Raw genomic sequence first — 72,089 nt, forward strand, 5'->3', positions numbered from 1 at the left:
TCACAGGCCGGGAGTTTATGGGCAACTGTTTATAATTGATTTACCTTTATATATCATAAAAACTGTTAGGAACTCAAAAGGTCAGTTATATAAGTGATGGTAGAATTCACCCAATATTAAGCCCAACGGCTTGTGAAATTCACACATGGCATGGGGACCAGAATGTTTCTGTACCACATATGGTATTCTGAATGATACGATTAAGAAAGAAATCTAAAAAAAAATAAACCCTCTTTAATTTAAAAGACACCACAGCACAGAGTAATGTTGGTTTGCCGAAACAAAAAATAACTGTAACAAAATAATACACACAGTTTATAAACAGTTACCCATGTACTCCTGGCCTATTAAGCGCAAGCTGATTTTAGAGGGGATTTTACTAAAAGGGGGGGACCCTATATCTATTTTCTTCTAAAACAAACATATAAGAAGAAATTTAGAGAGACGAGAAGATGCAGATGTACATTGGTGAAGGGAGAGAGGAGCCAAGGGATCATCATAGACATCTGAAGGTTATCTTTATCATTTGGTGGAGGCTATTATCCACCATTGTCAGCTTGGACTTAGGCATTGGAGTGATATGGAGGGGGTAATCTAAGCAAAGGACCAGGAACTAGGGCACTGTATTATCACTCTTAGGGGTATGCTCCTAGCAATGGAACCAATTGATTTGTTTCAAGCACGTACTGAGGACCAGTTCCAAAGATATTTGAAAATGACAATAGAGCTTAGCACTATAACAATACAAGTTTTTCCCTTTTCACGATAAGTTTATTAAGACTGCAGGAAAATGTATACATCACCATATAATAACAATTTACATTATTTTAATGGCAAGAGGTTGGGAATACACCATTGTTGAAATATCCTACATTTAGCAACTTAGCATCCAAACAGTTGCATGAGAAAAGCCTGAGTTTTCCAAGCAACTATGCTCGGGGAGAGGATATTGTTTCATTATCGATAATGAAGGTGAATTATTCCTGCCTTGCTCATGGGTCTCTATTATTGTGTTAAAGGCATAGCGCCCTGGGTCACCAATCAAAACAAGTGCACCCAGTGCTGAACACCTTTTGGCCCAAGTCATTACCCTGCAATTAAAAATAGTCAGTTTGAACTAATAAACAAAATAGGTATGTATTCACATTTTAGGGCAACCTTTACATGAAGATGAGTGGCTAATAAACAAAACAGGTATGTAATAACATTTTAGGGCACCCTTTACATGAAGATGAATGGCTAACAATGTCTACTCAATAAGGCAACAAAAATTTACCTGCCAATTCGCATTTAAATTTCCCAACACTAAGAGCAACATGAGAAAGCTGCTGCTTGTAAGACATTTATACCTATTCTCCTACTTGATATCAAGTCAAATTCCCATCAATCGGAACTATCATATTAATAACTCACCTTTGTGAAATCTCTTCATCATAAAAGAGATCACCAACTATGACCACATCCCAAGGAAAATGACTTTTGAAAAATTCTTCACGTCCTCTGTCTTCAATGTAGTTTTCTGTTGAATTTTTTATAGTTGTGTCATTCAAAGCTGCATTCATTCCAGCAGCTATTCCAGCCACTATTTAAGAAAAACAAGCATGGCATTTATACGAGAATGGAACTAATGCTGAGAGGGTAACTTCGATATTATTCAGTTTAAATTCAAATAAAACCCACCACCATTAAAATTCTATTTGTAATCAAGGAAAATAAATTATTACGAAAGTTATTTGCCTTACAAAGGATAAAAGGGCGAGCGCAGGATGATAAAAAAAGCTCAAGCAGGTGCAGAGGTTATTCATTTCATAAGTATGTAAGGGAGATATTTCCTGATTTCAAAATAACTTGCAATTCTTTTTGTAAGTATTTTTGTGTAATGTAAGGAAAATTTGACAAAAATCATGCTGGAAAAATAAAGCAGATCACCTATCTAGCTTTACACAAGGTAAGTGGTGTCTGTTATTCCTCCTTCCAACATTTTCTTTAGATAGCAGAATGAGAGAGAGGTGATGTTTAATACAGTGTATTGCCCAGTAGTGTAAATCCCTCATTGTAATAGGGCCAAGGAGCTTAGAAGTTTAACCATTCACCAGATATAACTTCAGAAGTAAATTGAATGTTTGTGTAAATAAAATAACAAATTAAGGACATAATTTCATCTCGAGCTCCTAAACCAACAACATGAACTAATGTCAAAATTTCAAAACCAAAACCCATAAATTAAGGTTAAATTTTCCATGATGTACATAATTTCTATTCAGCAGTTTCCGGATATTAGCCAATTCTAAAGAGAATGATCAAAGACATGACTTCCTACTAAAGCCACACAAAAGAAATATATTAAAAGGAAAGTGGCTAAAAATAGGTATCTACTGAGTTTTGGTTGAGTATTGTATTTAAAAATCTTGGGTTTGGAATTCAAGACAAACTGCCATTGTCCTGCAACTTACAAATGCAGCTTTTTTTATTTTTATCTTCCTTTGAATAAATACTACTTACCAGGATCTATGTCATTTGCCAGGGCCGATTTTGCACCACATTTAGACGCCGCTATTGCTGTTGCTGCACAGCCACTCCCAACATCAATAACTGACCGACCCCTCACTAACGTTGGGTTATCTAAAATAAATCTTTTTCATAATATAAATGGACCAATGAAGGCCACAGAACTAAAACCAACCAAAAACAAATAAATTCCGAAGTGCCACAGTAAATGTATGCATCATAACAGTCCACGTAATTTATCAATGCAATTGTAAGTCAGAAGCTTACTCTGGCCTTCTCATTTAATTATAAGCTAATATCACCTGAGTACCTTGTCACTGCCTGGCCACCAGGCCAATAAAATCCCCAGAATGGGTCATTAAAAGGACAGTTATCTATCTGTGACTTCCACAAAGGGCAGGCAGGAGTAATTAAGTGAAGAGCTATTTCTGGAGTCAAATGATTTCTTGTTATTTCAGTGTTCTTTTCAATGAGGGCTTTTACTTCCACAAAATTAGGTGGAGTACTATAGAATTTCAAATGTTGTCTGAAATGAAATAGTCACATTTTAGAACTAGTCAAATGCCACAAAACAAACCTTGCTCATGTTTAGTAAACAGGGAAATCAAATCAAGTAAATTTCTGCAATATAAAAATAGAAATAAAATTACAGCAAAATAAAAGGTAAAGTAGGAAAGACTGCCAGGAAAAATGAGGCACATGCATTAGGAGTGGAAGATCTATTCATGTCGTACAATAAGATAGATGAAGAGAGAGAGAGTGGCCTGAAGTCTTTCTAAAAACATCATAGTGTCAGAACCAAAAAAAAAGATACTAGTCAGTGTAAGGAACATAATATGATTTGCCTCCTCTTAAATGCAGCCGACATTGTGTAAGGAGTGGTTAATATCAGGATGGTATACAAGATGGAAGAGAATGAATGAGAGGAGAAAATGGTTTTAAGAAGGGAAAGGGAGGCAGTAAAAGGTTGGATAATTGAAGAGTGGTATCTAGAAAGAGACATATACCTGTGTTTTTTAGATATTTAAAAGGCTTTTGATAGAGTGGATTGTAAAAAGAAATGAGTGAACTGGAGAGAGAGGCCTGACTGGAAAGCTATATATGGACCTAAGAGTTGGCAAAGGAATGAAATTAAAAAAGGTTTAAGGCAAGGGTACATTGCCAACCCTATTTCTGATGCATCTGGAAGTCACAGTAGAGGAGAATAGGAATGAGGAAGAAAATGCAGGAGTGAACACAAAAACAGCAAGATAAATTAAGTTTTCAGGTGATATAGCAGTGATTATAGAAGATCTTCAAACAAGGAAAAGGGTGATAGAAAAGACTGACAGCAGATACAAGAGATGCAGAATGAGTATGTACAAAAGAAATACCAAAACCGTATGAATCTGAAATGAAGAAAGAATAGAATTTGATATATACTGAGCAGAAACTGAAAACGTAGAGGGTCTTAAATAAGTATGAAGTGTGGTGGCAAGTAGCTGGGGATGCAAGAATGAGATTTTAAGATGAATAGAAATAACAAATATGGCATTCAACTGCCCAAAAAGGTTGCAATTGAGCAAGATGGGCATATACCTATGAAAGAAATTGGTTAAGTCTCATGTTTGGAATATGTTTTCAGATTGAAAAGAAACATTAACACCTTAAACAGTGGAAAATAACTGCAGGATCAAATTCAGCCATGAAAAACAAGATATGGAATAAAATGGAGAGATAAGGAGGAGAAATGATGAGGCTTTAAAGCATTTGGGAAAGGAGAAAAGGCTACTAGAAATAATAAATTAGGAAAAAGAACTGGGTTGGTCAGTACCTATGACATGAAGGTATACTTAGTGCAGCAGTAGAGGAAGTGGTGGAAAGGAGAAGAAAGTTATTGGACTAGTTGTGACAGAGAAGGGTACAGATGTGAGAAAGAGACAGCCTTAGCGAGAAGGTTATGAAGGGCGTCAGGGATCAGCCACAAGGCACAGCACTTCATGATGATGAATACTGGAAGTAGTGAAGGGATTTAGTGATATTCCCAACTAAATAGTTTTTAAATACTCCTCAATTATATTCATATATATGTTTTATGTTCATCATTATATTTATGTAAAAAGTTATTTTGAGCAATGTCTAATGTGGAAACAAACCAATGCCTTAAGAAGAGATGAACCGAGTGGGTGAATCTTCTGGCACTGTCATCCTATAAGTATCAATGGTAGTAATTAGGACAGGCAGTCAAAAGTTGAGATAAAGGAACTGTTTCATAAAATTCTGAATCTGAATGCTTTCAGATATAAAAGAAATGACTCTGTGATGAGCTGAAGATGTAATGGTTTGTAGGGATTGCAAATTCAGCTTTTCGAAATTATATGAAGGTTCTCAGATGGTTTGTCAGAAAACATAAATAAAAAAGAAACAAAGTTCAATGATGTGAAAGACAGATGGAAGCAGTGCCAAACATTTATCTTGAAAGGGAGAGATTAGAGTAAATGAAAGAATAAATGTTAGAATTAGAAAGCTGAATCATGTAAAATGAAGAACAAGATATGTAATGATAAACACCAAAAGAAGCATTTTAGTCAACAAAAAATTTAAAAAGAAGTTAATAAGTTACAATGTTATATTATATTTTAATATGATTATGAGACTGGGATAAAAAGAGTCTGATAACTTCATAATATAATACTACAAAAAAATGCAGAGTTATCTCAAAGATATGATGGAAAGGATGAGGAAGTAAATTCATTTATGAGATAAAATAAAGGACGGATTAATATGATTGTCCAAATACTGAAATATGAATAAATATATGCATAATAAAAGAAAGGTCAGAACTTAAAAAATTAAGAGGTAGCTTCAGAAGAGAATACACCTTACAGACTACTAGTGAGGTAAAACGTGCAACTTTATGTGAATTAAAATGAAAATATCAAGACCAAAAGCAAATACAAATGAGTGCTTCTAACCAATCTGACAATCAAAAACTTCACAAGAAGAATGCATAAAAGAATAATCATGGGTAAGTAGGCATATAAGATACTAATCTTTAACTTAGGGTGAGGAGGGAAAACTGACATCAGTATAGGTTTACTCATTTTGTGCCATGGGGGCGATATATAGGTAGATAGATTTAAGGAGATGATTTATAAGATGAGAAAGGGTAGTAAGAAAACAACCTTTCGAATTACCCTACTCTATAATAATCTTCATAATCAGACTAACAAGCATGGATGTGAAATGAATTCCACATGGCAACTCAAGGAGTTATGTGCATAACATTGAGAAGCTTCCACGACTGAGACTCGAAACCTGTCCCAGGTGTATAAATCAGAATACAAGCCACTGCACAGATCCTATCCCATTCATGGAGTGTGCTTGCACGTTCAGGGTGAAGACGATGTTTAACTATGGCAGTGGAAACAGAGCAGTCAGGATGATGAGATAGGAGAACTAGCATTGCTTCCTTTCACTAATTTGATATTCTATTCTATGGGATGTATTGTTCTTCCTAATTATGTCCTCACATCATGAAATAACCACTACAATTTCATTAAAACAAATTAAATGCCGCATTAGTTTCCCCAAACAAAATTTGGGTGCAATATCCGTCCAAATATTTCTTGATCTCGCTAAATTCTACAGCCCGGTCTTTGCCTTAATAGACGGGAGTTAAAAATTAATCACAAGGTTGCCTCCACCTTTCTTATGGTATTTTTTTGGGGCATCGTAGTAGATTGCTTGGATAAGTATACACTTCTATTTCGATGAAATGTCGCCTATAAATGATCTAATTCTCGAAGGAAGTAAAATCCCCTTCTAAAGCTTACCATCTATTTCCACAGCTCTACGGATTAGAGTACTAAGTGGATGCAAAAACCACATCCCCCAATATTTGTTATTCCTTCTCTTTCAAAAGGCAAGTAAACAGGTAAATCACAAGAACGAAACGAAGTAACTCGGGAAAATGCCTGTATGATATGCATAATCAATTAAAGGAACTAAGCAACGGAGGCCGAATATGTCACCAAAATTAGGCAATATTAAAAGAACCCCTAGGCACGATTGCATGAACGCTGCCATGTAGTACCTGTAGCATGAAAATCTAAATATTGTCCTTCTTAGTACCCCAGGAAAACTGAGTGCCATTTTCATTTCTTATTGATTATTCTTTCTTTATATTATGCGGGAAAATTGTAAACCACAATAAAAACACTAGTTCCATAGTTAACGACTCTGTGATGTTCTTCCTAGGAACCACAACATATTGACACATAGCTTGCATAACTTCACAAAACGAAGGGGCATAGCCGGCAAAACGCAACCAATACGACGAAATTCGATGAAATGTTTATTTCCCTCGTTTGTAAACAGCATAGGTATACAATTCGCAATTTTACAATAGATTACAGAATAAGAAAAACTTATCAGTGATTGATATAATTTTTAACATTCAAATTCAGCAGTTTCAAATTTAACAGTTACATTAAAATCTGTATCCTTATCGGGAACCAGGACTTGCGACCAGGGCCAAAGCAAAGTGACCTGGATACCTCACCACCACCTCTGGAAGATCCTAAGGGAACCTAAGGGGCACAGAGAATACTAAACTGCTGCATAGATAACGTTGCTTCAATGGAACAAAATCATGTACCCCGAATTTAATCAACTACCCAATGAACTCAGTTTAATACGAGTACTATACCTAAAGGAATAGAAAAACCGGTTGCAGCCGCAGTCTCATCATTTAAAATTGTACTTTCCAAATAATAAACACATTGTACTTATTTTAGGTCCCTACTTGTTTGAAGGTATCTACAGTCTTGATAAAACTCTCAAATTGACATGTGTACTTTTTGGGTGAAAGCAAATACAATAGGATCACAATAATAGCACATTTTAATGGGGTGGGTTTTACATAATGAGAAAAAAGTCAACATGGTTTACAATACCAATAGGAATACATCGGCACATCTTCATTTCTTGGTATCATATTTTATTATTGTTTCCAAACATTTATTTTTCGTCTCTGCTCCTTACTTGCTTTACTTTCCTTCGTGTGGCTTTAATTCATTGGATGATGCATGAAGGACAGCACATAAAGGGGTGCTATGTTCCAAGACAGAACTGTTTTCATTTAGGGATCATATGACCATATGCCCCTGAATATTTAATGCCATTGCTGTAAAATTAAGTGATAGTAGGCTTGTTAATACCAGTTACCCTTTTGCGTCCTATTTATTACATAGCTGTGCTGAGAAAATTGTATGTTGCTCTTTCTTATTCACTAGTTTCGAGCACCTGAAACATCAGGAGTTAACTCAGATGTCACATTGTCATAATCTCAAGTGTTACCTCTCTGTGGAATTAATTCATCTTATAACACAAGGAACATGTTTCATAAATTCCCCAGGGTTTTTATTTGATATAATCAGGTTAACTCCAACAACCTTACAATGTACAATACTGCATCTGATGATTTTGTGAGTGAAACTGATTATATCATATAAAAAGATGAGAATTTACAAAGGCTTTTCTGTGTGTTATAAGAGTTCTCTGAAATCTTAATGACAGTCTAATACTAAGTTGGTGGGCACATACTGCTTTAATGAAAAAAAGAAAGGCTCATCTGAAGAAAAACAATAAAATACATAAAGGAAGTGTTCAAGAGTCAGTAGATAGATATATGGGAGGAAGCTGTTAGATGGAGAGTTTCTTGGATATGTACTCACTCATGCTGGTAAAAGAAATCCAAGCTCTGGGTTGTGAAACCCCAGTTTTTTTGGGGTTTCCTGAATTCTTAAAACCTGTGTTTCTTCAAAAGTGCTAGATTAAAGGCATATGTACGTTTTGTTGGCTTCATTCTAGTATAAGATTTTAAAATGTAATCGACGCCCTGCCATGAAGACGACGATAAAAATCATTTCGCAAGTAGTAGTAGTAGTTTTTAGGGGAGGCGACCGACAGCTAAGGTCATTTGCGCCATAGGGGATGGACAGGAAAGGATGAAGGGTGGAGAGAAACCCGGCGTCGGCGTTAGCCTACTCTTTACGAAAGGCGCCAAGGGGTCCGCAGTTTAACGTCCCATCCGACGGACGGCGTACTCACTCAAAGTGCCCTCCACAAAGCACCAGTAGGGATCGAGATACCTCTGAAAAATATTCAACACCGCCGGGATTTGAACCCGCGCCCTCAGGGTATTTCGCAAGTATAAGAAGCACAGTATTCATATTCGTCTCTTCCTATAACAACTAACCTTTCCTTTTCGGCTATTCTCTCTACTCCGTCACTCCTTGTCATTGTTCAAATATATCTTCCTTTACTCTCTGAGGTTACGAGGAGGGAAAAGCAATTAACGCATGAGCTGACTTTTGTGTTTTAAGTACCTCACCTGCCATTCTTACCCTAGGTAATAATATCCTCCGGTTCCGTGTGGAACTGTCTCATCGTCAGCTCTGTGACTCGGTGAGACCAACAAAAAAGCCTAATGACTCTGAGGAGTTTGAAATTGTGAATGTTGATTTCTTTTGGCGAAGTAGGTTTGACGTAAAACTTCTTTAACGAGCTGGTCTGACTATTTTTTTGAGGGATGGTACGATGAAGGTTTGTACGCGGTAAACGATGCAAACTGGCAAAATCCGCGAAAAGATGAGTAAGAACTGGATACTTGGAAGCCTAGTACAGTAAAAACTTAAATGATTTGAAAACTTCCGAGGGAAGCAAACATTTAAGTCAGTGTTGATAAAATTAAATAACCATGAAAAGGAATTCAATGTTCTTTAATTGTTTTTTAATTTAAAAATTACCATAAACACAGTAATCAACCCTAAGGTCGATTTGGTAGGTGATGGTAGAGTAATAAGCTTGACAGCATGTGAAATTCACACATCAGGGTAGGGGGGCCAGTTCATTTCCCTGTGCCGGTTATGGTTCCCCAGGAAGACCTGGTACCCGAAAAATCACTTTAGCTTGGGTGGAGCTGCAGGTGCTTTGCCCGGGAACTGAACCCGGGACCCTCTGGTCAGCAGCCCAGCGCTCTACCCACTGGACTACCGCGGCCCACCCTACACATGTATTTGATAAAAAATATCACTCAAGGAAATTCAAAAATAAAGATTCACTTCTTAAAATTAATAGTAAATATGGCATTATATTGACTTTCATTCCATTGGGAGTAAATTTAAGATTAGCCGGATAGTGACAGCACATATGGAATTCTCAATGGAGGAGCCTTATAAGGCTATCACTTAACCTCAAAGATGTTATGCTGCCATACATAGTACCACAATCACCCTTTTCAACTTACTCGAATTAAGTTGAAATGTGATACAAGATTTTCAATTACAGTGGGAATTAACATAGTGTTTTATCTAGCCATCGAGTAATTCATAATTTAAAAATGAAATAAAAAATCTACTGATTGTATGAAACCCAGCAAGTGCATTATTTGATAAAAGTTGATCATTGGGTGGTAATTACTGACTGCACCTTAATGGAATACAAAATGGTTGGTAGATCATTGAAATATTATGTGTGCAACATTTTTTTATATTCAGCTCTATGCCATTAGGTATGTGATTAAGAACAAAACATGAATAAAATGCACTATGCCTGGATTCTGGTCACGTAACTTTCAGTCATTCATATAGGACCTTTCCTAGGAGGGAGAAACATGAAAACAACAAGAAAAGTGTATGGCCTCACTAATACTAAGCCTGAACAAAAACCTCAAAAATGACAAATTAAATATATTTATAGAGTCACATAAAGAATTGGCAGGTAGGAATTGCAGCTGGTGCATGGGTTGAGTAAGGAAGAAAGAGCTGCAACTGTTAGAGTGGTGACAGGATAGCTATTCATGGCAGATATACTCACCTCCCTGTTTAGGCACCTAAACTGCTCCATAATTTCCTGATTTAGAGGATTGACTTGCGAATTTTGAGAAATAGTTTTTTTTAGGCATGAACTATGCTTGATTCAGTGCAACTAAAATAAATTGAATTCATGCAAAAAATAAGGGGAAAGATCAACCATGACCTGAAGGAAAACACTTTTATATTACCCCGTAGAAAAAGTGAAATTGAAGATAAAAAACAACCCTAGCCATAAATGAAACAGTTTCTGGCGTCACTTGGAGGAAATTCTTCACATTGAAATTAAATTTAAAATACTTCGCCTTTCCACATAAACCACTTTTATTACTACCTAGGTTTCGTTATGGTATAACATCATCAGGTCTGATGTTGTTAGATGTTGTCTGATGATGTTATACCATAACGAAACCTAGGTAGTAATAAAAGTGGTTTATGTGGAAAGGCGAAGTATTTTAAATTTAATTTCAACCCTAGCCATTTAAAAATAATATTTGCTATGCTAACAAAAGAAACTTATCACACAATGCAGCATTAACTTGTGAAACTAAGTTATGGTCCTAATATTCTATGTGCTCAATGGAATAGTAATATACTCATGAAAAATAAATATATATTCATCTTATAATCCTTGGTCTTTTAGCCCCCGCATAAATGAAATACTCTAGGACCCTTCCATATTGCTAGACTCCAGGGCCAACAGACATGCACTTTTACAATACTGCCTGATAAAAGACCACATTATTTCTACTACATGAGTCTGGATAATGGCATCTCCTTTGATTTCCACAAATTAGAGAACATGCATGCAAGAGTTCAATCTCTAAATAAAATATTGTCTCTAACACAGTTTTCCTTTGGTCTAATACTTTGTGTATATAACATTAATATATTTTATAATTGATAGTAATTTAGATATGAAATAATATGCATAATGACCATTGCTTTCAATTCATTCATTATAAATACTGCCCTCAGCAGTGTATTAATTCATTATTACCATTAAATCCTGTGTAGTAGTTAAAAAAAAACAGAAAAACTATTAAGAATCCCAGACAACTCCTTATCTTACAAGTTTTCTCCGTCTGCAATTAACCTGAACAACATACTTTTGATACAAAGCACAAATTAAAGTTTAAGAAAACTGAAATGTACACCCAAAAAGTATAACATGGTCATGACCAAATCAATTTCTTGTAGGCATTTTTAGGCTTGGAGAGAAGACATGGAAAGAGAGAGACAGTGAGTCAATATCCTCAGGTCTTTTAAATCCCACTACTTTTGTGCTGCTACATAACAATGTTTTAAACTATATGGGTTTTCAATCCAATAATGTACACTTATAACATATTACATCAATGGAAGGATTTCACTATCTTCATAATTGAATGATCAATCAATCAATTTATTGCTATCCAAGGATTTGTGGTACAAATATATGACACATCAAAGAAAATATATGGCTGCAAATTGTAGCAGCAGATATTCATCGACAGAGCAGAACATATTTGATACGATGGTCATTCAATAATTCCTTAGAAAATCTAAGAGATGGCACTTATGGTATCAGAAAATGTTTGTTTTAAGTAAACCTCATCTCTTACTAGAATGCAGTTGAAAGCAGCTATATTCATCACATAGTTTAATTTTCATCGGTCAATTGAAGCATCAAACTGTTGTTTACTTAGGGAAATGGAAAAAATGAGTTTCATGTAGAGATTAAATGCTTTTATTAGAAGGCTTAACACTGAGAGAGATCAAAGCTGAGTCGGATGAAGCTCAAAGCCCACCTGCTTCTGTGTTTGCAACTGTTTACGATTGAGTAAATGAGTTTGAACATGGCCGAGTATCCACAAATGATGAACATCATTTGCGACCTAATGCGGAAATGACTTTATCTGAAATTATTTTAAAAATTCAATATTATTTCAAAGTGATTGACAAATCAAAGTTTGCAAAATAATTGAGGCCACATGCATATCACAAGGTACAGTGTTTCCCATTTTGCATGAAAAAAATCTTGGCAAGATGGGTGTCACATTTGCTTTCAGTGGAGAAGAAACACAATTATGTGGTCGATTCGGAGGCTGATTTGGTAATTTTTGGTCAAAATCCTGATAAGTTCCTGCTTTGATACATAATTGGAGATGAAACATGGATAAACTACTACACTCCAGAGACAAAAGAACTGTTGAAACATTGGGTTTTAGAAGGATACAAAGAAGGTGAAAATGGTAAACTTGACCAACAAGGTGATGGCTATGGTTTTCTGAAATGTAATTCAAATCATCTACATTGATTACTGGCAAAAAGGAGAAACGATAAATGGAGAATATTGTTATTGCACCAGTTGAGCAAAGAAATCAAGGTAAATCATTTGGTAAGGAAAAAATTGTCTTCCTTCAAAACAATGCACAGGTGCACACCTGCACTGTTTTGATGATGGAAATAAAGTTTGAATTTTTACAACATCCATCGTAGTCACAATATTTGGCCCCCAGTCTTTTTTTTATTTCCTCACTTGAAAAAATGGCTTGGCAGAAAATGATTCACATCAAACAAGGAGTTCATCACCAACACAGATCCCTTCTTTTTTGATGACCTCCCAAAATCCTACTTTTTGAACAGCTTTGAAAAATAAAGAAAAAACCACCCAAAATAATTTGTTTTTCCATTTTTTCCCAAGGACTTATTGAATGACCCATGTACAATCTCCCAACTACCATTTCCTTGCCAATGTGCTATTGAAAGGCTGTCTCTCATGTTTCAGCGTGGATAAGAGATTTATGGTAACTATGTTCTTGTTACTGTCCATTTCTCAGAGGCACATAAAGTATTTCATGATTCCTATTGCATATCAATCACAAATATTACTTTCAACAATGACAGTATAAATTGTAAAATGTAGTAATAAATTGATAAAATTAAAGAAAAAGATAGCGAGCATTAATGCATGATGTATTCCTGGGTACTGCTCTCCACATAACATACTATATGAAAGTGAAACTTGAGTCATGAAACAATGCAAACTGGCCGTACTTTTAACTGAGAAATGTGAAAAAAGTGTGTTTCATTGGTTTGGTCATTCTGAGGGAACGGATGAGATTTGAATCATTAAACAAACATACAAAGAATAGTTGATGCATAACTTGAGAGGAATGGGATAGACCAATAAAGTTATATTGTAAATGTATCAGACTCTCAAGGAAAAAATGTCCCGCAAACTGAAGAACATATGTGCAAGTGATATGCAAGGACATAGCATTACACAGGAAATTAGCAAAAGGGAGAATACCCCATGAAATAATTCCAAATCAGGTTTTCTGATCAATTTAATACACTATGCATAGTAAACAATGTTATGTAAAGTTATAACCGATCCATAGCTCACATTCGATAAACTTTATAAACCATTCGAACCTAATGCATTTCCACATTCTTGTGTTATCAACATTAAGTTTTGCCTTATATATGCCTTTGCCTTATATAAGAATGATGTACGAAACTCATGCAAAATGTAATGCTAAAGCAAAAAAAAAGCAATGAATCATTCTAATTTTAAAGTCTTGCACACAGTTTTATGTACCTATCATAATAGTTACTAATGTCTATTACAGTGAAATATAAAATATTGGAGAAATTCCTTACTCAGCACCTACAAACATGTTCTTAATGACTGCAAAATGAATCATACTACTTACCCATCCCCATGAAAGAGAGAGAACAAGATACATATCAGGTCAAGGGAAAATTGAACCTCTTGATTATCTCATATATTTGTGCCTATGGAGAAGCACTACTGTTCTATTGAACTTTTTTGTTATTTGGGGGTTAGAAAAAGATATAATTATAAAGAGAATGAGTAAAATATTTTAATTTCTAGATTTTTCAATGTTTACACAAGAATACACGCACAAAAGATTGGTCCAATAATGTACACTTATCACATGTTACGTCTAGTGAAGTCTTAAATAAAAAATGTAAGAACAGACATCTCAGTTTAAAATCTCACCGAATTTGAAGTATTTCACCTCTTCACAACTGAATGATACATGCAGCTAATTCCTCAAAAACATCAAATTCTAGGATCATCACACCTGAAAGCTGGATGGCTGAACTTCATTTAACAAAGATAAATGGAAATTAAAAGGGGAAAATCTATTTTTTAATAAGCATTGGGATTCCAGACCCAACATCTTATATACTTATTAATCCACCATTAATGGATTACTCTACTCACTATACAAACTTAAAAAAATTAAATGTCACAGAAACATCAATCGGGTTTTTGTAGATTAGAAGTTGGACATAATATTAATTCTACAAGTTGCTAGCAAAATCTTACTCCGAACACAAACCATCACATTATTAAGACACAATAGGCATTTTTAGTTCCAATATCAAGGCATTACATCAATTTGAAATCCTTAAACATTCAAAAGTTTTGTTGATGGGCTAAACACATTATCACTTTTACAATGTTAATCAATGTATTACCATGAGGAAAACTGGACAAGCATTACTGGCCACAACCAACTCACATTATGCTTCATGCGGGTGAATGCTGAGGTTTGGGGCATTTGTATTTAGTAAGTAGCTAACAATTGAGGCAGCACATTAAAGCTTGAAGAATTTAAACATCAAAGGAATGTTATAAAAACAAACAACTTAAGTGCTTTGTAAATAAGTAGTTTCAACATAAATATGACTAGAAACACCATATGTTGCAGAATTAAATATTTTGCAGGACTAAAAAATGGACTAGAAATTGAAAATAAAACTAAATACGCATAACTCCTTTATTGGCTAGATTCAATTGTCACGACCTATTTCATACGACAAGGTACTCTTCAAATGTTTTGCTAGCATTTAAAATGCTGGTTCAATTAGAATGTGTTACACAATTAAGGAAAATGTGTACCAAAATTATATAAAAAATTGCAGAATGCCAAACATGAGTGTGCAATTACTCTGGCAACTTCCGGCAAAAGTGTAAAAACCATATAGCATGAGGGATACATAAAAATAGCACTATGCCATATGTGAGCAAAAATGCATCTACAAAGCAGTCTTATTACAACAGCAGAAGTTATTCTATCTTGCAAATTCTGCTACAAGATTCAAGAACATTTTCAATAGAAAAATTGTTCTCACACACAATATGTACTAATTCTATTGGGATTATTAGAATTTTATTTTATATGGATGTGTTTCTAAAAATATAATAGCCAAAAAATATACCCATTAGCTGTTCATGGTGCTTGAATATTGAATATATATCATATTCATTAAAATATTTCCAAAATAAATACAAAATTAAACTGAAACATAAAATACTTCACGCAACTCCTGTAAGTGAACAAACGCACTAATTCCATCGATAAATATGACTCACTCACAATGGGTTTGACAAAGTACCATCACAATGATAAAAACTGGACTGAAAATATTTCACTATACAAATATAATAAAAAAAAACAAATTCTTTATCTATTCATGGTAAGCTACAGGGCTCTTTGAAAAATAACTTGCCATTTTTGGACACACTTACTGCAAGCAAAATTTCCTGGGGAAATTGCAAGCAGAAGGTAATTACAAAGAAGAATCTTTCTTAACTTAAAAACAAGGAATAACACACAAGTTCATGGTCATAACAATTATCCACAGTGAAACTAAAGAATCTTTATCCCGATACTTTAAATATTCAACTGACATATTACATTGACTGCTGACTATGGAATGAGCAGTTACATAATCAATACATTATTTAGTTTTTTATTCTCTTCAGAAGAAAAATAATGGGTTGCTGAAATATGTCGAATCTTTGTGGACTAGATCTGGAATGTGGCCGCGTTTTTACTTTATATACTGCTCTCACCCTTGATTTCAAAACTAAAGTAGTACAATCGTACAAATAAATACTAACATACAAAGAAGTTTCAGGCATATACACCATAAAAATTCTAAGGCAACCTCTTGAAAAGTCTTTATCTTTTTGATGAAATATAAATAAATTTGTCAAAATATACCACATTACTCTGAATATAGTCCCTCCCTGAATATCGCCCCCACCCATTTCTCCAGCCTAATTTTTTTGAACCTGCTAATTTTTCTTAGGTGTGAAAATAGTTCCCTCCCACACTTTTCTACTAAGATTTTCACCAAAGAGGGGAGGATCATATCAGACCAATAGGGTAATACTATGAAAACCTTCAAAGGCTACTATATCTTTGGTTGCATCTGCTACAGATGCATAAAATTGAGCACAGCACATCTCAATAATTACTGGAATAGCCATATCAATGCTGATTATAAAAATGTAGCAAAAATTGATTGATGACTAGTACAATGGCACATGAATCACATTACTTTAATCCATAACCTAATATCAGTGTATATTTACTTATATTTGGTCTATTCACTCATTTTTATTACACCTAGAGTCACAAAACACGGGACATTTTCACAGGCTTTATACAATGATAAAATTGACCAAGCAGGGAAAATATAGTTGTGTAATTTTATGCAATGTGCCAAAATATTCAATCCCTAAAAATATTTAAAAAATATTTATATCAGCTCCATTCTATGCAATGCTTTTTACCGACACTTAAGAATAAAGCAATACTGCCTAAAATAAGCAACACTACAGTACAAGTGACTAGACTAGACTAGGATTATGAAATAATAGATAAATAAATAATATCAAGCAAAGAGTAAAATATACATCAAATACTCTAGATTATAAAACACACATATGTTATAAAATTATAAAAGTTTTTGAAAATACCATTTTTATCAAGTGTATCATAAATAGTTAGCATAGTAGAAAATTTTGTTTTATAAAATGTTCAAGTTATTTTGGCAACACCTAATCCTCTGTTTGGGTAAAAATTATATAAAAATCATAAATATTAGGTACTCCATGTAAAAATTGAGGATTCAGGAAATTTTCTTTTCCATTGGTTTCACTAGACAGACTAGAAATCTCATAAAATGATATAAAATTATAAATATAAGGATTCTTTCCTCCCTTAGCATATGGAACCTCTTAAATATTACTTTTTCTTTTGTAAAAGATGCCCCCAAAGTGTTGGAATGATGTAAACTGGACTTATTCGAAGGCCTAGGCAAATTGAGGCCTAAATGAACCTTCTAGCAATCGTTACACTTGCTGCTCACTGGTGTTGTCCCTCATCCCCTTCTCACATGCGTCAACCTCAGGTGGCGTAACCCTGTCAGACATGAAGAAAAGATGGTGGAAAATATAAGAAAATGTCACAACAATTTTAGGTCACCAAGCCCTAAGTATCCATGCAACCAACAAACAGAAATTTATTTGAGAAGAGCAACTTGGCATAAATACTAATTCCACAATTATGCGTTTAGCATGAACCACATTTCCCTCTTTTGGACCTGATTGACAGTGCTTCTGTGGCTCTTGGGGAATTGGAACAATCCTCAGATAAATAAAAAATTATTCAGATATGGGATACCTTTGCAGCCAACTTGTTGGGAAAGAGACCACATGCGGACTACCTCTTATCTGGCTCCTACACTTTGATCAGCCCAGCATGTTGCCACAAGGTTAATAAGGGCTAAAAACTCTGACCAATATGACTTTGGTGGTCACAGATGCATGCAAGTCCTACTACCATGAAAATATTGTAATCAATGGGAGGAACATTATAAAAAATAAGACCAAGTAACTATAAATGACCTGCAAGGCTGCCATTACAATGAGCAAAGAAGTGCAATTATTTAAGCATTATTGCTGATGAAATTTTAATATTTCAGAAGCATTTCGTTAATATTTGTAATTGATTCAACAGACAACCCCATCAATTTTATCATCAACAGAAAAGTCCAATCTTCAATGCAGCTACAATGAAGGTCCTGACATTCTCTCTTGTTGGGAGTATACTTAGGTAGAGTATGATGATGGTGGGCTTAAGTGGACAACTAATATAAACATTTAAAGAGAAACAAAACATTAACATTTTTTGAAAATGTTAAGAGGGGATATGAACCTTATGATTACACATGAAATAGAGTTATATCTGAAGTTAGGAATACTACCATGGACAAATAATATTCTTACATAAGTAATCTTAACAGTTAATTAAGTGTCATATGTAAAAAGTAACATAAATAGAAAAGTGTTAACAGTAATAGATAACTTAAAATATAAAATAGAATGTATTCACTACCCAAATCAAAAAAGAAAATCAAACATGCCCCTGCCATGCCCCTATTTTTCAATGACCCATTTATTTTAAGAATCTTAATTTCACATGTGAAATATTCTTATGGCTAACATATTAATGCACACATCCTAAATAAGGAGAAGCTGAACGAAAATATCACAATTCGAGGAGTGAAACTAGAGCAAGTGGAATCCTTCATCTACTTGGACAGCAGTATAACTTGGGATGGAAGAAGCTCAACTGACATCAAGCGGAGAATAGCCCAAGCAAAGAAGGCGTTCATTGAGAAGAGGCAAATACCATGTTCGAAGAACGTAAGATTGCAAACAACAAAGCAGTTCGTCAAAATGCTCGTGTGGAGCATGACACTCTACAGATAGGAGACATGGAATGTTGGAAAAGTGGACCAACGAGGAATAGAAGCATTTGAAACATGGTGCTGGAGGAGATTGCTGAAGATTAAATGGACAGACAAAGTGAGGAACGAATAAGTATAGAGAAGAGCAGAAGAGGAAAGGACCACATGGAGAGCTCTACGGCAAAGAAGAACTAAATGAATTGGACATAAATTGAAGCACAATGGATTAGTTAGAAACATAATAAAAGGAAATATTGAAGGGAAGATCCCCTGAGCCAAGAGACAAGTACATTAGGCAAATTAAGAAGGATGCTAAACAGGGAACCTATCAGAGGGTTAGGGAATCAACACTAAATAGGGAAGAATGGAGGGCTGCAGTAAGCCAATCTTAGGATTGAAATACAGAGATTGATGCTAAATAGCATTCCATGGACAGTATGTCTTTGGGTATTTATCAGTTCATATTTATTAAGGTAATTACTTAGCCATCTATATACTTGAACAATAAAATGCATACATCTGCTAAACGGCTAGTACTTCGGCAAACATTCTTTTGACTCCTCCTGAGCTAAGGACTGCTGAAAATGATGGCAGCATCTGGCCACAATTGTGATTTTATTCCAATAATTTTACACGCACATGACAAGGGCTTTAAGCTGGACTTTTGAAAAACATTTGAAATTATACAACAATCTTTTCTCATGAATGTGCTCATTTTAATGTTATGACTGAGTTCAAATACTCATCAAGAGTATCAAATGTGGAATGTCAAGTAATCCCTTTCCATCCCTAAACTTTTCCCATGTCATTATAAGCTCTGCAACCTGATCCTAATTTTCTATGGTACATTCCCTGAGACAGCCACTGGCTATCACTCTTAATCCTACTCTTCCTTGCCAAACCATCACCCACCCCTTTCCTTCCAAAACAATACAAAAAGGACTGTTATCAGGCAACAAAAGTAATTGTACCATGACATTGATACTGTTAAATTGAAATTAATAAAAAAATAAAAATGGTGGGAAAAATTAGTGCCTAATTACCTACAATGGCTATTATGATATTCCACAAAGTTGAGCCTGCAGGTAGGGAAAGGACAAATGAAATGGGTGAGTGTTAGGATGAGATCGCCAGATATGAGGCTTACCAATATAAAGCACCTAACCGTGAAAACAATGCTTTCCAATACCAAGGCTGATGACTTACTACAAAAGATGAATATAAATTGTAAGTCACACTGTAATTTGAGAAAAGGCTTTGCCAACCAAATATTACAGTTCAAACAAATATTTTAGACCTATTTTCAAGAATGTATGTATAAACCTTTAGAAAAACAATCATCTATTTCATTTCATAGTGACAAATTGGCATATGATTATTATCAAGTTTCCTTACCTACCAAGTGCTATATTCACTTTCAGTATACATTTTGATACTTCTTCCAATGCCAATTTTCCTAAAGAAAACATAGCAAAAAGTAGCTGGGTATTCATGGCACTTTGAATTTCACAAACCTTATTAATTGAACACCAGTCATGCAAATCACTGCACTTTGCTAAAGAATAATGTTTTCACAGTGTCATGGCAAGGCAATATAAATGATAAGTGATTTTTGGCTAATAACTTCATGAAAATTTGCTGTCATTTAACCTTACACTCAACTTTAACATTCAGAATTGATTTTTTTTAGATTACCAAATGAAAATTTAAATTCTTATGCAGAAAATTTGCCATTCTTTGCAGCATACTTTTATCATCCTTCTTAAGCATACATTTCTTAATAACAGAAGACTATTGTCTATTGATTTTTTTAACTAAATGACAATTGGCTCAGATATGTGTTGATGATTACCATCATTTGAAAGGGTTTATACTATGAATACCTTAGAAAATGAAAAGACTACACATTTTACAAATAATATCAACAACTTCACAAAATAAGTCTTCAGAGAGGCTAAGCCATATGTGCACGCACAATATATTTTACAAATTAGGTTTTTTATTACCCTCTTTTATCACAATACTTACTGCACAGCTGTGGAAGATGTGGATGCCCACGAAATCCTACGCAATGAAAGGCGAGCTACCAAAAGACGGTGCTGATGACGCAAGTTGCGCAGGTGCAGGCGATACATCTCCTCGGCACGAACACGCTCTCCAGCTGCCAGCTCCCTCTGAGCCTAATCATAGAAAAGTGGTGTTGTAAATGCGTATTATGAATTTACTGAGGCATTTAGTTGCTATTGCATTTCCTAATAAAGGAGAATAGCAGTTCTTATAACAATACTGAATATCCAAATGTTTAACGTCATGAAGACCAGGAAGACAAAGGGGAGAAGGCTGGAATGGTTATAATAATGGCCCTTAATTGCACATAGTACAAGAAGAACGTAAATAACTCAATAAAATTTCAAGACAACAGTAAAAAATTATAATTTGAGAACGATAACTCCCTCCCCCAAGCATAGCAATAATTTCATCATAACTGTATATTAATGCATACCAATAAAGCTTTTCAATCAAATTCTCATAAAGGGGAAACTAAAAGTAACTCAACTATTTTTAGATTCCCAATGGTCAATTTATCCATTCTAAAAGTAGAAATAATACCAGGGTTACAATAAAGAATCTAAAAATCTCCAATATGGCATTATTTCAGTTTGCCCTATAAATAATTGCCAAAAGCAAACTTTTAATGCAATAAAAAATAAGGCTTTGGACTGAAGAGAAGGTTCTTTACCATACGACAGAGTTCATAAAAATCAAAGGGCTCATTTTAAAAAGTTATGACATAAGCATATAATTGCACTGACAATGATTATGAAAAATATGTAATGAAATCTACATCATATAAACATGTATTTTGTTTAAAAAATTAACAGAGATAGGCAGGCTACATTTAAAAAATGTGCAACTTAAAGAAATCAATTTTCGGTTGAATGCATTTACCAATTGAAGTCACAATGAATTGCCAAGTTGCAAGCCACTTATTGTAGTTATGTTAGTAAAACATTGAAGACATGAATTATAAGAAAACAATAAACAACCTAATGAACATACCTGTGCCCGCAACAGATCAGCATCAGCTGCTGCCACACGGGATTCAAGTTCACGGACCCGAAGCCTGTGTTCAACTCGTCTTTGCTCTCGCTCCTCTTCCAGCATAACCAAGCGAGTTTCCAATTCCCTTGGGTCTCCCTCTCCTTCTGTGTGAGATAGCCTACCCTCCCACCTTACGCTTTCCCCGCTACCCATTTCACCAGTTGAGTAAGGGGACAATGGTTCAGGAGACATATGTGACACTAATAAAAAAGAAATTCATTGCATAATTATAAAAAAATTCCACAAATCATGATAAAGAAGGATAGCAATCGATATTTGCCGTAGTTTACCTAAAATTTTCTTTTACAGATTTTTATGCCCTTCGTTCTTCAATATTTACATCGGGTGCCGTCAGTTTTATGCTGCATTTATTAGTCTTTAAATTAGAACTAATAAATGGATAACTTTATGTTTGACTCAACTAAATCATTCGCCGTATTGCAATTAGCTATTGTCAGTCATCTTTAAATATAATTACACAGACAACATTAGCAATTTCACTTTAAATTAATTAGTTGGTATCTACCTGTGGTCTGGCAATACTGCTCGGGCATACCGCGGGAATCCATATCATCATCTCCTTGATCTTGGTCTTGACAATTATTAGCTTCTTCTTTTGGTGCTGACTCTGCATCTAAATTCAAACAACAAATACAATAGCAATCATTCAACACAAAATCGATGGTGTACATCAATCAGTCAATTACAAATCGATCCCTATTCAGAATGATGGTTTTTTAGCATAAACTCAGGAGTAAAGCCCACGCATTGATTCTCACCCATTGCAGAATTTGTAGCCATTGAGGACAATATATGAGCAAGCGGTGATGGTGTTGAAGCTGAAGACGATGGAGTAGCTGGCTGAGATCCAGAGGGATTGGCTGGCCATGTTTCCAAATGCCGAGCTGGTAGCATCTGTTTATTTTCCGAGTCGTTATCCCATAGTGTTGGCACTCTAATGGTTGGCATCATATCATCCAAATGTTGCGACAGCGTATGGGAAAGTGCTGTGTGCTGCACGCCTATAGCACCCAATTTTCTTCGCAGAGCTCCTGTTTTATCCTGTTTAGCCCGGGTTTTAATATTATCCCAACACTTTTTAAGTTGTGCAACTGTTCTGTTTGTGACACATTTGTACATATTGAAATCGTGGCAAATTCTATCCCAAATCTTCCTTTTTCCATCTTGAGATACTGCGTCAGTCTTCTTACTTTCTAATATGTGCCTATATTTATCAATGAGAGCCAAGAGAACCTTTTTTTCGTCGAGAGTAAACAGAATCCTTTGCACCTTTTTGGACATTTTGTTGTTTACTCCTTAAAACATTTGATACTCAAAAAGCTACGAGCTTTACCAGCGCTATCTCGTGTGTATTATAGGAAATACTCCTTAAGCAACACAACAAGTTTTCAATGTAGCATCACCTGGACAATTACTGATTTCGAAACTTGTATGTGTATCTTTGTGTTGTATATACGAATATTTTTAAAATATTTATAAAATTTGAAATTCTAATGATACGTCTCAGGATAAAATGTTCACATAATTTTAATGATTGATAAAAGATGTTATATTTTCAGTTGGTTTCACTGTGGTAAAAATTGTGATATTTTAAATGTGAAGAATGGTTAGAATTTTCAAAATCATGGTGGTAAATTAATTTTAAATCTTTTAATGTGCAAATGGGACGAGGTAGACCTGTAGGTAGAGCATTGGGTTACTAACCAGAGGCTCCGGGTTCGATTCTCAGGGATGCCTTGGGCACCCTCGGCATCTCCCTAAGTCGTGATTTTTCGGGTATCAGATCTTCCTGGGAAACCACAGATGGATCTGGGAAAGAAATTGGCCGAATACATAGCTGTGTGAATTTCACACGCCGTTGGACTTGGTATTCGTTGAAATCCACCTTCACCCCTCTACCCAAAGTTTGGGTTGATAATCGGAATTTCTTTGAACCCACTGTGTGTTTTCTATCCGTGTTTCAAGAGAAGGCCAAATAATGGGAAGTAAATTAATGCCCCCAAGGACACACCGCACCTGTTTTTCTTCATTGATTGTAAGCTCAATTTTTAAAATGACATCGGCTGGTATTATTTCGACTTCATATTTTGAATAAAATGTAATTGCTGTTTCTTTCCTTTTAATCCTTAGCATTATATATGTATTCGTTTGTCTGCTTGAATAATTCATTTTATCAGTGGTGAAACAACTTAAGAGTTTAGATCGAAATGTTTAACCAAACATCGACCCTGTGGACCGTTTTGCCCCATTTTAGCATGCGGAGTAAATAACTGTACACCGAATCTCCTTTCCATCTCTCATTGTCGTATGTTTCTGCTTTTATGATAAATTTGACCCCGACGTCAAATTTAATCATAAAAGTATTATAATCATAGGTATTCTTTTCTTAAACAAGCCAACGAAGACATGATTGCTCAAAATTAAATCCCTTGATCAGGCTAAGAATGTGCCAATATCCATCCAGACTTCTACTCATGATGATTACTTCCTGCAGCAGTGGTGGGAATTTTAGTTTTCTTCTGTGGAATGGTGAATATGGGCTGGAATTGGCCCGCTCAAGAAATTTGTTCTGTTAACTTCCGAATTTGCCCTCTTTGGGGTGAAGAGATTGATTGGCTGCCACACTTGGGACCTTGTTTTAATTCGGATGTCAACGGCTATGCTCTTATTGCATAAGTTACATATACCCATCCTGGCATTATTTTCTATGCTGTGTATGTCTCATTTTTGGGTGTTTCTTTGTAGTCATATGAGACTATCTGCCTCTACGTTAGAGCCTATAAATTAATACTGATCTCTACATTATGTGTGCATGATGGTTCTGCAGGGTGACTTCTACTAAATATGCACAACAGTTACCAATATTATTTAATGGAATGAATGACTTATCACAAATGAACTCCAAACAAATTGACTAATAGAAGAGTACTAGGGCAAGATAAGTATATTAAAAAATGATGGCTATCGAAGAATTCAAAAATACAGAACATTTATTACATATAACATGTATAAATACCTTGAATAGCAAATACATAAATATGCATATGAACAATAAATAAGACATTGATTGAAAAAACATAAAAATAACTTATGTTCACAAACCAGCAAAATATACAGAAAATTATGCGTGGTAACATTCAAAGAATGAGTAATACAACAAATTACCCCATTAGCAATAAGTACATAATATCAAATACACTTAAATTATTAGCTATTTCATAAGGTCTTTCAATATCTCAAATCTCAGTGACAAGACTAATTGCAAAGTTTAATCTTATGCACTAATGTACCTCAAAATCAATGAACCAATACCTTTGTTTCTTAAGCATTAACTAATTGGGGCTTAGGTAGCTAATGTAGTTGAATTCCGAAATGAACTATCAAATAATAGCAATGGATAAGAACCCCACTCCTGTATTTAGTACCAATCACATTCAACAATTTATATCAGATGAACTGATGTTAAATTAATTGAATTACATATTTAAGTTTAAATGCTATTAATTTTATAATTATGTAACCTTGAACAATGCCCTGGTTGAAGTCAGTCTGAAAGGTGACCGGGGTGAAAATTAAATAATAATGAAATTGGTTATGTGAGGTAGGGGGAAGGAAAAGGATGGTCATATTGGATAGAATGAACGGAGAATCTTGTTGGGCATGAGTGAAAACTGTTTGTTAATCACAGAGAATAGTTTCTAAGAGATACTAAATAGTATATCTTAAACTGGTTAGTCTAAATAAGGTAAGAGGGGAAAGTGAAGAAAACCAACAAATATCATTCCTTAAACTTTAATATTTTAGCATAGTGTTTTTTTTCCAATTTTTATCATAGAGTAATAAGAATGAATTAGGTTAATTATCATAATTTACGAAATTTGCATGAATATCTTATATGCATTTCAAAAAAATATTGCTCATTTATGTACTCTCAATCAATTATATAGTCTTAATGACATTCAGCACTTCCAAAAATTATGTGCTTACTGATTTGAAGCATTGCTCATTTATTTTCCGTTTTTCAATACATTTGAAAAAGGTTTACTTGCCCATACAAAAACATGTAACGATAAATTATAAAATAAATGTCTAAAAATATGAAACAAAGTTAGTTTACACAGGTGATTGGTATAAGAGTGTGGATGGTGTTGGCTGGGTGTGATTTGTGCAATAATTCATCTTAATAATTAATGAAAATATTCTGGCATTCTTTAATAATGAAATTGAACTAATGTAGACATGCACACCATATTCCTGGTTTCTTATGGGATGATTTGAAAGCCAATGTTCTGTTCTGAAATTTTGGGCTGCAGAAGGCAAGGGTGATAAAGAAGAGAACTTGCTGATATACAACAATGTGACTGGGGTTGGCACAGGTGACGACGCCAGTGGACTGGGAGGAATTGCCCTTAAATACTTATTAGTCGAGTCCTGCCATAACATCAGATTAGTCAATTAAAAATACAAGCAATATTTATTTCAGGAGAATGGTGATAAATGGAATTGCAGGTATTGAGTGTGGTAGACAAGAGTGAAGATTGAGGGGGCAAAGTTGTCAAGAATCATGGTGTCAGCATAGACCTATCCCAAATAAAAGAAATACCTGGTTGGGGATGATAATGTATTTGAAAAGAGGGGAGAGGTAGGATAGTCATGACTATGAAATTGAGAAAGACCTACCCAATGAATTTGAACAAAGTGGATGTTATGAACGAGACAGTATTCTACTTCTTGAAAATTCAGAAGAGCCGCATACCTGCCCTGCGACTGAAGAGTAGTAGTGTCAACGCCCCATAACAAATTTGTGAATTTTAGTTGGGGCTACTTATTGAACGTACCTGATAAACTATCACATTCAAAAATGCTACCCTTGTAAGACCATGACATTTCTACATTTTGAATCACTCGTCAGCAATTAGTCATAAGCTCAGGATCCCTATTGGGCCACCCCTGTTTGGCTTGAAGCCTCGGGTCAGTTGTGAGAGTATTCTGCACCTAGTTGCTTTTATCTCCTGATGAAGGAACTTTGAGTGGCTGATATTGGTCATGGATGAAAGAATTCTCACAATTTGAAAGGTTTACAAAATTGTTGCTAGCTTCTCAAATGTTCATGACATTTGTCATACAGATTAACCTCATCTTTAAAATGACTTTGTGGGGTCTACATATGGTAGCTAAGTTAGCTTTTAATAGTTTGAATACTGTTAAATGTAGCAAAAACCTATGATTGAATAATCTGGAGTTATGGCAGGATTTGACTGATAAGTTTGATATTTGTTAATGGTTACAAAAACAATACTTCCTTTATATTTTATATTTATCACCATTCTCTCCTATTCTGAAAATTGAAACCCTGATAGAGAAAACTTTTCAAGATTTCACTACTTATACAGGCACTGTCATAAACCTACAAAATGTTCTTACAGGGTTTCTATTTATTTTTTGACCCTTGACAACATTAAGTGCTGTAAGCTTGAAATGTGAAAGCTTGACCCTTTTAACACTATTTAGAACATTTTGTAGTTTGATCATAATTTGTGTTGTTTACAGTGACTCAAGTGTTTTAGATAAAGTGGATGAAGAATTACAATCTTCACTCCACCAAAAACTGAAGTTTGTTGAAATGATCACAATTCACCGATTATCATACCTCACAAGAAAATTTTTCATCATTGGAGCTAAGAGTAGCTGCAGAGGTAGTTCAAGGCACTTTCCAAGTGATGAATAAGCATTCAATGAGGAAATTATGTACTACATTTCTACGGAATAAAAATTCAGATTGTCTTTAGATTTTATTTATTTAACAAGAGCAACCTGTTCTACCAAGTTAAGTAACGTTTCATTAAACTTTTTTATAAAATTGAATGGCAAATATAAAACAATATATAAGAATAACTAGTCTGCCTTCATTTTCTGATTAGCACAGTTTTGAGCGAGTCTGAAGGCTGCACCTCCTCTTCAGATTCATCCTCATAGCTTTCATAGGTAGAAGTGTTTGAAGTTGGAGCATTGATTGTTGCTTTCTTTCTGACGAGAGGAGGTCTTCTGAATATCTTGCTAGGTTCCGACTCTGAAGCTGCAGCTACATTACAGTCTGGGGTCTAAAAGAGAAGATTGGAAATATTGCATTTTAGGAAAATTAAACCATCTTTAATCTTGGAAAGCCATTATTTTACACATGTTCCCAGGGCATTCGTTATCAGCTTGATTTGGCAATTATCTAGGAGCTTTTTTTATGCTAGGAAAGTTTTGCTAAGTTTTATGACTAGGAAAATTCTGTTGCGTTAACCATCCCCAGAAAGTAAAAAACTTACTTCTTCACCATCTGTCTTGAAAGTAGGATTATCATACTGGTGTTTACCAGGAACCAGTGACTCAGCTTTTGTAAACGTGCCATCAGTGGGCGGAAGACCAAATGCATTGTTCTGGAAGTGCAGTCTGAAAGAGAGTGATTTGGCATTATGGATCTTTTAGGCAGTTGCGATGATAGTACTGCAAAAGTTTACTAACCTAACATCAAATGTTCCAAGGCCAGTTCTCTTCTTGTAATGGTAATAAACTCCACCCAGAGCAATGGCTATGATGATTATTGCAATTACCACCCCTGCCACAGGTGTACCCTCATTATCAGAGTGGCTTTGTTTACTGCCTTTAGAACCAGCCAGACCAGGATATCCCTGAAATACCATTGGTTAGGTATCGTTGGTCAAATTACATGCTTCCAGTTATCAAATCTGGCAAGAGTACTGCATACCTGAGCTATTCCTCCACTGCAAAGTCTCCCAATAGCTGTTGTGTTGCCCCCCTCACAAATGCATCTTGGTCCTCTGGGACCAACTGTGCAGATTCCGTCACATAGGTGGTTTAGGCATAAGTTCTTAGCTGAAACCAAAGTTATTGATTATGTGAGATAATTTTGAAAGAAAATGTCAAATAATTCACGTTTGTTCTGCAGTACTTTTTGTTTGCCTTGACTGCTGCATTAGGGTGAAATGTTGAATGTCGTCGGCTCTCATGTCAATGGTATCGCAGAGGTCTGGTGGGAAGCGTCTACACCTGGTGATTCTGCCGGATCCAGCTGTTGTCCAATAAGCATAGTCCTCAAAAATTGACAAACCAATTGGGTGATGGACCTTGAAGGAATAGTACATTGCCTTTTTGATATGGTTGAAATATCATAAGGTTTGAAATGGGCCTCGAGTGCAGGGTCCCGTGCTGTGTGGAAGGGTTGCTGTTATTCAACGAGAGTACCTTTTTTTGAAGTAGGAGCTTCCTGTTTGCACCATCTAAGTCTATGCATGACAGTGACTGCAGTTTCTGGTCAACCCAATACAGGCGTTGCAGGACATGGTCAACAGCTAGTCCACTGACTAGGTTCATGTTTCCAGATGCCAGGACTTCATTCTTGCCAACCCTACTTCCATCCAGGCCAATTCTCCAGATTTCGCTTACTGGAGAACCCAAAATCCAGTTTGATGATTGGCTCCAGATGAGCCACCTGAATTTTTTTAAACAGAGTTTGAATATATTTTTTTTTGGCAGCAGCAGCTGTTTTATTTAAGCTATTGATTATATTAAGCTACAAGCTATATTATATTAAGTTATTGGTGATTGGCCAAGAATTTTAACCGGCACACAACTAATTTTCCTCAAGCTTTCCAAAATCTTGAACTAGTTCAATGTCAAGTAGCTAAAAAAAATGATTGTACTATCATTAAGTCTGCTAAAACAACCAATGCCAATATAAACCAATAGTTCCAATATGATTCAAATACACAAGATTGCTACTTTGAAGAGGAGTAAGTTTGGTTATGATCCACAATATTTTTATCATAGCTATATAATGTTGGCGAAAGCCCTCTAGGATGACTGAACTGGCCTGATTGTAGGAAATCTACATGTGGCATGATGACAGGGGAAGTTTAGAATTATTGGTTAGTTTTTTACTTGCGTTTGCAATTACCTGCGTTTTGGTTCAATGACCATACCGGTTATTGTGTAAGGAGCTGTCAATTCCCTCATTGTGACACATTTATGTTCATCTATATTGCACACCTGGGGATATAAGTAAATTTTAATAGAATTACTTTTTGGAAATTTGAAGAATGTACATCATAGGAGTTTTGAATGCAAAAATTTGGACAACTGATGACAACCTCACCTTAATAGTGGGATACCTATTTTTCTCCACCAAGTAGGCATTCCCGGTCGTCCAGTCGACAGCTAACTTGGTAGGGTGATTGAGGCCTTTAATGTCATCTCTTGCATCATCAGTCACTGTAAGTCTGCCGACTGAGTCACCTGTTCATAAAGATGCATTTGTGAAGTTCTAGCTACTTGGCTTTCAGTTGGATGTGTATTCCTTGCTCAAACAGTCTTTAGTTCCAAATGTTTTTCCAAACTCCTGTTGATAGTTATGATAGTACTAGTTGTGAATAAAGGTCATGAGTTTACAATTGTGATACGAGTAGCTATTCAAGGCAAGCGAGGGTTGCAGAGCACCGGAACAAGTAGGTATCATCAGGTGTTAGCATCTGGGTAAATCTTATTGGCATGAGGTCCAGTGGACGAGGGATTCAGAGGGCTCAGGGGAAGTCCCAAGTGTGCCATTATGTACCAGATTGAGGAAAGGTAATATGATTCATCGTAAGAAAATTCTTTGGTCTGAATAATCAGCAGTCCATGTGTAGTGCTAGACAGTGTCCAATATCACTGTCAGCAGCTTCAATAGAGTATTGAATTCCAGTGTGTCTGCAATGGTAAAATAATGCTACTAGCAAGGTAAGAATTTGCAGTAGTTCACAAATCCTTTGTTTATTTTGTTTCTAATGACCCTTTCTTGAATTTTTCAAAGGCATTTCAGCAGAGTGATATCTACCTGAGATCCAGTAAACGTGGTTTCTCTCTACATTTACATCCAACCCAAGAATTGGCATTCCATGCTGCGACACCAGAATGTCCATGTAGGATATATCATGGGATGCCCTCCTTATCTCTCCACCAGTTACAAAAATGTAATTAAGGAGTGATCCTAAGGAAAATTGGGTTGTGTGTCCACCACAATAAGACAGGGGTAAGTAGACATTTAAAAAAGAGAAATGCAGACTGATGGTATTTCAAATTTCACTTTTATCAGTAATGCAATAATTGACATTTAAACAAGGAAACTTACCTTCTGCCTTGCAGGATACCCTGTCAGCCCTGAGTTGATAGCCTTCAATGCAACTGCACCTGAAACTTCCCTCCGTGTTAGAGCAAAACTGAGAACATGGGCCTTGGCCATTTTCTAGGTTGCATTCATTTATATCTTCGCATGTTTTTCCATCCCCAGTGAGCCTAAACCCATCTTGACATGAACAAGCCGGACCAGAAGGGGTCTTCTGGCATACGTCAGAGCATGGGTTCTTGTCTTGGCAGGAAGTTTCTGGAAAGAATTATTTAAAATCTTATATCCAAGACACCGGCAGTAGAATATTACTTTCCACAACACAAGTGTTTGAAAATGCAGTCAGACAAAGTAAATTGTTCGGTGACCGATTCCAGGGTTCTTGGTGGATAACATATAGTTTGGGTAAAAGTTTCAGGCAAATAGTACGTACCACATCGTCCTCCTTCATCAGAACCATCTGCACAATTTGAAACAGAGTTACAAACCAAAATATATGGTATGCATTCACCAGATGTGCACAGGAACTCTGTACATGGCTCCACTGAAATAAGATTGCCATATATTAATTACAGCATTTGTAGGTGACATGTCTGGCCTCAGCAAGTTTCAAATTTGCTCCAAGTAATGCTATGCTTTAACGCATTTGAATTGTAGAGTTGGATCTCCCATCTATGAATGTCCAACAGAATTTTAAGGAAAGTAATACAATTTCAGGTGTCATGTGATATCCTATCAAGAATTTCTTTTAGTTTTAGTGAAGACTTTAGTAGATTGCATTATTACTGCTTAAGTTTAGCAACAATTTGAAGTAATGTTAAAATGAACTGTCTCTTGGTTTGAATGTTACACGCTGATATGAATATAGCACATTTATAATGTGCATAATATTACATTCATAACACTACCTGTGAATCATAAGCATATGTATAATGTAGCATACAAGTTATTAATGTAGAAAACACTAATTGCAACAACAGATTAATACCAAAATTTATAATTTCTAACTACTGCAGTTTCATCTTTATGTAGTGGTGCCCAAGGTGCAGAACAGTGGAACCTGTTCAATTCAGAGATGCTGTTACACCTAATGATTTTCTCACTCCCAGAACTTCTGACTAAAGAATATCAAAGTATGACAGGACAGTCCCAAGCACTAATTACTTATTTTTTTCAGTTCCTGCTTTACCTTCAGCTGTTTCATGTCTGTGCCCTACTTGGTGATGAAGCAAACTTTATGTCAACTGTCTTCCTCTCTCCAAAGTGGACTATTAAAAATGCTTCATTGCTATTTACCCATCTTCAGCGATGGTTTTGTGGTCTTTTTAGACAGTGAGAAATTCAGCTTTTTCTAAAAAAAGTATGCTTAATGTTTGGCTAATTTTTTGCAACTGTTCAGGGCAGTTCACATCTATGTACCTCATTTTCAACTATCAGTCTTCCTGCTCTTGCTCTATTCACCTATCAATATTTTTGCATAGTGCATTTACCGTATGGTGCCTATACAGGTATATTGCAAGTCTCGTTACATTCATTTTTCACAGACAGGTCATCAGTTTGAATTTTTTTCTTATTTGAGGGAGAGATTTCATTAAAGCAAGAAAAGATAGTCGAGAGGGGAGAGAATTTTGTTAAAAACTGCCTCCAAAATGAGTGGATGGCATGAAGCTCCACCACTGTGCCATAATTCAAACTTACGAAGCATTAAGACCAAAATTTCATGCTCTACGATCTAAGACTTAATGGATTCTGTGTTCTTGTCCTTAAAGGTTTAGCTATCAAGCTTTATTAATGGCATGTGGTTTATGTTGCTTTGCATTGGGAGCAGTTTGGATCTTTTGTCGGTACCACATATTTGGCACAATGAAAATAAGGTTTGGGGGGTTATTTTGGGCTCTGCATGGCAAAGATGTGCTCTCATTTTCATTCAAACAGCAGCTCATTCATCGCTGTTGATTTGGCAGCATGTTTAAGTTTTACAACTTTTGGGTACACAGCAATGGAATAGGACCTATGTCCCATTTTGTTGGTTTTCAGAACTAGAGGTAGTGATTAACAAGGATAGATGGGGGCATTCATGATGTGACATTAGAAGCAAGATTCTTGGATCATCGTAAGGCTAACTAGTGTGGGAGCATTTGCTTGGAACGTTTTCATTGATCTAAGGCAGAGGTATGAGGTTTGAAGTCTATCAGATACCACCCTAGTTCTAACCATAAACTATGCCAGCTTGCCATCTGCTTAGGTTCATTCTACGACTTCTTTTCATGGCAGTTATTAGTTGGTTGAGCAATTTGTCTGCTTAATTTGGATAACTAACAAGGCTGGCCTGCTAGCTAGGTCATCTGAATTTATTATGCTTCTGTGGTAGCTATCTTTGAGGGGCAGGCGGCTCCTGGCCACACGAGATTGAGCAATGACAAGTCTTATGCCCTTAGATGTTCTGGGCTATAAGTGCACTACACCGAGGGAATCAACTTGTCCTTCCTGGCCAAGAGTCATAAGCTCACATTGATTACACCCCTACCCTTCATACACACCATGTCGTGTCTACCAATTGAATTAATTGGGGAGAAAGTGTGAATTTTATTATCCCAGTAATATTCTTAATTACTGTTTCAGGAGAAACAAGTATAAGCCGTGAATTGCCTCGAAATAATGGTTGTATGGTGATAAGGAATAGTACTCATGTGAAGATTCTAGGGTCATTTTTCCACCCCTGGCCATAAAAATAATTAGTTCTTTTCCCATGAAAGCATGGGGGACCAAAGGGAAATGTGCTTTCAATGTAGTTCAAGGATCTCTTAATATTGCATGAGGCATACCCATTGCTTTTAGAGTTGGTAGGGAGAATGGTGATACCTGTGGAAGTTCCTGCGGCCCCGGTGACATTGGTCGAACCTTTGCTTCTGGGACCAGTTGCAGGGCGACTGGTGCATTGCTCTTCATCAGATCCATCATCGCAGTCATCTACCCTATCACACACCCATTTCTTTAGGATGCAGCGGCCATTTTTACATTCAAATTCTTCACTTCTACAGCCACAGTCTTCCTCATCTTCATAATCAGGACATTCTGCAGTTCCATTACACCTTTAAATGAGATTTAGAGCTAGTACTATTCCTTATTTTAATCAACAGCATTGAAAAGACAATATTTGCTAGCTAATGTATTAAATAGAATAAAAGTAGTTTAACAAGAAGACTTAATACTAGTTAACTTACTCAGTTTTTGTACAAGTAGGGTAGTGTAGGGAAGTATGTATCTCATTTGATGGATAGATAGAACTTCATGACAAAGCCTAAATCGGCGAGTTTTAATGGTGAGGTATCCATGGACCATAGTAATTTATTGCTCAAGATTTCTTGGGTGATTTTATCTATTTAATTGATATAATTTGTCAAAAGTCATATTATAGTATTTTATTTTATAGTGGTTTTGTCATACGATAACAATCGTCAGTTTAAATGTTAAATGAGTTCCAAAGGCAGAAATATAATACCTGCAATGGTAGCACAGAATGGTGTGATGAACTGAACCTATGAGCTAACTATGACATATGAACCTCAGAGGCTCGGACCTGAAAGTTTATGGAGTTCCAGTAAATATATTAGCAAGGTTATGATCACATAGGCAGGGAATGCTGAATACAGGCATGAGAATGTTAGGTAGGTGAGAAAAGGGGCAAACCTTTTGGATGAAATTAAGAGAAAATTTGTACATCGTGTGTCATAGTAAGGGGTCAGGTTGTCTTTTGGCCAAGGCTAAGAATTGTCTGGGTTCCAAGTTCTTGTGTATGCAAAACCTAACAAGAGGGTCCAATTAAATGTCAACAAGATAATATGGCCAGTCTGCAAGGGAGAGTAAACCCCCACTGATAAATTTTCTAACCCAAAATCTGAAAGTGATCCTAGCATCCTCCCTCTCACATTGTACCCCTTGCAGCTCTTATTCAGCTGAATTGCCCACGTTAGTATTCAGAAAATTATGATGGCCAATGGGAGTGTTAAGCTTCACAGAGAGCCAGGACAGTTCGCATCTATTTTAAATTATCCCCCAAGTAGATAGGGAGGTGGTTGGCAACACCACAGGAAAGAAGTTTTTCTGTGATGTACCGTAGAGTACATTTTTAAGTGGCCACTTCTTCACCCGGAAGCTTTTTGGACCTTAATCTTCCAAACATTGAGACAGAAGCAGAGATAATATTGAAAGAATTGGTAGTACAGCGAAATAAATTAAAAATAAGAGTAAGGAAATATTGTATTTCTTAAGGATTAGAAAATTTCTTACCGGCAGTACTTCAAAGGGAGTACTGGGAATTAAATTGTGTATTCCGAGTGTAATACTGAGTGTACCATCTCCAAGTACTTTGGAGCACTTATGAATATGATTAGCTAAATTTGAAAGCTCTTGACATGCTATGAGTTTAGTGCATACACCAGACTTCACATGTAGTGATGAAAATTTTTTAATCAAAGGTTGAGGCATGAATACATTCAAGAGCGTTCCCATACATACTTGGCTGAATCAGGCAGGCAAATGCTTGTGTCGATTGAACAATGGAAAAATCCATCTAAGCACTCTGGAGCTAGTGTTGTTTGAGGAGTCCTTGGTTCACATGTTTCATCAGAGCCGTCCCCACAGTTATCGTAGCCATCGCAGATAAGCCTCTTGTCAACACAGAAGCCGTTGGCACATTTGAATTCCTTTTTGCTACAGTCAGTTTTTCCTGGGTAAAATAATGCACTAATGTCATAAATCTTACATTATTTGTTAGAAAATATCTAGTTTTGTATGCAAAGACTTGCCATAATCTTCTGAAAGCATTATTTCCCAGAACCTTTGTAATTTTAAAGTTATTATGCACCAATGTTAATGGCAATATGGCAAATACCCTAAAAAACTGCAAGTACCAAATGAGCAACTTACTGCATTTGCTGTGCTCATCGGAATTATCAGCGCAATCAATTTCTCCATCACATTCCCAAGTGGATGGAATGCAGGCACCAGATTCACACTGGAAGTGATCTTTTGAAGAGCAAGTGGCTGAAAGGAAAAGATGGTTTAAGTGTCTCAAAATAGGCAATTTGTTGAAGCTGGTATATGTAAACACGTACCCTTTTCACATTCTTCATCAGAGCCATCAACGCAGTCCTTTACATAGTCACATTGCCATCTACTATCAATGCATTCACCAGAAAGACATTGAAATTGTGTATCTGTAAGAAAATTAGATAAAGCATAAAAGTGTGGAGGTCTGTGTGAAAAAATTCTAGCTAGGCACAAAGTGATACCAGACATGTTAAGTGAATTTAAATGCCTGCCACTCACCTTCATCACACACTTCCTCATAGCAGTTCTTCTCATCAGACATATCATCACAATCAAAGTGGTGATCGCAGTGGGCACTCTGTGATATACACTGTCCATTATCACAAATGAATTCCATTGATGAGCAGGTAACCCTGCATTTAAACTCATCCTCGCCACTTTCGCAGTCATCCCTTCCATCACATCTGAATAGTTAAATTATAGCAATAAGAACGATTCCATTATTTTTGTTACAGTAATGGCTAACCATTATCGACATTGGGAATGCATTTCAGTAAGATTAAGAGATATTAAAATTTCACAATCCACAACTGGGAGCCTACCTCCATTTTTCAGGAATGCATTTTTTATCAGATTTACACAGGAATTCATCTGATCGACAGCGAGTGGGCACCACGCAGGTTTTGTTGTCCTTGCCAAGAACCATGCCCACAGGGCAGAAGCATTCCTGAAAAATGACAACTAGTAAGAGCGGAGCAGAAGAGAAATTTAAGTTCTATAAGAAGCAGTTACCATTTTCTTGAGCATTAGAAGGCAGAGATGACTGCAACCGCCATTGCCATGCAGACATGGGTGGTCTATTTCTAGGTTGGGCGACACAGCCGCTAGTGTTCTTGCAGGAACTTCTTCCCCACCTTTAATTTAGGATGTTATGTGAACAAAAATGGCACTTAAAATTGATAGCTACCGGTTTTTTAGAATACCAGTGTCTTACCTAGATTATATCTTTCAGTCCTCATATCTGATCGATATTTGTCCGACCATGAAAGATGCGTGCTATGTGAACTAGTGAAGAAGATTCTTGACCCAAGAATTGTCAAATCTATTGGAGAGTGTGAAAATGATATCTTCCAAGCATGGCGATCAAAGCCATCTACTGAGGTACTCTCAATCCTATGGGCAGCTGGATCAGCCCAGAAAATTCTATGAAGGTCCCGATCATAAGTAAGTTTTAAGCCTTCATCACCTAAGGACTCATGTATGACGTGCACTCTTCCTTTTCCAGTCATAGAGAATCTATCTATGTATGCTTTCCCATCAACACCAAGCAATGAAACAAACATGACCCTGCAGATTTAAAAGTAATATTATGCAAACAATGAATTTAATGAAATTTACCTAATTTTAGTTCATACTGTACCCTTCTTCAGGAACCAATGCGATGTCCATAGGCCTCTCTCCTGCCAGGTCCTTTAGTACAACTGCTCTTTCATGGTTGGCCATACTAACAACTTCAACCATCTTGCGCTCAGAGTCACACCAATATAGGTTGTTGCCAAGGTAATCTGTAATCAAAAGTTCTTAGGAACTGCTTGAAATGCCACTGTACATTCAGAAAGTTTTACTCACCAAAGTCCATCCCTTCAACTTTTCCCAGTGGTCCACCGACTAATGTTGTCAAAGATAAGGTTTTTAGGTTAACTGTCACAATAGTCTTCAAGAAGTTGTCACTAACTATTACACTTCCTAAAATGTTTGAAAAATTATTACTGAAATAATATGGAGATGAGTATAATAATGAGTGCTCTTACACGAGTATTTGTTCCACTCATTCTTACCCGAGTTAGGTGAATAAGTCATGGAATCTATATTTCTGATTGTTTGCAGAGGCACATCAGTTACTTCTAGTTTTCCTAACATCTTGTACTTTATCTTTTTGATGGAATGGCCATTGCTCACCAATACAATTGATGGAGTATTGGACAGATCTGAAAGAAAAGTGTTTAATTGAATTGCCTTCGGTTACTAGTGTGATAGGGGAGCCAGTGCTAGCAAAATGTAATTGGCATAGAATTCCAGCAGAGCTTGATCCAACCCAAAAATACCTTTGCAATGGTGCTTGTCATCAGTGAGCCGTTTCTCCAATGGGCAAGCACAAGTGTAACTGCCATTTGGAGCCAGTAGGCACATGTGGCTGCACTGGGCCAGTTTGCATGGGTTGCGAGTCTGTGGAAAGTGTGTGAAGTGTGTAAATTGGTGCACATTAAAGCCGAGTATATTTATCACTTTTGTTGGATTTTGAACTTGCAGGGATTGACTATCACAAATACTTACTGGTGGATGTAGTGAAGGGTGATAGATATGCACAGCAAAAATCAGTCTTTTGTCCTCTGTCAACAACCCCTTTCGATCCTTGCCAGTGAATTTGTTGCACAGCTGAAGCCCTTTACCTTCCCAATCACTCCAGTATATTGAGTCCTCAAAGACATCAATTGAATATGGATGCCTCAGTATTCCCTTCAAAATAGTCTAAGATAAAGATGATATTAAAGTCTCAGTTAAAATATATGAACAATAACTTTTTAGACAAGATTTTTAACATACCCTTCTGTCTGTTCCATCAAGCTCAATTGATTCTATGATCATTAGTTTGGCATCCACCCAATACAGTCTATTTGCAGGATAATCTACAGCTAATCCATTCGGCCACTGAATATTTTTCTCTACAAATGGAATGGGATCGCTGCCGTCCATTCCAGCCCGTGCCACCATTGGCTTGGATCCCCAGTCGGTCCAGAATACATACCTGAAAGAACATTGCATTATTTAGGATTTCAATTACAAGCCAATAAACTGCAAATTTATGGCCATTCTATCGATGTCTTAATTATCAATAGAACCTCACCCCCTCTGAGGAATCACTGCTATGCCCCTTGGTGAATCTACATCTGCGTTGACCAATACAGTACAAACATCCCCATTCAAGGTGCACACACCTATGTGATGTGCTTCAGCATCGGTAAAATATAAGTTTTCTGCCAACCAGTCAACTGTCAGTTCCTCTGGAAGACTGAGGCCTATAAGGTAAATCCCAAGGGGGTGGATATTATCAATATTTGCAACTAAAGAAATAATAGCTTTGAGCAGGTTGAAGATTGCTTCGTACTGTTTCCATCTAAATGCAGACTTACCTGATGTCACAACTGGCTCAATTTCTGTTCCATCAATCTTTGAACGCATAATAGTTTCTTCCCCATGGTCAATATTGGTCCAATATACCCTGTTTCCATCATAGGTGACACCAATGCCCTGAGTGAGTTTTGTCTGGATGGGAAAATACATTTTTGTATCCAAATATAGTCCTTTAATTTCACGACGGGTGGTATAAATAAGCATTGCATCCAAGCCTAGAAAAAAATTCTGTTTATTAGTACAAGAATTCTCTTGATTTAATTTTGTTGAATACAAGGATCCTAAGCACAGAGAAGATTTTTCCAGCAGCAAATCAAGAGTTGTCCAAAGGGTGCAACTAATTGGGAGTCTCAGCATGCTAGCTTTTCCTTCCTACAATTGAACTATTGGATAGGTAGGCTGGTTGCAGATTGACCCAGGCTACAACTTTGTATTGGCCTACCAGTTGGTTGGTAATGGACTGTGACATTGCCGTATTATGTTATGTAAACGTTGAAAGGGGCTAGTATCATACTGCCACGTTCATTTCAAGATCGAAATTTACTTTGGGGGAGTATTATAGTTAAGTAGGAGTTTGCTATGCAAATAGTAGCCATTTCAAGTTTTTGAAAATGCTTACTGGTTTTCAGAGAGATACTATTTTCACCTGCCATAGGTGTTATTGAGCCTTTCATGGAGTAAATATCAGTTAATTTATTGGTGGACTATTTCATAAAATTCTCAGGTTATTCAAAATTTGTTCTGCCCCACAAACTGGTCTGAATAGGTAAAATGCCATGGTTTTGAAATAATGCAAGGGCATGTGTACCAACCTTCTGCTTTGCAGGTAGAATTGTTGGCATCCAGTGTATATCCCTTCTCACAGGAACAAAAGTAACTTCCAGGCACATTTGTACACTTCTGGCTGCATCTTCCATACTTCTTGCATTCATTAATGTCTGCAAGATGAAGAGGTATGATAATCTTCCATCACAATGAAAATCGGAATCTAGCTAATCGATTTCTTACCTTGACATTGTTTTCCTTCCAGTTTATATCCTTTCGGACAGAAGCATTGCGGTCCACTTGGTTCAACCACGCATGAATGGCTGCATCCGAACTTCTCACACTGGTCTCCATACTCTGAAGCTGTCCATTAGAATGATATTAGATGCAAAATGAAGTGATTTTCCACGGGCCACCAAGTTTAAGTTGACTTACCACATAGGCCACCTTCATCAGAACCATCACTGCAGTCAGAGTGGTTATCACACACAAATTTAAGTGAGAGGCAAGTGACTGTGTCATTACAAAGGAAGAGACCATTGTCTGCTGAACAATCCTTTGACTTTACCCCAACACCTGTTTGAAAATTAAAATGGAGGATACAAGATAAGCATAATATACCCAACAATTAATATAACAATATCTGTAGTTACAATAGATTTCTCTCATGCAATAAAAGAAATGCAAGAGGTTACATACGACAGTTTTGTTCATCACTGCCGTCAGTGCAATCTTTGCTGCCATCACACTGCCATTCAGCAGGGATGCACTGCTTGTTTTTGCATTTAAATCCATCACAGTCAATCTGGAAATGATATTTTGTGCATAAGCAAGATTATGCATTTGATTTTGTCATTCAGGAGTATACACAATTACAGGAACTACAAACCTTTACAGAGCAGCCTAATGTTTCATCACTGCCATCCAGGCAATCTGTTTTTCCATCACAAACCCAAGTGTCTGGAATACAAATATTGTCCAGGCACAACCATTCTGATTTTCCACATTGAGCTGGAGGCGGTGTATACTAAATGATGAATTGACATGAAATTTGTGATTTTGTCAAGACCACAGTGTTTTGCATTTAAAAATTCAAAATTACAAGGACACTAATCACAAGCATCTTACTTGGAATTCATGGCAAGACTTCTCATCAGACCAATCCCCACAGTTGTTTTCGTTATCACACACATAGTGATGGCTTATACAGAGCCCATTGCGGCATTTCATCCAATTAGGTGGTTTACATTCATTATCTAGGGAAGAAAACATTTTTCAATTTTTGAATACACTATTTTAACATATGCATTAATAGGAAAACCAAATGCAAGCAATCAAAAGAGCTAGCAGATCTTCATGACCAATGTTTAATTTTTATTATAGTCTAGTATTCGCATTAAACATGACCAAAAAATTAATTTCTTAGCCACAATGTTTTGCCTTTACTCTGATGGCCTTTTCCCTTTTGCTAATAAAATTTTTGCTAAAGTGAAGCATATTGTACATCAGTGGATGACTCCACTGAAGTAACTCGTGGCATTTCCAGTTCTTTGAATAACGGCCAAGAAATAAATTCCCGGATTGGATTTATTTTTTGCAAAAGAAATCAAATAAGAGAATCCTTTCTTATTGGGCCATTGTCTAGATTTATGAAAAATTCTGCCAGAAATCAAAAATGAACCACTGGAAATGCTTCATGGGGAACGGGCACAGTAGAATATGACAGTGTGGAGCCGATAGATTTACAGAAACCCATTGCAGTCAATCCACTTAACATACAATATTTGAAATTGGTCAAACTTCCATGGGGATATTAGCTCCTTAGACTTCTCAGGAAAGAACTAATCTGGTAGAAACTATTGAAAGCTGGACTAACAATTCATCCAGCTCAATTCCAGTCCTTTTAAACTCTTGCCAAAACATCCCCCCTATATTTGGTTGCAGTTAAGTTTCTACCTCTAGCTGCCTACATTTTCCCAAAATTCCATCTTGGATAGAGCCTTGCTCAATGTTTACCTAATAAGAATCTCAATTATGGCAGAATTGTCATATTATAATTACCTAAACACTTGAACAAGGGGGATTTGCTGGGGTAAATGCACAACTGGTAAATTAAATAAGCTCTTTTAAATCTACGGCATTTAATTGATTACCTACAATATGATTATGTTACATGAAATCCTGATTCTTTCAAATTAGGATGCCATTACAATGTGACCATTACTAATCAGAATGAAAATCGTTGAATTATCAGTATTTGGCCCTATCTCCTGAAGTACAGCTTACCTATCTTCTTGACTAGGAAAGTACATTAACCCTATCTGTCCCTATTATTTATTCATATCACTTCAGCCAGGATTCCCAGAACCTGTACTATATAAGAAGCACATTTACATGGTCAATCGTGTTGATTTTTTATAATTGGTATCCTTTTGATGTTAAAATCATTTTCTGAACTTAAATCTTTAACAAATATCTGTGGGAGTTTATTTATTTTCATTTTGTGACAGAGCCAATTTCATTTTGTCATATCTTAAGTTCAGATTAGCAATGCAGGTACACATGCAGGAGGATGGAGAGAATTTCAAATGCCTTCACTTTTAGTGATCCTCTCAAAGGAGTGGAATTGAGTAAAACCTGAGTAAATTTACATAAAGCCGTAGGAAACATCTATCTATCTAAAGACCAGCCAACATTAAAAAACTTTTTTAACCAAATCCCTATTCTTTTTAACCAAACCCTTCCCCTATTCTTTGTTCTTTGTTTTCCTCCTGGAGAGTAACCCATAATCTAGAGAGAAACCCAGAACCCGTGTCAAAACTATCATCAATTGCAACCCTCCTAGAAGCTATTTTTAAAATTTGTCACTTTCGGCAACAGCTTTAGGTTTCCTTGACATGGTATCATAATGTTCCGAACGACTAAAAAGCAGCTTACTTGCCGGGGTGCACAAGCCAGTCTCCTCAGGGTTATATTGAATATTCCTCTGTAGTCTGAGCTATCACGGTAGTCCAGAGACTATTACTCGTTTGGGTGACGGGACAGGGCGAGAGTTTACGTTTCGAGCTTCGGTGGGAAACTAGTTTGACGCTGTCTTTAGGTCAATATTCGTCCTTGCACAAACATACATAGGAGCACAAATTGCATACCAACACGACGATCTGCCAGCGAGATTTCGATTAATCAGTAAGCTTACTAGTGGTTAAGCTCTGCGGCGTGTGATATGTTCAAACTCACGCGTTTAAAAGGCAGATCATGCCTAAAGTAATATATGGGGACGGCAGTCCACCGGCAACACCAATATTTTGGACCAGAGCCCTTGGGCCAGCAGCCAGGGCGCTGTATCCACTCAGCTATGGCGATGTATTGTTAATAATTAATTTAACAAGTCCTTGCAAGCTACCGCGAGAGTGAGCGACTGGGAGTAATTGCACTAGACTCGACCCAAAACACTAATGCTCAACGCAATCGACAGACGCTTAATGCAGTTGACAGCTTTTAACACGACGGAAAATCTGAAGGGGATGGACAATTTACAAAGATTACAAATTTTATTTATAAAATTAAGGGCAGGTTAAAGACTCGCGATTTTGGGTATTTTATGAGGACTTATGTTTAATAGGCACATAATTAAGTGACGTCAATGACGTCCTCAACAATTTTCGCAGTAATTATTAGGGGAGGCGACAGACAGCTTGAGGTCATTTGCTCCAACAGGGATGGGTGGGAAAGGACTATCGGATCCAACGTGATCATAGTAGTAGTATTTAGGGGAGGCGAACGACAGCCGAGATCATCTGCGCCATAGGGGATGGACAGGAAAGTGAAGAGAAACCAGGCGTCGGAATTATCCTACTTTTGACGAAAGGCGCCAAGTGTCTGCAGTCTAACGTTCCATCCGACGGACGGCGTGCTCACTCAAAGTGCTCTCTTACGCACCTCAAGTAGAGATACTGACATATCACTGAAAAGTATCTGCCTTCTCCAGGATTCGACTCCGGACCCTCTGGATAGTAAGCCATTACGTTAGCCACCTCACCATCCGATCCCCTCAAAAGTCGTTCGAATGTAGTCGGTACTCGAAGTAGTAGTTCGGTAATTTTTACACCCTGCCCTTTAAATCCCATAAAATAGTTTTAATCTCCCAATCCATCTAAAATAGAACCCATTTAGGTTACCTTCCACCTTATGTTCATAACCCAGAGCTATTTCCAAGAGATTTTGCAATCTGCTAAACTAGCTATTATATGCATACATTCTCCCATTCAGGTAGATCGATTATCGACAAGCTTCACGCAAAAATCCTATGTAATTACGCAGACTGAAAAATAAAACTTTGGCCGACTATCTTCTCCAAAAATTATTTTCGTTGAATAACCATGTACCTATTCTGCTATTAATAATTGGAGACCAGGTTTCCCTAACAGCCTCCCATTCAACCATGGCTTGAGGAAATTTTATCAAGTAGTGATGAAATTGTCAATATTTGAACCCCCTTCCCCCCGATCCACTGGCCCTATTCTTGGGGTAAGCTGCGATTAGATATTTTCGAGGCAGCAGGGTCAAACTAGAAGAATTTTAAAATTCTTCATTTCATTCCGAGGAAAATCCATACTCACCGTCTTCACTCGCGGAGCACATTACCGCTAAAAGCAGCACAACGCAGGCAAGGTTAGTCGCTCCATGTTCCAGCCACCAGCTTCGGTGCAGCCGAGGGGTTTGGTGACCCATTGAACCCCCGAGATTGCCTCTAGGAGACAATAAGTAAACCATGAATCAGAAGGTTGAGGAAAAGAGATCACATAGTTTAACCATACTACTATGTACGAGGTCTGTGTAGCACTGATTTGAAAGTCTCGCGAAAAAGTTTAAAAAAATAATTATTCCAGTACAAAATTCAATTCTCATGCCTATCTTGCGACTACATTGAACTCGAAACGCTTTTCCGAACTCCACCCAGAGATAAAGCTCCCAAGCACTTGTCCATTGTGAATTTTGATAAAGCGATCAGGTGATAAACTGTAAATTCAACCGAGTACTCAATATAAAAAACGTAGAGTCTCGAGTTTTTTTTCGTCTCCAAGTCTCGTGAATAAAGATTTTAAAGAACCCTGCATGGCAAATTAAATCTTCGTCGAGTTTCTTCCAGGAATAAATTGGATTTACTAGTCGTCGCCACGATTCCTTCGGATGAACTTCTCTCATCAACGTCTACCACCACGCTCGTCCAAAATGATAACAACGATTGACAACCGAGAATATTACAGTTTCAATCCGAATAAACAAAAATTAATCAAAATTTCGTAATGCTGAAGATTGACATCCATTTCTTTAACTTAGCAAAGATGTTATCAATAACTTTAAATGAAGCGAGAGAAATCAAAATAAATTGCTTACCTCGGTTCCGGGGGAAATCTTTTACGGCCGCTAAACGGGCTCCTTGGACGAAAACTTCCAACCGTGTGGGCGTGTGGAGGCACAGCCGAGTTGCTGCCTTGCTCGAAGGATGACTGAGGCAATTCCCCTCTGAAGTACTCCAATTTATAGATGTTGGCGATGGCTCACTCAATGGACTCACTTCCTACTCCCCTCAAACACTCCCCAACTAACCGTGACCTTTGCGATCCTTATCAATGCGGAGTCTTTTCTTTACCTGGATCCCAGTCAACTCGGTGTTTTGAATGCCATTTGGTAGGACTTGGGCTACGAGGGCACTTCACATTCATTTCCAGTCCAGCATTGGCAGAAAAAAATCCTTGCGATCAGCTAAGTCGAATGAGACCTCTTTGGGTGTACTTCCTTCTGCAAGCTATTTTACAAGTGGAACTTTCTTCGGGAGTAGGGCGGATTGTGGAATTGAATCGACGCGCTTACTATTTGTTTCTAAATGAAATCCTGCCCCCGCCTGGTCATGCGTTGTAATTCATTTAATGGCACCCCCAATATTATGTAACACCCTGCCCGTCTATCACCTTAAAATCTTTCATAATTAAACCAGGGTGTAAATCGCGTACCCCGTTAGATATCGCACTCGCAAGCCAAACCGAAGGTTGAGGGTTCGCCTTGAGCTAAAATCTCCGCACAAACTTATTTATATTATATTATCAACCGTACGAGGGTAGATATGGCGTGTACCTGGGATAAAAGTTTAGCAGAAGACCCTGCTTGCATACAAAGTTCGATTGAAAATGTCAAAAATTTCATAAGGTCATTCAAAGTCTTCTAATTTATCGATGAATAATTAGAGGGGGCATAATTGTAGGCATTAGTTATTTAAGGAAATATGTTCAATAGGAAATACTGCTCAATAAGTACTTCATATCCCATACAAGGCGGTAAAATTCGCTAGTTTGTACTGGTAATTTATGAGTATTTGTATTTATTCAACTTTTTTTCACTTTTATCGTAACAAATGTATCCTGATGATTGGGGTTCACCGAGGCGCGAGGAGTCCTTAGGGGTAGGGAATGGGCCCCAATCCCCCAGTCTAGCGGCATGATTTGCTTCTTTGCGTTATGGATCCCTAAGATTACCCTTTTGAAAGCAATCCAAAGTGATGATTGCGCGTGATTAGGGCGCTTTACAAGCGTTCCTTCCTCTTTCTGGAAATCCTGACCCCATGCTTAACTTCCCCCATACTACAAAACATCTTTTTCGCTTTCGGTGTGGCGTATTATGATATTCACTGACAGTACTTGAAATCTCGTCGGGAGGAAATTTCTTTCCTTCAATCTTATCTTGAAGCCGATGTTCATCAATAAGTCGAAAGCAGTCGGGTCCAGCTGCTGGCCGCGGTTTTTTTTCGCGTGAGGGTAATTTCGGACCGCTGGAAAGAAAAGCTTACAATGAAAGACAGTGCTTACTCAGATGTTTAAGCAATAAGAATATTGTACCACTTGCTACGAATCATCACTCCACGTGAGTTTCGATACGCTTGAATGTAATTTACTTTGTTCCTTCGGCAAAGGTATATCTAAGATATTTTGAGCTCTCATTCATATTATTATTTTTCGAACTTTTTAAATTAAGACTTTGGGATTTCATCGCGTGAAGATAATTGACGGGGTCACATTATTTTCTAATATTCTTTAAAACAACCATTCCATATTGAGGAGGGTCGGTGTAAAGGTTAATGGAGTGGTCCTTTTGGGTTTCCAATCCAGTTGAAGAGGGGTATGGAGTCAAGTTCTCCGATAGGGAAAGGGCATAGAAAAATTTCTTACCTAATGTGTAATTTCTTGGGCGACACCATTTTACAGGGTTCATTGTGTGTTGATTTTCTACCGGCGATAGTTTGATGAGTGCCTTTATACCCGACCTTGCATTCACGCAAGGGAGCGGGATTTGCTGTCTTCCCCATGTTTCTCCGTACCCCCCTCAAGCATGAAAATGTATGAAAGGAATCGATTTCGTGACAGGTATATTATATACCTGTCAGACTCACAAGGTCGCTGGCAGTGAAAAAAAAAATTATTTGAGCATGGTAATTGCTTTGGATATTGGTAATTCAAAATAAACGCACGCGATGAACGCGAATAACGCATATTTATTGTTCGAAACACTTTAACATGCATATGTTGAATCTGAAGGGAAATTCCAGCTTAATTGGGCCAATGAGTGATTATTTTGGTCGATTTAATTATTTTTTTATGAAAGAAAAATAATTGTCTCCATTGAACATGCAATAAAAAAGTTACGTGTGAAGAACAAAATTGGGATGCTGAGAATAATCCAAATATTGATGCATTTATTGAAATATTATACACTCCGAAGAGCTGTTGAGTCGTTAATTGGATTCTCAGACAGGAAAAAGTATGTGCAGGCTGCAAAAGACGTTTACGAAGGAATTTCTGCTAGCCTAGATATTGGAAATTAACTACTCGGTGATCATGAGTCAGCTGGCTGTCTTCTTCTCGGGAAGCGAAGCCCAATTTTTATGCGAGTTACTTGTAGTGGAGGTAATTCCGTGAGAGGCGGCCAGGCCATTTGCGGTACCAATGACTGGCATTCATGTACGAATAGGAGAGGAGAGAGAGAAATTAGTCGTCAGTATTTTACCCAGTATTATAGGAAGGCGCCTAAGGAACGATGCTTGAACGTACCATTCGACAAAAGTGGACTTGCCGCACATAAAGAACGAGCTGGATTTGCCACCAAAAGTGGTAAGCCATGAATTTTGGAAACAAAAGTTACGTCAACTGAGGAGGTGATGACGCTTTTTATAAAATTTTTGGGTTCGATGTTCATATTTGATTCTTGAACCAATATGTCAATACTGTCATTATAAAACATGATGTATTTTTGAACCCGTTTGTCTAAAACTTGAAGGTTATACATATGCTCTAGGTTACCTGACCGCAGCTGCATGGCAGACCAACTAGACACAAAGGCATAAAGGGTTCTGGAGGTTTGGGGGGGGGTGAGATGGAACGTAGGGGAGGGAGAGGGCAGAGATTGAGCTATATGGGGCAAGAAGGGCCTAGAGGGGGCGCGCACGCGAGCGAGCGAGAGAGAAAGAGAGAGAGAAGGTGAATGGAGAGAGAGAGTGAGAAGAGGGGGGTCTGTGACTGTCGTCCCTTCGCCCGCTCCGCCACCACTCATGCTAAGGGAGAAAAAAGTACATAATAATTTCATTTCACTGAACAGTAATTTCTTTTAATGTAAATAAAGAGGAAATGTCTTATTAACGTTCGGCGTGGTTAAATAGTATATAAGTAGGAAAATAAATAGATCCTAATTGATTTCTCCATTGATTCCTTTAGGGCGTTGCCCGCAAGGCATTAATCAACAATGACATGGGTCACTAAGGAACCATTTTTAAATAGCACTGAATTCCAGAAAATGCTGGAATATTTTAAAAAGGCTCTCGCAATTTTGATTCGAAAACAAAATTACTTGCTAACAATAATAAATTTCATGCGATTGACTTTTTATGACACTTTTCTCGAGTTCGTGCAGTAATTATTTTTAATTTAATTTTGCAAACCTTATAAAGCCTGCGAGCGATAAAAATGAAATTTCCATGCATTTCTTATGGAATTGAATTGGAATGACCTGTCGTCGTATGTGAGACTTTAGGTGCGCCAAAAGGGGTCTATCATCGGCATTGTGACACCATTGAATAATACGCAAAGTTGATAAATTTCTGGTTCTAGGAAAAAAAAAACACGGTCGCAGAAAAATGTTGCAATTTTACAATATCTTTTTATATGCGGTAGGATGAGAATTTAAAACAAATTTGTTGGTGTTTACATCAGTAAATTGATGTATTTTTTCTACATGCATGAACTATTTCTCTGAAATAATGTACATATATCATGATTGAGCATATATGTTGACCCAGCAAAAGCATATTTGAAGCCTTTTTCTTTTCTTACTATTTTTCGTGGCTTACCATTATTCAATTTTCTAATGTAAAATTATTTTGATGTTTAAATATTTGTCCCCTAATAAACATTTACTATTGCCATAATTTATACCGAATTTGTGGCTGGAATAAAAATGCAAAAAATTCATAATATTGGCCTTAGTATTATAGATCCATCTTATTGAACCTTCATTGCACACCATTCGCTGATAACTTTTATCATCTGATGACCTTTCTATGAGTACCTATCCAATTTAAGTTCCAAGTAATTAATGTTAATTAGAAGTATTCTCAAGAAATAAATAAATATATCAAATGATGAACAGTGATCAACCTGAAAGTTGGTCTTATAGGTGAATATTGGAGCTCCTTCCCTTTCCTGCCATTACTTTCTTGAGAAGATCTGTAATCTGAGAAACCTCAGTGTAGAGGAATGCTGTGGGGGTCCAAATTTGCTAGGAATTCAATCTGGCCGCTCTGGGTGCACTGGTACTCGAATGCTCTATCGAAAAGGCCACCATACCCCTTCAATCAAGGATGTATTGAATTGACCATTATGGGGACAAGTTTTTCAATGGCATCCTGAAAGTTATACCTTGGCTGGGATTGATTAGTCATTTGTTGGGTTAAAAATTATGCATGCACCGATTTTTCAAGAATAAATATTGTGCTATAGTTCCATGAACCTGTAAATTCCTTCTAGGAGTAGCACTGGTGATTTACAATGTTGATTTAAAAACCACAGTTTTCAACCCAAAGGTTGTTTTGATAGGTGACGATAGAGTTCACCTAATTCTGAGCCCAATAGGTTGTGAAATTCATACAAAAGGGTTTGGGGGCCAGTTCCTTTCCCTGTGATGCCTATGGTTTCCCAGGATGATCTGGTTCACGAAAAATCGTGTGGCTTAGGTGAAACTGAGGGTACCCAGGGGCATCCCCGGGAATCGAACCCAGACCCACCAGTAGTCCAATTCTCTACCACCTGGACTACCATATCCCCAGTATTGATTTATTTGAAAAATATTTATTAACCTTATAGTCGCATCCAGTTGTATGGTTTTATGATCATTGAGTAGATGTCATAATACCTGATTGTTTAGGATGGAAGAATGAAACTTCTTGATTGTTTGAGGGGATTGGCTGAGATACTTATTTTGATGCTCCAGATAGGAAACCTTTTGTGTTCTTGTAATCATCATAAAATGCACTTATGCCTATACGTTTTGTTTCAAGAAGTGTTTCTTTCATCATACCAGGTGGATTATCTTGATATTCTCCACGTGGAATCTTCTCCTTTCTCTCATCTTTCATTATGGCATTTGCATCTTAATATATTGGTAATTACAGAACAAATTATCTAAATCTTCATCTTCAGATTACAAAAGAAATGTTAAATGACATGGTAAAATTTCAATTCTTATCTTAGCAATGCAACAAGCAATCAGTGGAACATAAAATATTAGTTTCCCAAATATTTGAGTAGCATTTTAGCACACCTATTTTTTGGCATTTGTATGGTTAATCCATATGAAATCTAATTGGTTATATGTACAGGAGATTTGAGACGATTGCAACTGTGAAATGTACAGAATGGGTCTTCCATAATATGTATAAAAAAATTAGTCATTTGTAATATAAGTTTAGGTGAATGAGTTATCAAAAACATGCCTACCTAATCTTTTTCCCATATGGCTAAAAACTGAGGTTCCTTTCATGTATGCAATGCATTAAAAATGATCCATCTGAAATAATTACATGTACATAACCTGATTTACAAAAATTATAGTGGATCAGGATGGTGTGGTGACTAATTTACTGGTTTCCCACCCAGAGGGGCTAGGTTCGAATCATTCTTCTTCATCAAGAGTAGGTTGCTGACATCGGGTTTCTCTCCACCCTTCCTCCTTTCCTATCCATTCATAAAGGTGTAAATGACCTCAGCTGTCAGCCATCCAAATCTACTACAACTATGAAAATTAGCTCATGAAAAGCAAATAAATTGATGCTAAAAGTTATGTAAATGGCTATTAGAATTGCAATTAATTGAGGTAAAAGGAATACTCATACTCCCAGTAGGAAAATTAGCATATGTTCTTGAGAACAGCACAGATTTTATAATATTTGAAATGTTAAGACCATATTAGAGCCATAATTACTATCGTGGATATTATTTGTATCTCATGTAGAGCTATTGGAGAGTGAAGTACACGGTATCGGCCGCAGTACTGCAAAAGGGAAGGCAACGGGAAACCACCACATTAATCTCCCTTAATATGCAGCCTCGTCTTGCATTCAAATACAGTAGAATGGAAAGAAATGTGTGATGCAGTGACCCAATCCTAGGGTTAAAAAAAACTAGAGCTCATAATGACTAGAAATTTAATATTTACCCTAAAAAGTAATTATTATTTAAAAAATACTCAGGATTTTATAGTTCTCAATCAAATACTTTCTAGAGCTGCCCTAATTTTCGACAAAGATTTTTTTAATTTTCTTAATAGCCTTGCTCATAATTCAATAATATGACAAGTAAACAATTTTATGCATCGGCGGATGATTCCTCGGCTGAAGCTCCGAAGAAATGCGTCATTTTGGTACAATTAAAGTTTAAAATTCTACCAATGTAATTCCATATTTGCACTGAAGTCAATGAGTCCTCATTTGATGCCGATTATTTACATGAAGAACTAGTCTGAGTTTTAATGTTCTCTCAATGGCATTTTTCAATTTCATACGGGTACGATAAGTTTAGTTAACAAATTTAGTTCATTATCTACCCACTTAAGTGATACTTATTATAATGTTTACAAACCTAATTGCCATTTTTGGCTAAAATCGAATTGCCCTATTACATATGCGAATGTATATTTTTTCAAAAATTTAATGATCTCTTATTTCACATTCTCCGCAAATAGATGTACTTTCCGTAAATATATATCTTATATATGTCTTAAACTGCTACATTCAAAGTTACCGCGTGTATTAGCCAGGAAGAATATTTCATAGATTTCATTAAAATTATATTATTTTTAAATATTTAGAGTTGGAAGAGGAGAAAATAGCAAAGATTATTCAACAAATAATTTCCAAACGGTAATTTAAAAGTTAAGGCCAAGGAAAATGAATCATTATTTAAATATCGGTAGGTGGCAGCACTTCCTATTGAGAACGCCTTTACGGCATCCGCTGAGGAAGGAGTGGTCGGTAGTGAAGAAGCCATTCCTTCACAAAATTTATTTAAATACTTTCTATCCACCGGCTTCTCTTTGAAATATTTATTCTAAACTAAAGTCTCATTTGAAAACTTCTTTGACAACGTGAACATGGGTGTTGAGGTTGAAAGCATTTCTCCCGGTGATGGTAATTGCTCTTTTAACTCGATTTTTATAACGGTTTTTACTTATCAAGGCCTTCTGGTTTTTTGTAGATTTTCAATGTTTTATTTATCAAATAGTGCATCCATGCAAACGTTTGGCGAATATTTAATTATTAGAAACAACTTTTTTTGTGAAATAATGGTTGTGGTTGCATAGTGTTATAGATGCCGCATTGGTGCCGATCTGGCTTTTCAAGCGAAATAAACATGCGTGTGGTGGGGTAATTCCTCGTTAGGAACGTTCCTGTTAATTTTATGTAATAGCTCTACGCAAGTAATGGTTAATGTTTCTAAGTTTATTCTTTACTGGAAACAGTATTGACTGGCATGTGGGACATAAAATTTCGTTTTGTTGGTTACGTGAATGCTAATAGTGGGACGAATTTTTATTCCAGGGCAAACTTATCCAAAAAGTGGGCAGACAGTAGTAGTTCATTATACGGGTAAGTGGAAGAGGAAATTAAAAAAATCCACTTTGGACTCTAAAGCGGCCAAATTTCCATAATATTACCATATGTGTCACTGCAGGTACTCTAACGAATGGAACAAAATTTGACTCGTCTCGAGACAGAAGTGTGCCATTTAAGTTCCGAATTGGTAGAGGAGAGGTCATCAAAGGCTGGGACGAAGGTGTTGCCCAGGTAAAATAATATGTAATACTATTTTAAAATCTTGATACTCGATTTTAAAATGTCATAATAATGAAGTTTTTATATTATTAGGTACTTTTGTAAGTGACATAATTTAAATTAATGGATAAATATTGGCGGATAGCTTTCACCAATCATAAATTCTAATTTGGTTATTTACAGATGTGTGTCGGACAGCGTGCTCGTCTAATATGCTCACCTGATTATGGTTATGGAGCTCGGGGACATCCAGGAATATATCCTTTTGAATTTCAACATCAACTTTGGTTATGCCTATTTAAAGCGCATCATAAACGTATGATAATAATTTGAACTCTTCGCTATTTCCATTTCTCAGTAAGTGCATGATAAATAAACTTAATTTTGTATCGTGTTACGGTCCAAGCCTTGGAATTGGAAAGGTATGCCTTGGATGTTACATCCAATTGTTGAATATTTCAATTTTCTTTGCCCCAAGTGTACGAACTCCTTTCTGCAAAAAGAATAATTCCCTGTTTGACGATTGACTAATGGACAATTTTTTATTTCGTCTGATGTCATGACGCTGTTGACAATTTGCGGCAATTACCTCTTACGAATAGTGGGCACTAATTGCTTAATGCTATATCATGATTTGCTCGAAATAAAACGATGGTGGCTATTGCTCATTATGTAAGCTAATGCGGAGTAAAGATAATTAATATCATTATATTAATTGATGTTGAGGCCCGCATAATTTGCCAAAGGTTTTCTGTTTAAAACCTGTGTATGTGCCTTAAGTTTCATTTTCTATGATGTAGAGTACTTTCTTCTACCAGTGATTTTTGGCTCCTAGATTATAAATGCATAACTATGATGGATACTTGTTTCAAGTTAATGGCATTGCAATTATCAATTGTGAGTCGAAAACACCCTTCTTTCTTATTTGATATGACAAGAGTTTAGAACGTAAGATCTGAAACTCAAATGATATGCACATACGTGAAATGGGCGCAGTTCTAAGTTAAATTCTATAATTCTGGTTTATGCCCTCTCAGATACTTGCTAGATGTAATTCCCTTAACTATGAACACTATTCCGCCAAATGCAACTCTCATCTTTGACGTGGAGCTTCTGAAGGTGGAGCCGTGAGCAAGAGAGGGCCCTTCCACTCAAGTCTTAGGTCTGCTCCAGCACTATGTCTGTGTGTGTGTATGTTAATGTATGCTCCCAAACATCCTATCCCCACCCAATCCTCACTTCCCTTCCAATTCTACTCTACCCTGCGCCCACCTTTCTTTTTCTGCCATTTGGTGTACGAGGACTGGGGTGAAGATTGGTCCCCAAGTCACCCTCACCTAAGCACGTCCAGCCCTTCCAGCCTAACCTCTAAATGAATAGTCAATTTGCCTCCGTTAACTTTTGTAGAATTGAGCTCACAGTGTAAGGACTTACTGGAACAATGTCTATCTCTGTCTTCTAAATGCCTTTCACCAACTCTTACCCTGTTGCCACACTCACTAATGTAGATTTAGATTAAGAGAGACTTTTTTTGCAAAAATACTTCCTTGGATGGGATCTCTGGTTAGGGTTTTCATGCAATAAAACATTGTTAGACTAAGGATAAATTGCCATTTAATGCATTTCTTTTTATTTGCATACACATGTGGTGTAAGATATTCAGAAAATAATCCATTCCCGATGTTTGTGACTTCTGGTACTCTTCTTGAGCTTAATGGCTTGGTAACTTTTGATTTGTTATATTGTGTGTGTAATATGTACTACTCCTAGACTATTTTAAATTCTGAAGTTGGAGTAATGTATTCAATAGTATAAGTGTGCCCTTGGTAGAGAATCTCCGCAACTGCCAGAGGATTGCAAAACAACTTCATAACATTGAAGGAACAACTCAGGATTGAGCATTAATAATTTTTTGATATCATTGCCTTTTTTTAACTTTGAAACGTCATAAATGCTTGCTTTTTTTACAGTTAAAGAAATTCCAAAATAGAAATTCAATTATAGGTATTTGAGTGCATCTTAGTGATTGTTCTCCCAAACTCTTAACACATTACCTCTCCAGTTGGTACAGACCTATTGTGTTTGAAAGAAAACTATCCTCTTTGACTTTTGTCCGTGTTGAAGGAATTCTATTTGGGTTTTGTGATGTGGTGGTCTATTAAACTTGTCCTGTGATTATCTTGGATATACAGTGAAAATCTTGTTATTCAGTACTCAAAATGTTTACTTCATCAAACTTGTACCTGTGGTTAGTCCTAAACTTCTGAGCAGTACACAATTAATGTATTTTAAATATATCCTGTTTTCTCTGCTGACAAAGTTGTTACATTGAATCCTAGAATAAACAATGGATAAACCTCCGTGTAATATTTACTATTGCCTCCACCTGGTTAATTGCCTACAGTACTTCATAATAAGAATGTTTAGGCTATGGAAAAAGTTATGTAACTGGAAGATTGGTGAAATATTCATTTTTAAAAAAACTTCTGAAATAATTGTGGCTTATTTTCGCAGGAGTTAAACAGAAGCTTGTGGATCTCTAAGGATGTACTAAATTTTTTCTGAGAAGTAATAATACGGGAGTGCTGTTACTCCTCAGTCCACATCCTGTATAAAGACTACTTTTGATTGAGGAAATATGGTAGATAAACTTAAAAAAAAAATTTTTCTAACAAGGGAAGTATCTCCTAAAAAGAGTAATTTTGGCTCTGAGAACTTTCCATCTGTATAGTCACGGAAGAAATTTCTTACTGAGGTGAAGATAAGTCAAAGTGAGAAGGGTGCCTAGTTGTGTAACCTTGTCAGTAATGCATATTTTGTTGGTCTTATTTGAAAAGGACAAAAATTTCAGCTCTTAGTAAGGTGGTTGACAAATTTAACTTACAAAATGTGTAATACCTGTCGATATGTTGTCATCTGAGGATTTGTAATTGTCATAGGGTGGGATTCCGACATACTACCATGAAGTACGCTAATTCCCAAATGGTTTCAATAATGATGAATACTTGTTGGGTGTGCATAAATGATCAGAAACATTCATCGGATTGTGAACTAGGGCAGATATTTAAACATGGGAATTATCAGATTTGGAGAAGGATATGTATATAAAGTACTTGCTGCAGGGAAGGTATATAGGTAGAAAAGAACTTGTTAATCAAGTAGGAAATGCATTAATAGTTAAAACATTGAAGTGTTTATCATTTCAACCAAGAATATAAGTTTTGGCACCAAGCGCATGAACTGGCAAGCTCTTTGCAAGTCACTGGATTATTTAGATTATTGGCAATAGCTATGCCGCCGCACCATTCTAGTGAGCTTGTGGGTCGAGGAGGGAAATAAAGAGGGATAGATTTTCTTCTTTGGAAGCTCGCTAGAAGTCAAAAACTGACAATGAAAGTTGGTATGAAGACAGTTTTTAGACTTAAATGCCACCATTCTAACTTGTGTAGCAGAATTCCATGTAGTCACTAGTGCATGGTGTTATGTTGATTTTGAACAGGTGTGAATTGATATCATGGGAGAACATTTTTGGGTTGAATGAAAGGGACAAAAGAACCAAAAGTTGGTTTAATATACGTTGTAGTAAGAAAAAGTGGACTCTTTTCCCAATGTAAACACCAGCATATTTCAGGGAATTATCTTGAGGAAGCCAAACTACATTTTAATAATAAAATAGGTTACTCTCAGGTGAAATAGCTATAAATTATACTCGTATAAGACAAGTCAATATTGAATGCATTAATATGCCAAATGTATTTCTTATCAATAATGATATATGAATTTATGGAGATGATGGAAAATTATTATGGAATAATTGGCAATTCCACAACTACTGCTACTCTTCATTGGCAAAATGTTTTGCAAAGAAGTGCATTTGTATCTTGTATGGATTATCATTGGAGAAATGATTGCGCATGACCGTTCTCTTGAAAATGGAATTCCATCTTTCATATAACAACCTGTATTAGAATGGTAACATTCAGGAGTAGATTGTTATCTTCCTACAGTACATATGTATGTTTCAGTGTCTTCTTATCCAGTTTTGCTTAAAAATCCTTACTTTATTAGTATGCCATTGGTTTATCCTAAGTATCTTCATATGGTACTTTTTTTTCTCCTTTCAAGGTTTCTCTAGTCCTTTTTCTTGTAGGCAAGCACAGCTATCTTATCCTCTAAGTGGAACAATTTAGTTCTTTCTCTATAAATTTTTGTTTCCTTTATCTAATTCATTGTCTTCTCATTGTGCATATCAAAGTTGAAGAGCAATTATGAGCCACCCTGCCTTAATTGATTATATTAAGTGCTTCTCTGATTCCATTAACATCTTGTAACAATAAGAGATTCAACACCAGGTTAAGTACTTCTACACAAAACTTTCCAAAATTCCAATTACTCAGAGGGACCTGCCACAAGTTCTTGTCTTAAATTGATTGAAACACTTGAGACTGATCATAGGCTACTTCTTGGGCGGTCAAGTTTTAAAAACTCAAAATGGATTAGCTTACCTTAACAAGGATACATTTGCTATTAAATCAGTATATTTGTAAAATAAGAATTGGTGAACAGTTGTTATTTGACATGTATATACACCTACACTGTGGGTCGCCGTAGTCCAGTGGGTATAGCGTTGGGCTGCTGATCAGAGGGTCCCGGGTTCGATTCCCGGGCAAGGCACTCTGGGCACCTGCAGCTCCACCCAAGCTAAAAGTAATTTTTTGGGTACCAGGTCTTCCTGGGGAACCATAACCGGCACAGGGAAATGAACTGGCCCCCCTACCCTGATGTGTGAATTTTCACACGCCGTATAGGGCTTAGTACTGGGTGATCTCTACCATCACCTACTAAACCGACCTTCGGGTTGATTACTGTGTTTATGGTTTATGGTACATCTACACTACTGCCTCCTTCAGTGAGGTTATCCTGAATCAATCCTAAATGAAAGAATCCGAACACATGCTTACACTCCCAAACCTTCCCCTACCCCAGAAACTCCCCCTTTCAATTTGTACCACCTACTTTCCTGACGTAGTATCTCTGAAAACCATCCTGTAAAACCTCTCCCCTATCCACAAGAACCACCAACCTTTCTCGTTATGTCCCTTCTTTACTTTCAAATACCCCACTAACTTATCAGATCTCCTCAAATCAACCAATTTACTCATTTAATCCCAACCCCGTCCCAAAGCCACTCCCATGCCTTGTAATAAACGAAGACACAAAACATCCTATTTTCAAAATCCTAACCCTTTCCCATCTACTTTCAAACCCTCTCCCACCAATTCTCTATTCCTCGTGCACCTCCAGTGATGTAGTTTACCTTCTAAAGTTTTAAATATACCCAGCCTTTTATATTGGAGAGTGTATCACAGCCATAAATATTAGGATTAATAACCACCATGCCTCATGCGATAATTCTTACCTGACTGGGATGCATCAAATCCCAAAGTATGCCTCGAAAAACTTAATACAACACTCCCTTTAATAAATGCATAGTTTCTCTATTCTAGCATCCCTCTGACCCTTCACTCAAAAAAATAGAACGGACATACGTATATCTGGCACCTCGATTCCAGGAATAAGCCAAAGATCAATATCAAACACAAAATACCCCAATCTCCAGATATTTTCATCCCTCCTCTGCTCTCAAAACCTTCCATATCATCCCCATACTTCCAATCCTTCTCCTCTTGACTATTCCCCTCCCAAACCTTTCCCTGCCATCCCATTCCATCCAGCATCTTCATCCTCCCCTCTTGAAACCTACTCAGTTCCATCTTCCCCAGAGGAAGGTGGTTCGGACACTTAAAATTCGCAATGCATGTGAGTCATTTGTATGTGTTTTTTTGCTAGCACCATCTCGCTTCTCCGTTAAATTATTATTCACATCCGCGAGACTTTCCTTCAAGTCTTATATCAAGTTTACCCTAGCAAACGAAAACATAAGCCCACAAAAAAAAACTGACATATTCTGAATTTTTGGTGGTGCTGCCACCTGTCTCAAGGGAGAGAAGGAAGGAACCAAGAAGAAGGTTTTACAGAAGGGGTCAGGAATGCTGGATGGAAAGGGAAGGTGGGAAAAGGTTTGCAAGTGTAAGAGTTGGGAGGGCAAATTTTAGTGTGGGAAACCACAAGGTTTTTCATTTCTTCCAAGACTAAAAGAATGCTACTGTTGTTTTCAACACTTAGGTAATTTTTTAAAAGGGACTTGATTGCCTTTGCCTTAAAAATGTGTGTGAAAGTTGAAAAAAACCATTACGAAATATATGAATGTGTTAAATTTAAAGTTGGTGGCTCGATAATTAAAATTTTGATATCAAGTGACTGTTAATTCCCAATGCTAATGAACAGGTATTCCTTTCCTTTATCGAACTGATGGTGACTAACACAGGGTTCAACTTAGCGACCGAGGACAGGAAGTAGAGGTACAGCGAACACCTTATCAACTAGTGACATATGGGTATTTTATAGGACTTCTTCACTCTTCCTAAAATTTTATTGTATTTTTTTCTTTTGTATTATGTACGAACAACAGCACATGACAAATAATACTACAATTTGTTCTGGTTCCTTCTAGAATACACTACTTTGTCAATATTTCCATGGTAAAAAGACCCTTGTGAAAAAAGCATTAGGTTATAGGCTCAGAGCCATAAAGTCACTGTAGTAAGTCCAGATTTTGTCCACAAACTTGTAAAAACAGTGTCCATATTCTTTAGATCTTAATTTAAGGAGAAATCCTTCTGTACATTGAAAGGTTTAATGACTTTAATACAGATCCAAGTTGGGTTGGCTGTCAACAAGTAACAAGGCTCTGATGGCTACAATGATTGGAAATTTGCCATGAAAACCCAATTGAAGAACCAAAAGCTTTATGGTGTTGCAACTGGTGGGCAGAAAAATATGGCTGGCATGTAGAGATAGACAACAAAGCTCTCATGCTCATAAATTTCCATGTTTCCAATCATTGTTTCCACATGCATGCAGCTATGAGACTGTCAAGGATGCTTTGCATGAATTAGTGAATATTTTTGAAGAGGGGGGTGTGAATCACTGAATTGTTTTGCTTGATGTGCTCCTTGATGAGATATGGGAGAAGTAGAAGTATCTAAGTATGTGACTTCATTATTAAATACTGCCCTGAAGCCCATCGACAATGGATTACACGATGATTTGATAGCCATTGTCATGTAGCAAGGATTAGTATAAGAAAGGAATATTATAAGAAAGGAATAGTATAAATCAGTGAGAACTGAGTTGGTGGACTTGGTTGTTTGCATTACCTCTCAGGTGTTATGAATTTACTCTCTTGGTGAAGTTAATTGATCAAGACTATAAATCAGATGAGGCTTGTAGTCAGCCAGTCCTATTAACCGCTGAAGCAAAATGTCAAAAGTTCTCATCTTAGAATACAGACAAGAAACCTCAGGACAATCAATCCAGTAAGTAAAAGGTAAAAAATATTCATCTTTATATATGTGGACAGAAAGAACATGTTAAGTCTGAATGCATGGTAAAATTTTCAGTTGATCATGCATCACAGAAAACCAATGCAACTGAGAGAAACATCACTGGAACAAGAAGCAAAGATCTGGTTTTTCCGTTTGTTGACTGCAATGCCTGCAGTTAACATGCTCAATCTAGAAGATTTTTATGTACTTGCACTCTAGTGCCTCAAGACACTTTGTCATGATTTGCTACATGATTATTTCCGTGAACAAACTAAGCAGAGTGTAAATTGTAAAAATAGGGAATGTTTAGTTTTTAGTAACGTGATGATGAATATTGAAAATTAGGGCAATATTGTTCCTTTAACAAATGTGACTATTGTACCACAGTTTGCTGCAAACTTTTTTGTCTCACAGATTACTAAGAAAGGTATGGTTGTTCTGTTTGACCCCAAAGATTGTTTCTGAAACTAAGGTACAGATCCAGAAGTCAATGGAATGCACCGGCTTCAGAATATGCAACCAGTATATTATGTATTCTTTGCTAAAAGTGTAGATGATATGCATCAGTTGTTGCATAGTTGCTTAGAACCCTTGTGCATGCTAGCAATGGACAAAATGAAGGAAGGTATGGGGGCAGGAATTGATTATGTGAAAATCAATGTCTCTTGTGTCCCATGTCTGAAAAACAAGCAGCAACACCAAATGTATAAAGCAAAAGACACAGCAGAGTATCAGAGAAGCTGGAATTGGTATGCCTCCTTCTCACAGTGTACTTAGGAATTTGTTAATTTTTGTAGATGACTATACTCTAAAAACCTTTTCATATTTTTTGATGCCCAAAGGTGAGGTGCCTAAGAAATTTTCTGTTTTTGAAGCAAAAGTAGAGAATGCTACTGGATTCAGGATAAACCCTTATGGATAGGCAAATGGGCATTGAGCATCAACTAACAGTCCTGTACTCACCTGAGCTAATAAAGCATAGAACCATTTTTGAAAAAGACAGGTGTGTGTGAATGGACTCTTTTAAGTTGCCCACAGGTTATTGTGTTGAAGTTTTGTCAACTGCTAATAATGTAAAGACTAGAGGTCAATATCATTCAGTTGGAGTGATCCAAGAAGAGTTACAGATGGGAAAGTATTATGATGGACATCAGCCGTTTCAAGATTCTTTGATGTCTGGTGTATGTTCGCAGAGCTCAATAACTACACAAAAAGTGAGATCCAAAATCACAACTGAACATTTTTGTAGGATATTGTGAAGAAAAAAAGGGTTATTGGCCCTACAAACCCAAAAAGAATTGTCAGAGCCCAAGATGTTGTTTTTCTTGAGAAGACCCATTTGAAAGGCAATCTCATTGAACCACATAGTTAATCACAAATACTTCATATTTTCCCTTGCTCAGTTACATATGATTCTGATATTCACCCGAGTTCAAGAGCCCATTGTGCCAGAGGAAGATAATCCAAATCAAGAGGTGGACATACCAAACCACAGACAGGAACAACCACCAGAAATCCTACAGGTACAATCCCACATGATACTATTAGTCCTAGAGATGCTGGATTGGGAATGCTGAGGGAAAGGAATTGAAAGTGACTTAGAGAATGCAATTTATGGGGATTAGTGGATAGACCTGCAGAGCCTACTGCAATTAATATATGTAAAGAGTTAAAGTTCAAAAGTCAAATGACAAAAGTGTATATTATGAAGTCAGACTTGTTGCTGCTGTCACTCAAAAGAATGGAGTGGATTACAAAGAAACTTTTTCTCCTGTGCTTGGAGGTTCAAACTCCAAGAATTTTAATGCAACAATTTCAGAGTATAAAAATCATTCTTGATTTTTACAATCTGAAATTGTTGTATTGTGATGCACATATATTGGATGAAACCATTGAAAGCTACTGTATGGCATCTCCCACAGTGTCTTGGAAATTGTTTAAGAATTGTTTGCTTTGTCAAGAATATTCAGAACGAGTGGGATATTAATACTTGGGAGGTAACAACTGCTTTTCTAAATGGAGATTTGAAGGATATAGTGCACATATATCAACTTAAAGGATGCATTGAAACAGTGAATGAAGGAAAAGTTTGTAAACTTCAATGCATATATTCAAGTAACCTTCACAAGCAAGGAATAAAAAAAAATTGGTAGAGCAATGCATTATTTAGGTTATGTAACTTCTACAATTGAAAAGTGTTTTCATCTAAAGTTAAGAGAACAACAGTTCTAGCTTTGATTGTAGATCACATTTTGTGTTTCGAGATAATATTAATGAAATAGAAAGACTCGAGTTAATAATCATATCAGATTCTGACGAGGCTAATGGTAAGCTTGTGCATCTTTTAAGCAAGTACATCACAAACTTGTACAAAGAGATAAACATGACGATTCTCCTTACCATATGCTAATTATTGGTCTTATGTCCCTAGCTATAAATTCAAGAGTTGATACTGATCACGTATCCAGTGTATAATCTCAGTGTTATGCTTTTCATAAAGAGAAGCACTGGTAATGTGCAATGAGGGTATTACAACATTTAAAGGGAAACAATAGTCATTGCCTTCTGTTTAATGAATCCAAAATTCTAAATTACACAGTTTTTTTTATGCAGATAGTGATTATAATGATAGAAAGTCATGTACGAAATATTTTTCAAATTGGGAAATAATGCCATATCTTGGTAAAGTTAAATAGCTAAATTCTGAAGCAACTTAAATCACTGATGTTGAATATGTGGATGTATTCCAAGTGTCAAAGAAGTTATGAGCCAGTGTAACTTATTATCAGAATTAAATGGTCAAGTCTTGTCTCCAGTGACTATTTATAATGATAGTCAATCTACCCAAAAAATTGCTAGCAACAGAATGTGTTACAGTGTTGTGAAATATATTAATGTGGGCTATCATTTTGGGAGGGAAGCTGTAGAGGCTAAGAAAATTGACCTTGAGTAACTTCAACCCAAATATAAGTTTGCGGATTTGCTCACTAACCTCCTTCATGGACTCAAAACTAAGATGTATTTGCAGGAGTTAATATTGTCTACCAAGTAGTGAACATGTGTTTATGAAATTGAGATGAATGTGTATATTCTTCTAATGCCCTCGTATCAGTACATACTTTGATTTAGGAGGTGTATTGGAATATGCATTTGAGTGACTTATGAATGACTTATAATCTACTCACTACTTTTATTGCTGTATCTAGCCTATATTGTTTCTCCTTTTTATGTATCACCTCGAGCCCAAGGGAAATAAAGCCTCAGTACCCCATGTGTGCCCTGGCACCTTCTAGAATGCAACATTTTGGTCGAAAGATCTGGGTGAAAAATACTCTTTAACCTATATAAGTGAAAATAAATTAGTGTGCTAGTAAATAATAAATCATTTGGGCAAGAGTTTGGCCAAAACAGTTTTTTCTTCCTCTAAAAAAACACCCAGCCTGGTATACTACCTTGATCAAAAAGTTCCCGGAATAACCACCGTGTGGCGCTCCCATCGTTCCGATTTGAGTTCTGTTTTTTTTTGTTAAATTGGTACATCTGTTGTTGATATTCCCTTTAAATCTTAGTGTCATAACTTGACATTTGCAAAAGTTACGTAGCCAAGAGTACATCTATCTCTCTGTGTGTTGGCGATTTTTTACAATTTCAGAAATGGATTTAAATTTGCAACAACGAACTTGTATTAAATTTTGCGTAAAAAACGGATTTAGTGGCGCACGGACGTTGGAAATGTTGGAAAAGCGTTTCGGCAACGATTCTCTAAAAAAAACGGTCGTTTACCAGTGGCACGAGCGGTTCAGAAGTGGTCGTGAGTCAATCGAAGATGATGAACGCAGTGGCAGACCATCGACATCGAAAGTCGGTGAAAAAATTGATAAAGTAAAAGAAATGTTGGTCAATAACCGCAAATTAACCATCAGAGAAATAGCGGAGGACTTGAACATTGCCTATGGATCCGCCCAAGACATTGTGGTTAATGATTTGGGTTTCCGTCGTGTAGCATGCCAAAAGACCTCAATTTCATGCAAAAAAGAGACCGTGTTGACGTCGCAAAAGACATGATTTGCGAGGCTGAATCCGATCCCACATTCATCAAAAGGATCATTACTGGAGACGAGACGTGGGTTTATGAGTACGACACGCAATCCAGACATCAGGCAAGTGAATGGCGTTCACCAAATGAGCCGAGACCAAAAAAACCACGTCGTTTTCAGTCAAAAAAGAAGGCAATGCTGACGGTTTTCATGGATTACAACGGTGTAGTGCATCATGAATTTTTGCCAGAAGGCCAGACAGTAAACAAAGAGTATTATTTGGGCGTTATGAGACGTTTTGCGTGAAGCAATTCGCCGAAAGAGACCAGAAATGTGGGCAGAAAACTCGTGGATTTTGCACCATGATAACGCACCGTCGCACAGTGCTATCATTATTCGTAATTTTTTGACGAAAAATGCAACAAATACCATCCAACAGCCACCGAATTCACCTGATTTGGCTCCCTGTGACTTCTTTCTGTTCAATCGAGTTAAAAAACCATTACGGGGAACGCGTTTTAGCAGCCGAGAGGAAGTAATGGAAAAATCGCAGGAAGCACTGATGGACATACCGAAAACCGAATATAAAAAATGTTTCGAGGATTGGATCAAGCGCTGGCATAAGTGTGTTGCAGTCGATGGGGATTACTTTGAAGGGGACAATATGGATTTAGATGAATAAACTTGTATTTTTAATTTTCTGAATAAATTCCGGGAAATTTTTGATCAAGGTAGTATTTAAGTAGAAATCCATTTAAAATGGATTATGCTCAATGCATCTGATACTAATGCTTGTGAACCAGTTTTTGTTGAAGATATTTATCTGGTTGTCCTTATATGGCAAAGCTTATTCCAGTCTACAAGAATAAAGATGTCTGAAACAAAACCAGATTTAAATAATTACAGACCCATAGCAATAATTTCACACTTTGGTGAAATTCTTGAGTGTGTTTTCGGTAAAAGACTGTTAGAGTATCTTGGAAGTCAAAATGTCCTATCTGCTCACCAGTTTGGTTTCCGTAAGGGGAAGTCAACAAATACTGCTCTTTTTGAAGCTCTATATTATATAATTCAAGATATTGACTCTAAGTTTAAGGTTTTGGGCATTTTTTTTACTAAAGCAAAGCATTTGATGCCTGCCGTTGATCACAGTAAGTTGATCTCAAAATGTGAGCTATTGAGGAGTACCTCAGGGGTCAGTGCTTGGCCCTGTATTGTTTTTGATTATTATTAATGATCTTCCTGGGCAGCTGCAGGTTAATGGTGCTAAAAAATGTTTTATGAATGCTGAAAATGTAAGTATAATGACATCCACTAAACATTTACATGATCTAGCTGTGGCTGGTGAATTGTCACTAAAATGTATGACTACATGGTGCAAAGGCAATACAAGTGTAATTAGGCAATACAAATGTGATTTGGTCCTAAAGATTGAAAAAACTCAAGTAATGGTTTTCTCTACTTCACACATCATAATTGACATTAACTCTTTTCCAATAAATGAAAGTCACTTAAATGCAATTGATAATTTTAGGTTCCTAGTACTTCATGTTGATAGTACCCTAAAATGGAATTTCCATGTTTTGCACCGAATAAAAAGGCTAAATTCTGTGTTCTACTCACTCCTCATCATTATACATTCAGCAAACCAAAATCTATTGATGGCTTATATATGATTTTTAATAAACTTCCTAAAGAACTGAAAGCACAACATAAGCTGCCTATATTTAAGCTCAACCTTCAGAAATATTTACTCTGTAAAATGTTTTATTCTATTAATGAACTTCTTGTCCCATGAGTTTCTTTGTATTTAAACATGTACTTAGTATTTATCATTTCTTTATATAACATTGACGTGTCCTATATCTGTCCTTGTTTTTTACAATTGTACAAATCTGCAGGGCAAATAAAATTACTTACTTACTTACTATGGATTATTTTATTCAAGAATTTCATATGGCATACATAGTATTGTTGCGCATGCCCTCTCACCTTCTCAGTGTATTGAAGATGCAGAAAAAGACAATAAGAGTGATGTGTAACCAATATTATAGCGCCAGCTTACATGCAAAGTTACACCAATTTATCCTTGGCTTTGAATGGTCCAAAATCTATGTACGTAAAATTATATAGTAACCTTACAAGTAAGTATTGAAAAAGAAGAAAGTATACCAGTCTTAAAGAAAAAGGTCCAAGAATACCTCATTGATAAGAGTTTCTATAATGCCAAAGAATACTTGAGGTTGAATTCATAATATTTTCTGTTTTTGTAAACTTTGTAGTTGATATGCCCTATACACTTGCCAGTATTATTACAGTGCACTCTGTCTTGGATGAATAAAATATTATTTTTATTTATCTGGAAAGTACAGTTATTGAGTAAAGCTGAAAAAAGCTCAAACAACAATAACCCAATAAAAGTGGGTACTTATATTGACATTAAAAAGCCTAGTTTGCTTTGCTAATAACCTTATTACTTCAATAGAAATATACTTTGACTTTGATAAATCTGTCTAAAACGTTATAAAAAAATTATTCTCAGCTTTCTCTTGAATATTACAGTTCCTTGGGTACATGTCATTTTCATTGTACCTATTTGTCTGGAGAAAAGAAAAATAATTTCTGAATCAAGGGTGGGTAATGAAAGGAAACATTGTAATTTAGCTAAGATAGCAGTGCGATATGAGATAAGACTAAGCCACCTAACTCATTTACGATTTGGAGTGTGATGAAAGTCCTGCACTTTGGTACAAATTGGTAGGTGACTATTTTAAAGCCACTGTCGTTGCATCACCCGCAGTTCTTTGAAGGGGAGTGTAGTTATATGATATATTATAAGGCATAGATGTGGACATTAGGAAGGAAATCGAAAAAAGATATAAGAATTTGAAATTTGAACATGGAGGAGGATAGAAAAGATTATCTGGGAAGAATGGATGAGGAAAGAGGAAGTGCCTGAAAGAGTTGGAAAAAAAGAAGCATATTAATCAGCTTGTAGAAACACAAAGGAGAAATTGAATAGGACACTGGGTAAGATTAGAAAGACTTACTAGAGGGATCCCTGGAGGTGGGTGGTCGAAAGGGAAAAGAAAGAGAGGAATGGTGAAATGCTCAGTATTGAAGGCAGGGAAGAAACGAGAACTGATGGGGAAAGACCTGTCTAAATGTTAGAAAACTTATCATCATGTGACCACCATTTCTTTACACTGTGGTTGCCAATATGATTAAATTTTATGAATCCTTGAAGGTCAGCCTGAAATCAATGACGAAGATGGCTAACTACTTTGCTCACCCGTTATTAAGTATAAGATCATATCTGGGGTCTGTTTCTCAAAGCTAAAGGACAGTTTACAAGTCTTCATAATTCGCATGTAAAATGTCTGCAAATGGCGATGCATGCTGCAGCATTTTTTACATACCTAGGTTACACAGGATGTGAATTTAAACGTTTGATATTAAATTATAAGGCTATTTCCTTAGGGCTTGTCTCGTACTTTCAGCTTTAAAAAACCCTGATGGACTGCTTACAATAATCATCGGCCAGAATGTTGATATTCGGTTTTTACAGTCCTGACAATATACGAGGGTCATCCGGAAAGTAGTACCCGTTCGTGAAATAAAGACACAAAAGTAAATATTAACAAACATAAAAAATTTTATTTGAAAGAGGATACTTTAAACTACTTCTCAACATAATCTCCAAGCAAATTAAGGCATTTGTCATAACGTGTGACAAGTTTCTGTATTCCTGCTGCATAGTCCTTCGCCGCCAGCTCATTGAGATACGCGAGGGACCCATCTTGCACAAATTTTTGCATAATGCAGATGGTGTTTAACAATTTCATGAACAATTGTTCGAGAAACATTGGGAAAATGCTCACAGATGTCATCAATTGTGACGCGCCGATCGTTCCTCACGAATTCGTCAACTGAGCTCACCAGTTGGTCTGTAATGACAGACGGTCTCTCCGAACGCTCATCGTCGTGTGTGTTCCCCCTCCCCATGTTGAAGTTGCGACACCACCGCCGAACAGACGACTCGTCCATTACATTGTCTCCATACACCTCCTTTAATTGGCGATGAATATCACATGGGCGAACGTTTCTTGCATTGAGGAATTTAATCACTGCCCTCACTTCACAACTGGCGGCGTTCTCAATTTTTTTAAACATTGTAAACAATCACAGAAACAACACAGGCAATGCTAGCGTCACGCAACTTGGCTCAGAGAAGGCAGACAAGCCACTGAAGCTATCTGACCTCGTCCAGCGGCTACTCGCGTCGTCAGCACTTCATGCGGCACGAACGGGTACTACTTTCCGGATGACCCTCGTAGATAATATTTGAAAAATATTATTCTAATACTTATGTAAACTAGTAATTTATTTTATTTACTCTTTGTTATGTTAGTGATTATCTTCTTTGATGATTTGGAAAATCCATTCACTTGAGTTAGGAAATATAACCCCCACAGCTTCTGATTGTTCCATTGTTTGAAGTATATTCTGGTATTTATATCATATTCTCAAACTAAAAATTCAGAAAAAAGGGATAGCAGTTATATGTTTTATAACTCAATCACTGGACTGCTGCAAGAGACTAAAACTTTTTAGGCATAAAAATACGACATGGTTTCAGTTTGGCAATGTTGTGTGAAGCTCTGTGAATTCTAAACCAGTAATCTCATGAAATTTACTGAGAGTGAACACATGAAGAATGGAATGCCACATTATGTAATAAAAAACCTTTTGTGACAATTGGTAAATTAGTTAGAATGAGGTATTTTGTATTTAATTGTTAAGTAATCAACTTGATGAACGTTTTTATCACGGAAAAATGATATTTAACAGAAAAATAAAATTTTTAAAGAAGATCTCCTCTGCAATAGATCAGGTGCTTTTGAAGTGTGCTCTTGTGTATCTATCTCATCTATAAATGACCATCCACTGAATCACACTTCCACACACACATCCACAATCACACACTGAATCACACAATCATGAATTAGGAGGGGATCGAGATGGTGCGGTGGCTAAAATACTGGGTTCAAGGCCCGGGTTCAAATCTTGGAGACAACAAATATTTTTCAGCGGTATCCCAATCCGTACTTGAGGTGCTTTGTGGAGAGCACTTTGAGTGAGCACGATGTCCATTGGATGGGACGTAAACTGCAGATCTCTTGGTGCTTTTCGACAAGAGTAGGCTAATACCGATGCTGGGTTTCTCTCCACCCTTCCTTTCCAATCCATCCCTAATGGCGCAAATGACCTTAGCTGTCAGTCGCCTCCCATAAAAAAATGAAGTAGGACTAAATATAGTTAAAAATATGCCGCAAACTGGTAGTACAGCCCAGGTCCTTGGCATTAAAACCTAATTTAATAAAAGTAATTAACAAACAAAAAATTATATTTAAAGCAAAATAAAATACAAACAACTTCTTTGGCGTTACATAGTACTTTCATACGAAAACAATAGAGTTAATGGCAATTTATCAGTCAAGATATGACTGTCTTATTCCCAATTCACATTGTCGCAAAATAACCATGGGCCAAGGAGAATTATCTAGGCAGGTATTTGTAAAAACAGACCTGTTTACTCTTTCTTGAAATATTTATCATATGAGGGTGGTCTGAAAAGTTTCCAACCTCAAAAATTTCAGAAAAAATGTCTTGTATCTCTTAAGGTCGGAAACTTTTCAGACCAGCCATGTCTGTCCGACGCATTGGTTCATTGGACGCACTAAATGCATCGGAGACGATTGGTTCTTTATATATGTGATGCTTGGAGGCACAGACTGCGGTTAGTATTCAATAGTAAAAGGATCAGCACAAAGCACCAAAGTTGATGAGATTTTAAAGACATTAAAACGTTAATTAAAATATTAGAAAATGGCAAAGACTGGGACCAGGCCCCTAATTCAGCGAAGAATTCAAATGAAAGGAGTTGAGGCTCGAACGAGAATTGTGGCCGAAGATAAAGTGTTTATGAGAAGGGAGTAATCGCTACCAGTTATTCCATTTTAAAACAAAGAAATAGGTGTCGGCCGGAATCGAACCTGGACCATTTTGTCAATAGCCCCGCGCTCTGCTCACTGGAGTATCGTGCCCGTAACAAATTTGACGTGCCCTTAAATAATCGAAAATAAGTGTCTTGTTTTCAATCCTCGAGCTTTTTAGCATTACGTATGATCAGTGAAAAATGTCATTTTTCCTGATTCATATACCCGAAAAAATTTTCGCATGCCCATGAAGTTTCGTTCGCTCCGGGGCGTTTAAAAATACCTTGAGCTTGCCCCGAAATTGGTCAGACAGAAAACTAAACAGTGACCGTCGATCCTCCTCCATGGCTACAGTCATAAAACAAGCTCTCGATGAGTCCCTAATGACACGATGGATCATCTCAAAAAATTATTCCCATTCATCAGGGCTCGGATGACCTCCCTCCTGTGCTGCACCATAAATTGGTTCCCGGCCGGGATTCCCGCGGTCACCTCCGACGCACGAAGGGATGAATTGAGTGGGAATCCGCGACTGGGGGGACCTTGGGCGGTGCCGTGCAGGCAAACGAGATCCCGGGAAAAGACTTGGGTGCTCACGATCTCCCTCCCCGTTCACTCGAACTCCCTCGGCCCTTCTCACAATAATTCAAGCCGCGTCTCGATAGTTCCCTCTTTTCATAACTCTTCGCGGGTGAGCGTATCGGACGAAATAGATCACCCGACAAACACGCACTTGTCTTGGAAGCAGCCATTCTGCCCAATTCCTCGGAGAAGACCGAACCAGCCCCATACGTACCTTAGTGCGGCCGAAGTCGGCAATTCCCACGCGGTTGGAAGATATCGAGTCATTAAAGAGTCCTTTGACTCGCAATAAAATCATATATCTTTCCTTATTTTTACTTTGTCCTTCCTCATTGGTTTCAATTTTTTGATTACCAAGGACATGCCATGAACAAATTTGACTTGAATGTTTGCTGCGAAGGCAAACTGCTAAAAAAAATTTTTA

The 72,089-nt window shown here is 36.7% G+C and overlaps 4 protein-coding genes across 5 annotated transcripts; 1 reads left to right on the plus strand and 3 right to left on the minus strand.

Moving 5' to 3' along the window:
• Positions 1-759: 759 nt before the first annotated feature.
• LOC139693978 (electron transfer flavoprotein beta subunit lysine methyltransferase-like) lies at positions 760-6,745 on the minus strand. Of its 2 annotated transcripts, none has more exons than XM_071592355.1 (5): positions 6,584-6,745; positions 2,819-3,034; positions 2,503-2,633; positions 1,414-1,582; positions 760-1,091 (listed from the first exon to the last, which is right to left on the minus strand). In XM_071592355.1, the coding sequence occupies exons 1-5, from the start codon at positions 6,646-6,648 to the stop codon at positions 875-877; spliced, it is 798 nt and encodes a 265-aa protein (XP_071448456.1). In that variant the 5' UTR covers positions 6,649-6,745; the 3' UTR covers positions 760-874. The 2 variants fall into 2 exon arrangements, with proteins under 2 accessions (XP_071448456.1, XP_071448457.1); XM_071592356.1 differs by having other exon boundaries at positions 2,503-2,622; positions 2,811-3,034.
• Positions 6,746-14,218: 7,473 nt separating this feature from the next.
• On the minus strand, positions 14,219-23,280 carry LOC139693768 (uncharacterized). The gene is made up of 5 exons (XM_071592040.1): positions 22,811-23,280; positions 22,558-22,665; positions 21,990-22,231; positions 20,958-21,109; positions 14,219-17,599 (listed from the first exon to the last, which is right to left on the minus strand). Exons 1-5 carry the CDS (start codon positions 23,169-23,171, stop codon positions 17,530-17,532), a joined length of 933 nt encoding a protein of 310 aa, XP_071448141.1. The 5' UTR covers positions 23,172-23,280; the 3' UTR covers positions 14,219-17,529.
• Positions 23,281-27,854: 4,574 nt separating this feature from the next.
• yl (Putative vitellogenin receptor yl) lies at positions 27,855-45,716 on the minus strand. The gene is made up of 35 exons (XM_071592820.1): positions 45,625-45,716; positions 44,847-44,977; positions 41,356-41,483; positions 41,117-41,254; positions 40,927-41,032; positions 40,663-40,803; positions 40,471-40,590; positions 40,275-40,400; positions 39,462-39,677; positions 39,176-39,347; positions 38,875-39,076; positions 38,605-38,799; positions 38,376-38,496; positions 38,109-38,258; positions 37,900-38,016; positions 37,691-37,835; positions 37,265-37,617; positions 37,063-37,184; positions 36,873-36,997; positions 36,550-36,734; positions 36,336-36,437; positions 36,148-36,264; positions 35,737-35,947; positions 34,081-34,310; positions 31,652-31,762; positions 31,225-31,476; positions 30,931-31,083; positions 30,214-30,353; positions 30,016-30,107; positions 29,304-29,550; positions 29,011-29,185; positions 28,807-28,934; positions 28,563-28,729; positions 28,367-28,490; positions 27,855-28,153 (listed from the first exon to the last, which is right to left on the minus strand). The coding sequence occupies exons 2-35, from the start codon at positions 44,956-44,958 to the stop codon at positions 27,959-27,961; spliced, it is 5,418 nt and encodes a 1,805-aa protein (XP_071448921.1). The 5' UTR covers positions 44,959-44,977; positions 45,625-45,716; the 3' UTR covers positions 27,855-27,958.
• A 7,028-nt stretch (positions 45,717-52,744) lies between these two features.
• Fkbp12 (peptidyl-prolyl cis-trans isomerase Fkbp12) lies at positions 52,745-55,956 on the plus strand. Its single transcript, XM_071592242.1, has 5 exons — positions 52,745-52,954; positions 53,366-53,413; positions 53,499-53,611; positions 53,783-53,856; positions 54,673-55,956. The coding sequence occupies exons 1-5, from the start codon at positions 52,918-52,920 to the stop codon at positions 54,728-54,730; spliced, it is 330 nt and encodes a 109-aa protein (XP_071448343.1). The 5' UTR covers positions 52,745-52,917; the 3' UTR covers positions 54,731-55,956.
• Positions 55,957-72,089: the final 16,133 nt, after the last annotated feature.

The sequence above is a fragment of the Hetaerina americana genome, unplaced genomic scaffold (genome assembly GCF_022747635.1).
Source record: "Hetaerina americana unplaced genomic scaffold, ioHetAmer1.1.p SCAF_5, whole genome shotgun sequence".
NCBI classification, from domain to species: Eukaryota; Metazoa; Arthropoda; class Insecta; order Odonata; family Calopterygidae; genus Hetaerina; species Hetaerina americana.

Coding starts and splice junctions, on each gene's coding strand:
- yl (XM_071592820.1), bottom strand. CDS start 44,958: ATGGGTCACCAAACCCCTCGGCTGCACCGAAGCTGGTGGCTGGAACAT. Junction 41,255..41,355: donor AGTCTTGCCATGAATTCCAA/GTAAGATGCTTG, acceptor TTCATCATTTAG/TATACACCGCCTCCAGCTCA. Junction 29,551..30,015: donor GTCATTGAACCAAAACGCAG/GTAATTGCAAAC, acceptor AAAAAAATTCAG/GTGGCTCATCTGGAGCCAAT.
- Fkbp12 (XM_071592242.1), top strand. CDS start 52,918: ATGGGTGTTGAGGTTGAAAGCATTTCTCCCGGTGATG. Junction 52,955..53,365: donor AAGCATTTCTCCCGGTGATG/GTAATTGCTCTT, acceptor TTTTTATTCCAG/GGCAAACTTATCCAAAAAGT. Junction 53,612..53,782: donor GGGACGAAGGTGTTGCCCAG/GTAAAATAATAT, acceptor GGTTATTTACAG/ATGTGTGTCGGACAGCGTGC.
- LOC139693768 (XM_071592040.1), bottom strand. CDS start 23,171: ATGTACAAATGTGTCACAAACAGAACAGTTGCACAACTTAAAAAGTGT. Junction 21,110..21,989: donor CTGATCTGTTGCGGGCACAG/GTATGTTCATTA, acceptor TTCTATGATTAG/GCTCAGAGGGAGCTGGCAGC. Junction 17,600..20,957: donor ACATCTTCCACAGCTGTGCA/GTAAGTATTGTG, acceptor CATGTCTGACAG/GGTTACGCCACCTGAGGTTG.
- LOC139693978 (XM_071592355.1), bottom strand. CDS start 6,648: ATGAAAATGGCACTCAGTTTTCCTGGGGTACTAAGAAGGACAATATTT. Junction 2,634..2,818: donor GGTGGCCAGGCAGTGACAAG/GTACTCAGGTGA, acceptor ATTATGAAAAAG/ATTTATTTTAGATAACCCAA. Junction 1,092..1,413: donor GATGAAGAGATTTCACAAAG/GTGAGTTATTAA, acceptor TTTTAATTGCAG/GGTAATGACTTGGGCCAAAA.